The sequence below is a fragment of the Hippocampus zosterae genome, chromosome 7, assembly GCF_025434085.1.
Source record: "Hippocampus zosterae strain Florida chromosome 7, ASM2543408v3, whole genome shotgun sequence".
In the NCBI taxonomy this organism is placed as follows: Eukaryota; Metazoa; Chordata; class Actinopteri; order Syngnathiformes; family Syngnathidae; genus Hippocampus; species Hippocampus zosterae.
Window position 1 is genome coordinate 14,405,247 of NC_067457.1, and position 60,948 is coordinate 14,466,194.

At 43.1% G+C, this 60,948-nt stretch overlaps 1 protein-coding gene and 1 long non-coding RNA gene across 2 annotated transcripts; both read right to left on the reverse strand.

The window, feature by feature from the left end:
- Positions 1-23,338: 23,338 nt before the first annotated feature.
- On the reverse strand, positions 23,339-37,329 carry LOC127604333 (uncharacterized). The gene is made up of 2 exons (XR_007963266.1): positions 37,206-37,329; positions 23,339-23,418 (listed from the first exon to the last, which is right to left on the reverse strand). It is a non-coding gene; the product is annotated as an uncharacterized LOC127604333 (long non-coding RNA).
- Positions 37,330-37,697: 368 nt separating this feature from the next.
- On the reverse strand, positions 37,698-43,846 carry LOC127604980 (semaphorin-4E-like). Its single transcript, XM_052072437.1, is given in 9 exon segments — positions 37,698-38,906; positions 39,257-39,476; positions 39,573-39,721; positions 40,364-40,733; positions 42,175-42,273; positions 42,392-42,448; positions 43,455-43,571; positions 43,573-43,595; positions 43,664-43,846. Coding segments are annotated over 9 exon segments (1,602 nt in total). The 5' UTR covers positions 43,773-43,846; the 3' UTR covers positions 37,698-38,448.
- Positions 43,847-60,948: the final 17,102 nt, after the last annotated feature.

The window sequence follows — 60,948 nt, forward strand, 5'->3', positions numbered from 1 at the left end:
GGCGTTTTGTGGCTTACATGTTCACTAGTAAGCGTCAAAATGACCTTACTAGGGAATTAGTGAGCGTTTTGTGGCTTACATGTCAACACGTAAGCCTCAAAATGATCTTATTAATGAACTAGTGGGCGTTTTGTGGCTTACATGTTCACTAGTAAGCGTCAAAATGACCTTACTAGTGAATTAGTGAGCGTTTTGTGGCTTACATGTCAACTAGTAAGCCTCAAAATGATCTTACTAGTAAACTAGTGGGCACATTTATGGCCTTACATGTTCACTAGTAAGCGTCAAAATGATCTTACTAGTGAACTAGTGGGCGTTTTGCGGCTTACATGTCAACAATTAAGCGTCAAAATGATCTTACTAGTGAACTAGTGGGCGTTTTGTGGCTTACATGTTAACTAGTAAGCGTCAAAATGACCTTACTAGTGAACTAGTGACAATTTGTGACTTACATGTTCACGAGTAAGTGTCAAAATGACCTTACTAGTGAACGAGTGAGCGTTTTGTGGCTTACATGTTCACTAGTAAGCCTCAAAATGATCTTACGAGTGAGCTAAGGGGCGTTTTGTGGCTTACATGTCAACGAGTAAGCCTCAAAATGATCTTACTAGTGAACTAGTGGGCGTTTTGTGGCTTACATCTTCACTAGTAAGCCTCAAAATGAACTTACTAGTGAACTAGTGGGCGTTTTGCGGCTTACATGTCAACTAGCAAGCCTCAAAATGATCTTACTAGTGAACTAATGGGCACATTTATGGCCTTACATGTTCACTAGTAAGCGTCAAAATGATCTTACTAGTGAACTAGTGGGCACGTTTATGGCCCCACATGTTCACTAGTAAGCATGAAAATAATCTTACTCGTGAACTTGTGGGCGTTTTGCGGCTTACATGTCAACTAGTAAGCCTCAAAATGATCTTACGAGTGAGATAGTGGGCGTTCTGCAGCTTACATGTCAACTAGTAAGCCTCAAAATGATCTGAAAAGTGAGCTAGTGGGTTCTTTTGTGGCTTACATGTTCACGAGTGAGCGTCAAAATGATCTTACTAGTGAACTAGTGGGCGTTTTGCGGCTTACATGTCAACACGTAAGCCTCAAAATGATCTTATTAATGAACTAGTGAGCGTTTTGTGGCTTACATGTCAACTAGTAAGCCTCAAAATGATCTTACTCGTAAACTAGTGGGCACATTTATGGCCTTACATGTTCACTAGTAAGCGTCAAAATGATCTTACTAGTGAACTAGTGGGCGTTTTGCGGCTTACATGTCAACAATTAAGCGTCAAAATGATCTTACTAGTGAACTAGTGGGCGTTTTGTGGCTTACATGTTAACTAGTAAGCGTCAAAATGACCTTACTAGTGAACTAGTGACAATTTGTGGCTTACATGTTCACGAGTAAGCGTCAAAATGACCTTACTAGTGAAGTAGTGAGCGTTTTGTGGCTTACATGTTCACTAGTAAGCCTCAAAATGATCTTACGAGTGAGCTAAGGGGCGTTTTGTGGCTTACATGTCAACTACTAAGCCTCAAAATGATCTTACTAGTGAACTCGTGGGCGTTTTGTGTCTTACATCTTCACTAGTAAGCCTCAAAATGAACTTACTAGTGAACTAGTGGGCGTTTTGCGGCTTGCATGTCAACTACTAAGCCTCAAAATGATCTTACGAGTGAACTAGTGGGTGTTTTGCGGCTTACATGTCAACAAGTAAGCCTCAAAATGATCTTACTAGTGAACTAGTGGGTGTTTTGTGGCTTACATGTTAACTAGTAAGCGTCAAAATGACCTTACTAGTGAACTAGTGAGCGTTTTGCGGCTTACATGTCAACTAGCAAGCCTCAAAATGATCTTACGAGTGAGCTAAGGGACGTTTTGCTGCTTACATGTCAACTAGTAAGCCTCAAAATGATCTTACTAGTGAACTAGTGGGCACATTTATGGCCTTACATGTTCACTATTAAGAGTCAAAATGATCTTACTAGTGAACTAGTGGGCACATTTATGGCCTTACATGTTCACTAGTAAGCATCAAAATGATCTTACTAGTGAACAAGTGGGCGTTTTGTGGCTTACATCTTCACTAGTAAGCCTCAAAATGATCTTACTAGAGAACTAGTGGGCATTTTGTGGCTTACATGTCAACTAGTAAGCCTCAAAATGATCTTACTAGTGAACTAGTGGGGATTTTGTGGCTTACATGTCAACCAGTAAGCCTCAAAATGATCTTACTAGTGAACTAGTGGGCGTTTTGTGGCTTACATGTCAACTACTAAGCCTCAAAATGATCTTACTAGTGATTTAGTGGGCACATTTATGGCCTTACATGTTCACTAGTAAGCCTCAAAATGATCTTACTAGTGAACTAGTGGGCACATTTATGGCCTTACATGTTCACTAGTAAGCCTCAAAATGATCTTACCAGTGAACTAGTGGGCGTTTTGTGGCTTAAATGTTCACGAGTAAGCGTCAAAATGATCTTACTAGTGAATAGTGGGCGTTTTGCGGCTTACATGTCAACACGTAAGCCTCAAAATGATCTTATTAATGAACTAGTGGGCGTTTTGTGGCTTACATGTTCACTAGTAAGCGTCAAAATGACCTTACTAGTGAATTAGTGAGCGTTTTGTGGCTTACATGTCAACTAGTAAGCCTCAAAATGATCTTACTAGTAAACTAGTGGGCACATTTATGGCCTTACATGTTCACTAGTAAGCGTCAAAATGATCTTACTAGTGAACTAGTGGGCGTTTTGCAGCTTGCATGTCAACTACTGTAGTAAGCCTCAAAATGATCTTACTAGAGAACTAGTGGGCATTTTGTGGCTTACATGTCAACTAGTAAGCCTCAAAATGATCTTACTAGTGAACTAGTGGGGATTTTGTGGCTTACATGTCAACCAGTAAGCCTCAAAATGATCTTACTAGTGAATTAGTGGGCATTTTGTGGCTTACATGTCAACTACTAAGCCTCAAAATGATCTTACTAGTGAATTAGTGGGCACATTTATGGCCTTACATGTTCACTAGTAAGCGTCAAAATGATCTTACTAGTGAACTAGTGGGCACATTTATGGCCTTACATGTTCACTAGTAAGCCTCAAAATGATCTTACTAGTGAACTAGTGAGCGTTTTGTGGCTTACATGTTCACTAGTAAGTGTCAAAATGATCTTACTAGTAAACTAGTGGGCGTTTTGTGGCTTACATCTTCACTCGTAAGCCTCAAAATGATCTTACTAGTGAACTAGTGGGCGTTTTGCGGCTTGAATGTCAACTAGTATGCCTCAAAATCATCTTACGAGTGAACTAGTGGGTGTTTTGCGGCTTACATGTCAACAAGTAAGCCTCAAAATGATCTTACTAGTGAACTAGTGGGTGTTTTGTGGCTTACATGTTAACTAGTAAGCGTCAAAATGACCTTACTAGTGAACTAGTGAGCGTTTTGCGGCTTACATGTCAACTAGCAAGCCTCAAAATGATCTTACGAGTGAGCTAAGGGACGTTTTGCTGCTTACATGTCAACTAGTAAGCCTCAAAATGATCTTACTAGTGAACTAGTGGGCACATTTATGGCCTTACATGTTCACTATTAAGAGTCAAAATGATCTTACTAGTGAACTAGTGGGCACATTTATGGCCTTACATGTTCACTAGTAAGCGTCAAAATGATCTTACTAGTGAACAAGTGGGCGTTTTGTGGCTTACATCTTCACTAGTAAGCCTCAAAATGATCTTACTAGAGAACTAGTGGGCATTTTGTGGCTTACATGTCAACTAGTAAGCCTCAAAATGATCTTACTCGTGAATTAGTGGGCGTTTTGTGGCTTACATGTCAACTAGTAAGCCTCAAAATGATCTTACCAGTGAACGAGTGGGCGTTTTGCGGCTTACATGTCAACTACTAAGCCTCCAAATGATCTTACTAGTGATTTAGTGGGCACATTTATGGCCTTACATGTTCACTAGTAAGCGTCAAAATGATCTTACTAGTGAACTAGTGGGCACATTTATGGCCTTACATGTTCACTAGTAAGCCTCAAAATGATCTTACCAGTGAACTAGTGGGCGTTTTGCGGCTTACATGTCAACTAGTAAGCCTCAAAATGATCTTACTAGTGAACTAGTGGGGATTTTGTGGCTTACATGTCAACTAGTAAGCCTCAAAATGATCTTACTAGTGAACTAGTGGGCACATTTATGGCCTTACATGTTCACTAGTAAGCCTCAAAATGATCTTACCAGTGAACTAGTGGGCGTTTTGTGGCTTACATGTTCACGAGTAAGCGTCAAAATGATCTTACTAGTGAACTAGTGGGCGTTTTGTGGCTTCCATGTTCACTAGTAAGCGTCAAAATGACCTTACTAGTGAATTAGTGAGCGTTTTGTGGCTTACATGTCAACTAGTAAGCCTCAAAATGATCTTACTAGTAAACTAGTGGGCACATTTATGGCCTTACATGTTCACTAGTAAGCGTCAAAATGATCTTACTAGTGAACTAGTGGGCGTTTTGCAGCTTGCATGTCAACTAGTAAGCCTCAAAATGATCTTACTAGAGAACTAGTGGGCATTTTGTGGCTTACATGTCAACTAGTAAGCCTCAAAATGATCTTACTAGTGAACTAGTGGGGATTTTGTGGCTTAAATGTCAACCAGTAAGCCTCAAAATGATCTTACTAGTGAATTAGTGGGCATTTTGTGGCTTACATGTCAACTACTAAGCCTCAAAATGATCTTACTAGTGAATTAGTGGGCACATTTATGGCCTTACATGTTCACTAGTAAGCGTCAAAATGATCTTACTAGTGAACTAGTGGGCACATTTATGGCCTTACATGTTCACTATTAAGCCTCAAAATGATCTTACTAGTGAACTAGTGAGCGTTTTGTGGCTTACATGTTCACTAGTAAGTGTCAAAATGATCTTACTAGTAAACTAGTGGGCGTTTTGTGGCTTACATCTTCACTCGTAAGCCTCAAAATGATCTTACTAGTGAACTAGTGGGCGTTTTGTGGCTTACATGTCAACTACTAAGCCTCAAAATGATCTTACTAGTGAATTAGTGGGCACATTTATGGCCTTACATGTTCACTAGTAAGCGTCAAAATGATCTTACTAGTAAACTAGTGGGCACATTTATGGCCTTACATGTTCACTAGTAAGCGTCAAAATGATCTTACTAGTGAACTAGTGGGCGTTTTGCAGCTTGCATGTCAACTAGTAAGCCTCAAAATGATCTTACTAGAGAACTAGTGGGCATTTTGTGGCTTACATGTCAACTAGTAAGCCTCAAAATGATCTTACTAGTGAACTAGTGGGGATTTTGTGGCTTAAATGTCAACCAGTAAGCCTCAAAATGATCTTACTAGTGAATTAGTGGGCATTTTGTGGCTTACATGTCAACTACTAAGCCTCAAAATGATCTTACTAGTGAATTAGTGGGCACATTTATGGCCTTACATGTTCACTAGTAAGCGTCAAAATGATCTTACTAGTGAACTAGTGGGCACATTTATGGCCTTACATGTTCACTATTAAGCCTCAAAATGATCTTACTAGTGAACTAGTGAGCGTTTTGTGGCTTACATGTTCACTAGTAAGTGTCAAAATGATCTTACTAGTAAACTAGTGGGCGTTTTGTGGCTTACATCTTCACTCGTAAGCCTCAAAATGATCTTACTAGTGAACTAGTGGGCGTTTTGTGGCTTACATGTCAACTACTAAGCCTCAAAATGATCTTACTAGTGAATTAGTGGGCACATTTATGGCCTTACATGTTCACTAGTAAGCGTCAAAATGATCTTACTAGTAAACTAGTGGGCACATTTATGGCCTTACATGTTCACTAGTAAGTGTCAAAATGATCTTACTAGTAAACTAGTGGGCGTTTTGTGGCTTACATCTTCACTCGTAAGCCTCAAAATTATCTTACTAGTGAACTAGTGGGCGTTTTGTGGCTTACATGTCAACTACTAAGCCTCAAAATGATCTTACTAGTGATTTAGTGGGCACATTTATGGCCTTACATGTTCACTAGTAAGCGTCAAAATGATCTTACTAGTGAACTAGTGGGCACATTTATGGCCTTACATGTTCACTAGTAAGCCTCAAAATGATCTTACCAGTGAACTAGTGGGCGTTTTGCGGCTTACATGTCAACTAGTAAGCCTCAAAATGATCTTACTAGTGAACTAGTGGGGATTTTGTGGCTTACATGTCAACTAGTAAGCCTCAAAATGATCTTACTAGTGAACTAGTGGGCACATTTATGGCCTTACATGGTCACTAGTAAGCCTCAAAATGATCTTACCAGTGAACTAGTGGGCGTTTTGTGGCTTACATGTTCACGAGTAAGCGTCAAAATGATCTTACTAGTGAACTAGTGGGCGTTTTGCGGCTTACATGTCAACACGTAAGCCTCAAAATGATCTTATTAATGAACTAGTGGGCGTTTTGTGGCTTACATGTTCACTAGTAAGCGTCAAAATGACCTTACTAGTGAATTAGTGAGCGTTTTGTGGCTTACATGTCAACTAGTAAGCCTCAAAATGATCTTACTAGTAAACTAGTGGGCACATTTATGGCCTTACATGTTCACTTGTAAGCGTCAAAATGATCTTACTAGTGAACTAGTGGGCGTTTTGCAGCTTGCATGTCAACTAGTAAGCCTCAAAATGATCTTACGAGTGAACTAGTGGGCGTTTTGCGGCTTACATGTTAACTAGTAAGCGTCAAAATGACCTTACTAGTGAACTAGTGACAATTTGTGGCTTACATGTTCACGAGTAAGCGTCAAAATGACCTTACTAGTGAACTAGTGAACGTTTTGTGGCTTACATGTTCACTAGTAAGCCTCAAAATGATCTTACGAGTGAGCTAAGGGGCGTTTTGTGGCTTACATGTCAACTAGTAAGCCTCAAAATGATCTTACTAGTGAACTAGTGGGCGTTTTGTGGCTTACATCTTCACTAGTAAGCCTCAAAATGAACTTACTAGTGAACTAGTGGGTGTTTTGCGGCTTACATGTCAACTAGCAAGCCTCAAAATGATCTTACTCGTGAACTAATGGGCACATTTATGGCCTTACATGTTCACTAGTAAGCGTCAAAATGATCTTACTAGTGAACTAGTGGGCGTTTTGCAGCTTGCATGTCAACTAGTAAGCCTCAAAATGATCTTACGAGTGAACTAGTGGGCGTTTTGCGGCTTACATGTCAACAATTAAGCGTCAAAATGATCTTACTAGTGAACTAGTGGGCGTTTTGTGGCTTACATGTTAACTAGTAAGCGTCAAAATGACCTTACTAGTGAACTAGTGACAATTTGTGGCTTACATGTTCACGAGTAAGCGTCAAAATGACCTTACTAGTGAACTAGTGAACGTTTTGTGGCTTACATGTTCACTAGTAAGCCTCAAAATGATCTTACGAGTGAGCTAAGGGGTGTTTTGTGGCTTACATGTCAACTAGTAAGCCTCAAAATGATCTTACTAGTGAACTAGTGGGCGTTTTGTGGCTTACATCTTCACTAGTAAGCCTCAAAATGAACTTACTAGTGAACTAGTGGGCGTTTTGCGGCTTACATGTCAACTAGCAAGCCTCAAAATGATCTTACTAGTGAACTAATGGGCACATTTATGGCCTTACATGTTCACTAGTAAGCGTCAAAATGATCTTACTAGTGAACTAGTGGGCACGTTTATGGCCCCACATGTTCACTAGTAAGCATGAAAATGATCTTACCAGTGAACTAGTGGGCGTTTTGCGGCTTACATGTCAACTAGTAAGCCTCAAAATGATCTTACGAGTGAGCTAGTGGGCGTTTTGCGGCTTACATGTCAACTAGTAAGCCTCAAAATGATCTTACTAGTGAACTAGTGGGCGTTTTGTGGCTTACATGTCAAATAGCAAGCCTGAAAATGATCTTACTAGTGAACTAGTGGGCACATTTATGGCCTTACATGTTCACTAGTAAGCCTCAAAATGATCTTACCAGTGAACTAGTGGGCGTTTTGCGGCTTACATGTCAACTAGTAAGCCTCAAAATGATCTTACTAGTGAACTAGTGGGCGTTTTGTGGCTTACATCTTCACTAGTAAGCCTCAAAATGATCTTACTATAGAACTAGTGGGCATTTTGTGGCTTACATGTCAACTAGTAAGCCTCAAAATGATCTTACTAGTGAACTAGTGGGCGTTTTGTGGCTTACATGTTCACTAGTAAGCGTCAAAATGACCTTACTAGTGAATTAGTGAGCGTTTTGTGGCTTACATGTCAACTAGTAAGCCTCAAAATGATCTTACTAGTGAACTAGTGGGCACATTTATGGCCTTACATGTTCACTAGTAAGCGTCAAAATGATCTTACGAGTGAACTAGTGGGCGTTTTGCGGCTTGCATGTCAACTAGTAAGCCTCAAAATGATCTTACGAGTGAACTAGTGGGCGTTTTGCGGCTTACATGTCAACAAGTAAGCCTCAAAATGATCTTACTAATGAACTAGTGGGCGTTTTGTGGCTTACATGTTCACTAGTAAGCGTCAAAATGACCTTACTAGTGAATTAGTGAGCGTTTTGTGGCTTACATGTCAACTAGTAAGCCTCAAAATGATCTTACTAGTGAACTAGTGGGCGTTTTGTGGCTTACATGTTCACTATTAAGCCTCAAAATGATCTTACTAGTGAACTAGTGGGCGTTTTGTGGCTTACATGTCAAATAGTAAGCCTCAAAATGATCTTACTAGTGAACTAGTGGGCACATTTATGGCCTTACATGTTCACTAGTAAGCCTCAAAATGATCTTACCAGTGAACTAGTGGGCGTTTTGTGGCTTACATGTTCACGAGTAAGCGTCAAAATGATCTTACTAGTGAACTAGTGGGCGTTTTGCGGCTTACATGTCAACACGTAAGCCTCAAAATGATCTTATTAATGAACTAGTGGGCGTTTTGTGGCTTACATGTTCACTAGTAAGCGTCAAAATGACCTTACTAGTGAATTAGTGAGCGTTTTGTGGCTTACATGTCAACACGTAAGCCTCAAAATGATCTTATTAATGAACTAGTGGGCGTTTTGTGGCTTACATGTTCACTAGTAAGCGTCAAAATGACCTTACTAGTGAATTAGTGAGCGTTTTGTGGCTTACATGTCAACTAGTAAGCCTCAAAATGATCTTACTAGTAAACTAGTGGGCACATTTATGGCCTTACATGTTCACTAGTAAGCGTCAAAATGATCTTACTAGTGAACTAGTGGGCGTTTTGCGGCTTACATGTCAACAATTAAGCATCAAAATGATCTTACTAGTGAACTAGTGGGCGTTTTGTGGCTTACATGTTAACTAGTAAGCGTCAAAATGACCTTACTAGTGAACTAGTGACAATTTGTGGCTTACATGTTCACGAGTAAGCGTCAAAATGACCTTACTAGTGAACTAGTGAGCGTTTTGTGGCTTACATGTTCACTAGTAAGCCTCAAAATGATCTTACGAGTGAGCTAAGGGGCGTTTTGTGGCTTACATGTCAACGAGTAAGCCTCAAAATGATCTTACTAGTGAATTAGTGGGCGTTTTGTGGCTTACATCTTCACTAGTAAGCCTCAAAATGAACTTACTAGTGAACTAGTGGGCGTTTTGCGGCTTACATGTCAACTAGCAAGCCTCAAAATGATCTTACAAGTGAACTAATGGGCACATTTATGGCCTTACATGTTCACTAGTAAGCGTCAAAATGATCTTACTAGTGAACTAGTGGGCACGTTTATGGCCCCACATGTTCACTAGTAAGCATGAAAATGATCTTACTCGTGAACTTGTGGGCGTTTTGCGGCTTACATGTCAACTAGTAAGCCTCAAAATGATCTTACGAGTGAGCTAGTGGGCGTTTTGCGGCTTACATGTCAACTAGTAAGCCTCAAAATGATCTGAAAAGTGAGCTAGTGGGTTCTTTTGTGGCTTACATGTTCACGAGTGAGCGTCAAAATGATCTTACTAGTGAACTAGTGGGCGTTTTGCGGCTTACATGTCAACACGTAAGCCTCAAAATGATCTTATTAATGAAATAGTGAGCGTTTTGTGGCTTACATGTCAACTAGTAAGCCTCAAAATGATCTTACTAGTAAACTAGTGGGCACATTTATGGCCTTACATGTTCACTAGTAAGCGTCAAAATGATCTTACTAGTGAACTAGTGGGCGTTTTGCGGCTTACATGTCAACAATTAAGCGTCAAAATGATCTTACTAGTGAACTAGTGGGCGTTTTGTGGCTTACATGTTAACTAGTAAGCGTCAAAATGACCTTACTAGTGAACTAGTGGGTGTTTTGTGGCTTACATGTTCACGAGTAAGCGTCAAAATGACCTTACTAGTGAACTAGTGAGCGTTTTGTGGCTTACATGTTCACTAGTAAGCCTCAAAATGATCTTACGAGTGAGCTAAGGGGCGTTTTGTGGCTTACATGTCAACTAGTAAGCCTCAAAATGATCTTACTAGTGAACTAGTGGGCGTTTTGTGTCTTACATCTTCACTAGTAAGCCTCAAAATGAACTTACTAGTGAACTAGTGGGCGTTTTGCGGCTTGCATGTCAACTAGTAAGCCTCAAAATGATCTTACTAGTGAACTAGTGGGTGTTTTGTGGCTTACATGTTAACTAGTAAGCGTCAAAATGACCTTACTAGTGAACTAGTGAGCGTTTTGCGGCTTACATGTCAACTAGCAAGCCTCAAAATGATCTTACGAGTGAGCTAAGGGACGTTTTGCTGCTTACATGTCAACTAGTAAGCCTCAAAATGATCTTACTAGTGAACTAGTGGGCACATTTATGGCCTTACATGTTCACTATTAAGAGTCAAAATGATCTTAATAGTGAACTAGTGGGCACATTTATGGCCTTACATGTTCACTAGTAAGCATCAAAATGATCTTACTAGTGAACAAGTGGGCGTTTTGCGGCTTGCATGTCAACTAGTAAGCCTCAAAATGATCTTACGAGTGAACTAGTGGGCGTTTTGCGGCTTACATGTCAACAAGTAAGCCTCAAAATGATCTTACTAATGAACTAGTGGGCGTTTTGTGGCTTACATGTTCACTAGTAAGCGTCAAAATGACCTTACTAGTGAATTAGTGAGCGTTTTGTGGCTTACATGTCAACTATTAAGCCTCAAAATGATCTTACTAGTGAACTAGTGGGCGTTTTGTGGCTTACATGTTCACTATTAAGCCTCAAAATGATCTTACTAGTGAACTAGTGGGCGTTTTGTGGCTTACATGTCAAATAGCAAGCCTGAAAATGATCTTACTAGTGAACTAGTGGGCACATTTATGGCCTTACATGTTCACTAGTAAGCCTCAAAATGATCTTACCAGTGAACTAGTGGGCGTTTTGCGGCTTACATGTCAACTAGTAAGCCTCAAAATGATCTTACTAGTGAACTAGTGGGCGTTTTGTGGCTTACATCTTCACTAGTAAGCCTCAAAATGATCTTACTATAGAACTAGTGGGCATTTTGTGGCTTACATGTCAACTAGTAAGCCTCAAAATGATCTTACTAGTGAACTAGTGGGCGTTTTGTGGCTTACATGTTCACTAGTAAGCGTCAAAATGACCTTACTAGTGAATTAGTGAGCGTTTTGTGGCTTACATGTCAACTAGTAAGCCTCAAAATGATCTTACTAGTGAACTAGTGGGCACATTTATGGCCTTACATGTTCACTAGTAAGCGTCAAAATGATCTTACGAGTGAACTAGTGGGCGTTTTGCGGCTTGCATGTCAACTAGTAAGCCTCAAAATGATCTTACGAGTGAACTAGTGGGCGTTTTGCGGCTTACATGTCAACAAGTAAGCCTCAAAATGATCTTACTAATGAACTAGTGGGCGTTTTGTGGCTTACATGTTCACTAGTAAGCGTCAAAATGACCTTACTAGTGAATTAGTGAGCGTTTTGTGGCTTACATGTCAACTAGTAAGCCTCAAAATGATCTTACTAGTGAACGAGTGGGCGTTTTGTGGCTTACATGTTCACTATTAAGCCTCAAAATGATCTTACTAGTGAACTAGTGGGCGTTTTGTGGCTTACATGTCAAATAGTAAGCCTCAAAATGATCTTACTAGTGAACTAGTGGGCACATTTATGGCCTTACATGTTCACTAGTAAGCCTCAAAATGATCTTACCAGTGAACTAGTGGGCGTTTTGTGGCTTACATGTTCACGAGTAAGCGTCAAAATGATCTTACTAGTGAACTAGTGGGCGTTTTGCGGCTTACATGTCAACACGTAAGCCTCAAAATGATCTTATTAATGAACTAGTGGGCGTTTTGTGGCTTACATGTTCACTAGTAAGCGTCAAAATGACCTTACTAGTGAATTAGTGAGCGTTTTGTGGCTTACATGTCAACACGTAAGCCTCAAAATGATCTTATTAATGAACTAGTGGGCGTTTTGTGGCTTACATGTTCACTAGTAAGCGTCAAAATGACCTTACTAGTGAATTAGTGAGCGTTTTGTGGCTTACAAGTCAACTAGTAAGCCTCAAAATGATCTTACTAGTAAACTAGTGGGCACATTTATGGCCTTACATGTCAACTAGTAAGCGTCAAAATGATCTTACTAGTGAACTAGTGGGCGTTTTGCGGCTTACATGTCAACAATTAAGCGTCAAAATGATCTTACTAGTGAACTAGTGGGCGTTTTGTGGCTTACATGTTAACTAGTAAGCGTCAAAATGACCTTACTAGTGAACTAGTGACAATTTGTGGCTTACATGTTCACGAGTAAGCGTCAAAATGACCTTACTAGTGAACTAGTGAGCGTTTTGTGGCTTACATGTTCACTAGTAAGCCTCAAAATGATCTTACGAGTGAGCTAAGGGGCGTTTTGTGGCTTACATGTCAACGAGTAAGCCTCAAAATGATCTTACTAGTGAACTAGTGGGCGTTTTGTGGCTTACATCTTCACTAGTAAGCCTCAAAATGAACTTACTAGTGAACTAGTGGGCGTTTTGCGGCTTACATGTCAACTAGCAAGCCTCAAAATGATCTTACTAGTGAACTAATGGGCACATTTATGGCCTTACATGTTCACTAGTAAGCGTCAAAATGATCTTACTAGTGAACTAGTGGGCACGTTTATGGCCCCACATGTTCACTAGTAAGCATGAAAATGATCTTACTCGTGAACTTGTGGGCGTTTTGCGGCTTACATCTTCACTAGTAAGCCTCAAAATGAACTTACTAGTGAACTAGTGGGCACATTTATGGCCTTACATGTTCACTAGTAAGCATCAAAATGATCTTACTAGTGAACAAGTGGGCGTTTTGTGGCTTACATCTTCACTAGTAAGCCTCAAAATGATCTTACTAGAGAACTAGTGGGCATTTTGTGGCTTACATGTCAACTAGTAAGCCTCAAAATGATCTTACTAGTGAACTAGTGGGGATTTTGTGGCTTACATGTCAACTACTAAGCCTCAAAATGATCTTACTAGTGAATTAGTGGGCACATTTATGGCCTTACATGTTCACTAGTAAGCGTCAAAATGATCTTACTAGTGAACTAGTGGGCACATTTATGGCCTTACATGTTCACTAGTAAGCCTCAAAATGATCTTACTAGTGAACTAGTGAGCGTTTTGTGGCTTACATGTTCACTCGTAAGTGTCAAAATGATCTTACTAGTAAACTAGTGGGCGTTTTGTGGCTTACATCTTCACTCGTAAGCCTCAAAATGATCTTACTAGTGAACTAGTGGGCGTTTTGTGGCTTACATGTCAACTAGTAAGCCTCAAAATGATCTTACCAGTGAACTAGTGGGCGTTTTGCGGCTTACATGTCAACTAGTAAGCCTCAAAATGATCTGAAAAGTGAGCTAGTGGGTTCTTTTGTGGCTTACATGTTCACGAGTGAGCATCAAAATGATCTTACTAGTGAACTAGTGGGCGTTTTGCGGCTTACATGTCAACACGTAAGCCTCAAAATGATCTTATTAATGAACTAGTGAGCGTTTTGTGGCTTACATGTCAACTAGTAAGCCTCAAAATGATCTTACTAGTAAACTAGTGGGCACATTTATGGCCTTACATGTTCACTAGTAAGCGTCAAAATGATCTTACTTGTGAACTAGTGGGCGTTTTGCGGCTTACATGTCAACAATTAAGCGTCAAAATGATCTTACTAGTGAACTAGTGGGCGTTTTGTGGCTTACATGTTAACTAGTAAGCGTCAAAATGACCTTACTAGTGAACTAGTGGGTGTTTTGTGGCTTACATGTTCACGAGTAAGCGTCAAAATGACCTTACTAGTGAACTAGTGAGCGTTTTGTGGCTTACATGTTCACTAGTAAGCCTCAAAATGATCTTACGAGTGAGCTAAGGGGCGTTTTGTGGCTTACATGTCAACTAGTAAGCCTCAAAATGATCTTACTAGTGAACTAGTGGGCGTTTTGTGTCTTACATCTTCACTAGTAAGCCTCAAAATGAACTTACTAGTGAACTAGTGGGCGTTTTGCGGCTTGCATGTCAACTAGTAAGCCTCAAAATGATCTTACGAGTGAACTAGTGGGTGTTTTGCGGCTTACATGTCAACAAGTAAGCCTCAAAATGATCTTACTAGTGAACTAGTGGGTGTTTTGTGGCTTACATGTTAACTAGTAAGCGTCAAAATGACCTTACTAGTGAACTAGTGAGCGTTTTGCTGCTTACATGTCAACTAGCAAGCCTCAAAATGATCTTACGAGTGAGCTAAGGGACGTTTTGCTGCTTACATGTCAACTATTAAGAGTCAAAATGATCTTACTAGTGAACTAGTGGGCACATTTATGGCCTTACATCTTCACTAGTAAGCCTCAAAATGATCTTACTAGAGAACTAGTGGGCATTTTGTGGCTTACATGTCAACTAGTAAGCCTCAAAATGATCTTACTAGTGAACTAGTGGGGATTTTGTGGCTTACATGTCAACCAGTAAGCCTCAAAATGATCTTACTAGTGAATTATTGGGCATTTTGTGGCTTACAAGTCAACTACTAAGCCTCAAAATGATCTTACTAGTGAATTAGTGGGCACATTTATGGCCTTACATGTTCACTAGTAAGCGTCAAAATGATCTTACTAGTGAACTAGTGGGCACATTTATGGCCTTACATGTTCACTAGTAAGCCTCAAAATGATCTTACTAGTGAACTAGTGAGCGTTTTGTGGCTTACATGTTCACTCGTAAGTGTCAAAATGATCTTACTAGTAAACTAGTGGGCGTTTTGTGGCTTACATCTTCACTCGTAAGCCTCAAAATGATCTTACTAGTGAACTAGTGGGCGTTTTGTGGCTTACATGTCAACTAGTAAGCCTCAAAATGATCTTACCAGTGAACTAGTGGGCGTTTTGCGGCTTACATGTCAACTACTAAGCCTCAAAATGATCTTACTAGTGAATTAGTGGGCACATTTATGGCCTTACATGTTCACTAGTAAGCGTCAAAATGATCTTACTAGTAAACTAGTGGGCACATTTATGGCCTTACATGTTCACTAGTAAGTGTCAAAATGATCTTACTAGTAAACTAGTGGGCGTTTTGTGGCTTACATCTTCACTCGTAAGCCTCAAAATGATCTTACTAGTGAACTAGTGGGCGTTTTGTGGCTTACATGTCAACTACTAAGCCTCAAAATGATCTTACTAGTGATTTAGTGGGCACATTTATGGCCTTACATGTTCACTAGTAAGCCTCAAAATGATCTTACTAGTGAACTAGTGGGCACATTTATGGCCTTACATGTTCACTAGTAAGCCTCAAAATGATCTTACCAGTGAACTAGTGGGCGTTTTGTGGCTTAAATGTTCACGAGTAAGCGTCAAAATGATCTTACTAGTGAACTAGTGGGCGTTTTGCGGCTTACATGTCAACACGTAAGCCTCAAAATGATCTTATTAATGAACTAGTGGGCGTTTTGTGGCTTACATGTTCACTAGTAAGCGTCAAAATGACCTTACTAGTGAATTAGTGAGCGTTTTGTGGCTTACATGTCAACTAGTAAGCCTCAAAATGATCTTACTAGTAAACTAGTGGGCACATTTATGGCCTTACATGTTCACTAGTAAGCGTCAAAATGATCTTACTAGTGAACTAGTGGGCGTTTTGCAGCTTGCATGTCAACTAGTAAGCCTCAAAATGATCTTACTAGAGAACTAGTGGGCATTTTGTGGCTTACATGTAAACTAGTAAGCCTCAAAATGATCTTACTAGTGAACTAGTGGGGATTTTGTGGCTTACATGTCAACCAGTAAGCCTCAAAATGATCTTACTAGTGAATTAGTGGGCATTTTGTGGCTTACATGTCAACTACTAAGCCTCAAAATGATCTTACTAGTGAATTAGTGGGCACATTTATGGCCTTACATGTTCACTAGTAAGCGTCAAAATGATCTTACTAGTGAACTAGTGGGCACATTTATGGCCTTACATGTTCACTAGTAAGCCTCAAAATGATCTTACTAGTGAACTAGTGAGCGTTTTGTGGCTTACATGTTCACTAGTAAGTGTCAAAATGATCTTACTAGTAAACTAGTGGGCGTTTTGTGGCTTACATCTTCACTCGTAAGCCTCAAAATGATCTTACTAGTGAACTAGTGGGCGTTTTGTGGCTTACATGTCAACTAGTAAGCCTCAAAATGATCTTACCAGTGAACTAGTGGGCGTTTTGCGGCTTACATGTCAACTACTAAGCCTCAAAATGATCTTACTAGTGAATTAGTGGGCACATTTATGGCCTTACATGTTCACTAGTAAGCGTCAAAATGATCTTACTAGTAAACTAGTGGGCACGTTTATGGCCTTACATGTTCACTAGTAAGTGTCAAAATGATCTTACTAGTAAACTAGTGGGCGTTTTGTGGCTAACATCTTCACTCGTAAGCCTCAAAATGATCTTACTAGTGAACTAGTGGGCGTTTTGTGGCTTACATGTCAACTACTAAGCCTCAAAATGATCTTACTAGTGATTTAGTGGGCACATTTATGGCCTTACATGTTCACTAGTAAGCGTCAAAATGATCTTACTAGTGAACTAGTGGGCACATTTATGGCCTTACATGTTCACTAGTAAGCCTCAAAATGATCTTACCAGTGAACTAGTGGGCGTTTTGCGGCTTACATGTCAACTAGTAAGCCTCAAAATGATCTTACTAGTGAACTAGTGGGGATTTTGTGGCTTACATGTCAACTAGTAAGCCTCAAAATGATCTTACTAGTGAACTAGTGGGCACGTTTATGGCCCCACATGTTCACTAGTAAGCATGAAAATGATCTTACTCGTGAACTTGTGGGCGTTTTGCGGCTTACATGTCAACTAGTAAGCCTCAAAATGATCTTACGAGTGAGCTAGTGGGCGTTTTGCGGCTTACATGTCAACTAGTAAGCCTCAAAATGATCTTAATAGTGAACTAGTGGGTTCTTTTGTGGCTTACATGTTCACTAGTAAGCGTCACAATGACCTTACTTGTGAACTAGTGAGCGTTTTGTGGCTTACATGTCAAATAGCAAGCCTCAAAATGATCTTACTAGTGAACTAGTGGGCGTTTTGCGGCTTACATGTCAACTAGTAAGCCTCAAAATGATCTTACTAGTGAACTAGTGGGCGTTTTGTGGCTTACATCTTCACTAGTAAGCCTCAAAATGATCTTACTAGAGAACTAGTGGGCATTTTGTGGCTTACATGTCAACTAGTAAGCCTCAAAATGATCTTACTAGTGAACTAATGGGCACATTTATGGCCCTACATGTTCACTAGTAAGCGTCAAAATGATCTTACTAGTGAACTAGTGGGCACCTTTATGGCCTTACATGTTCACTAGTAAGCGTGAAAATGATCTTACTCGTGAACTAGTGGGCATTTTGCGGCTTACATGTCAACTAGAAAGCCTCAAAATGATCTTACGAGTGAGCTAGTGGGCGTTTTGCGGCTTACATGTCGACTAGTAAGCCTCAAAATGATCTTAATAGTGAACTAGTGGGTTCTTTTGTGGCTTACATGTTCACTAGTAAGCGTCACAATGACCTTACTTGTGAACTAGTGAGCGTTTTGTGGCTTACATGTTCACGAGTAAGCCTCAAAATGATCTTACCAGTGAACTAGTGGGCGTTTTGTGGCTTACATGTTCACGAGTAAGCGTCAAAATGATCTTACTAGTGAACTAGTGGGCGTTTTGCGGCTTACATGTCAACAAGTAAGCCTCAAAATGATCTTACTAATGAACTAGTGGGCGTTTTGTGGCTTACATGTTCACTAGTAAGCGTCAACATGACCTTACTAGTGAATTAGTGAGCGTTTTGTGGCTTACATGTTCACTAGTAAGCCTCAAAATGATCTTACTAGTGAACTAGTGGGCACATTTATGGCCTTACATGTTCACTAGTAAGCGTCAAAATGATCTTACTAGTGAACTAGTGGGCGTTTTGCGGCTTGCATGTCAACTAGTAAGCCTCAAAATGATCTTACGAGTGAACTAGTGGGCGTTTTGCGGCTTACATGTCAACAAGTAAGCCTCAAAATGATCTTACTAATGAACTAGTGGGCGTTTTGTGGCTTACATGTTCACTAGTAAGCATCAAAATGACCTTACTAGTGAATTAGTGAGCGTTTTGTGGCTTACATGTCAACTAGTAAGCCTCAAAATGATCTTACTAGTGAACTAGTGGGCGTTTTGTGGCTTACATGTTCACTATTAAGCTTCAAAATGATCTTACTAGTGAACTAGTGGGCGTTTTGTGGCTTACATGTCAATTAGTTAGCCTCAAAATGATCTTACTAGTGAACTAGTGGGCACATTTATGGCCTTACATGTTCACTAGTAAGCGTCAAACTGATCTTACTAGTAAACTAGTGGGCGTTTTGTCGCTTACATCTTCACTCGTAAGCCTCAAAATGATCTTACTAGTGAACTAGTGGGCGTTTTGTGGCTTACATGTCAACTAGTAAGCCTCAAAATGATCTTACTAGTGAACTAGTGGGCACATTTATGGCCTTACATGTTCACTATTAAGCCTCAAAATGATCTTACCAGTGAACTAGTGGGCATTTTGCGGCTTACATGTCAACTAGTAAGCCTCAAAATGATCTTACTAGTGAACTAGTGGGCATTTTGTGGCTTACATGTCAACTAGTAAGCCTCAAAATGATCTTACTAGTGAACTAGTGGGCACATTTATGGCCTTACATGTTCACTTGTAAGCCTCAAAATGATCTTACTAGTGAACTAGTGGGCGTTTTGTGGCTTACATGTTCACGAGTAAGCGTCAAAATGATCTTACTAGTGAACTCGTGGGCGTTTTGCGGCTTGCATGTCAACTAGTAAGCCTCAAAATGATCTTACAAGTGAACTAGTGGGCGTTTTGCGGCTTACATGTCAACAAGTAAGCCTCAAAATGATCTTACTAATGAACTAGTGGGCGTTTTGTGGCTTACATATTCACTAGTAAGCGTCAAAATGACCTTACTAGTGAATTAGTGAGCGTTTTGTGGCTTACATGTCAAGTAGTAAGCCTCAAAATGATCTTACTAGTGAACTAGTGGGCGTTTTGAGGCTTACATGTTCACTAGTAAGCCTCAAAATGATCTTACTAGTGAACTAGTGGGCACATTTATGGCCTTACATGTTCACTAGTACGCGTCAAAATGATCTTACTAGTGAACTAGTGGGCGTTTTGCGGCTTGCATGTCAACTAGTAAGCCTCAAAATGATCTTACGAGTGAGCTAGTGGGCGTTTTGCGGCTTACATGTCACCTAGTAAGCCTCAAAATGATCTTACTAGTGAACTAGTGGGCATTTTGTGGCTTACATGTTAACTAGTAAGCCTCAAAATGATCTTACTAGTGAACTAGTGGGCACATTTATGGCCTTACATGTTCACTAGTAAGCCTCAAAATTATCTTACTAGTGAACTAGTGGGCGTTTTGTGGCTTACATGTTCACGAGTAAGCGTCAAAATGATCTTACTAGTGAACTAGTGGGCGTTTTGCGGCTTGCATGTCAACTAGTAAGCCTCAAAATGATCTTACGAGTGAACTAGTGGGCGTTTTACGGCTTACATGTCAACAAGTAAGCCTCAAAATGATCTTACTAATGAACTAGTGGGCGTTTTGTGGCTTACATGTTCACTAGTAAGCGTCAAAATGACCTTGCTAGTGAATTAGTGAGCGTTTTGTGGCTTACATGTCAACTAGTAAGCCTCAAAATGATCTTACTAGTGAACTAGTGGGCGTTTTGTGGCTTACATGTTCACTAGTAAGCCTCAAAATGATCTTACTAGTGAACTAGTGGGCACATTTATGGCCTTACATGTTCACTAGTACGCGTCAAAATGATCTTACTAGTGAACTAGTGGGCGTTTTGCGGCTTGCATGTCAACTAGTAAGCCTCAAAATGATCTTACCAGTGAACTAGTGGGCGTTTTGCGGCTTACATGTCAACAAGTAAGCCTCAAAATGATCTTACTAATGAACTAGTGGGCGTTTTGTGGCTTACATGTTCACTAGTAAGCGTCAAAATGACCTTACTAGTGAATTAGTGAGCGTTTTGTGGCTTACATGTCAAGTAGTAAGCCTCAAAATGATCTTACTAGTGAACTAGTGGGCGTTTTGTGGCTTACATGTTCACTAGTAAGCCTCAAAATGATCTTACTAGTGAACTAGTGGGCACATTTATGGCCTTACATGTTCACTAGTACGCGTCAAAATGATCTTACTAGTGAACTAGTGGGCGTTTTGCGGCTTGCATGTCAACTAGTAAGCCTCAAAATGATCTTACTAGTGGGCATTTTGTGGCTTACATGTCAACTAGTAAGCCTAAAAATGATCTTACTAATGAACTAGTGGGCACATTTATGGCCTTACATGTTCACTAGTAAGCGTCAAAATGATCTTACTAGTGAACTAGTGGGCGTTTTGCGGCTTGCATGTCAACTAGTAAGCCTCAAAACGATCTTACTAGTGAACTAGTGGCTTCTTTTGTGGCTTACATGTTCACTAGTAAGCGTCAAAATGACCTTACTAGTGAATTAGTGAGCGTTTTGTGGCTTACATGTCAAGTAGTAAGCCTCAAAATGATCTTACTAGTGAACTAGTGGGCGTTTTGTGGCTTACATGTTCACTAGTAAGCCTCAAAATGATCTTACTAGTGAACTAGTGGGCACATTTATGGCCTTACATGTTCACTAGTACGCGTCAAAATGATCTTACTAGTGAACTAGTGGGCGTTTTGCGGCTTGCATGTCAACTAGTAAGCCTCAAAATGATCTTACTAGTGGGCATTTTGTGGCTTACATGTCAACTAGTAAGCCTAAAAATGATCTTACTAATGAACTAGTGGGCACATTTATGGCCTTACATGTTCACTAGTAAGCGTCAAAATGATCTTACTAGTGAACTAGTGGGCGTTTTGCGGCTTGCATGTCAACTAGTAAGCCTCAAAACGATCTTACTAGTGAACTAGTGGCTTCTTTTGTGGCTTACATGTTCACTAGTAAGCGTCACAATGACCTTACTTGTGAACTAGTGAGCGTTTTGTGGCTTACATGTTCACTAGTAAGCGTCAAAATGATCTTACAAGTGAACTAGTGGGCGTTTTGTGGCTTACATGTCAAATAGCAAGCCTCAAAATGATCTTACTAGTGAACTAGTGGGCACATTTATGGCCTTACATGTTCACTAGTAAGCGTCAAACTCTCAGACGGACATGTGCTTTTCACAAAAACAGGAAACTATTTTTATTTTTTTTAGTCTTAACAAGCTACCGTAGCCCGGCATCGTGGGGAAATACTAGCTCGTAGTAAATTTTCATCATTCATGATCCTACTTGCAGTGGTACCTCTACTTACGAAATTGGTTTTGGAAGAAACAAGAACATTTTGTAAGTAGAGACGTGTTTTGCATGAAAATTGTCAAGGTTCGAAATTGTCACACCAGACAAAATGTCATGTAACGACGTGGTGGTCGACCCCAAAGAGCAGGCAAGAGGGAGGAGTAGGGTGTATTTGAAGAAGTGTATTGATAAAACAAGAAAAACTAACTCCTAAACAAACTTTGTCCAAAGTATCAAACAAAAATCACAACTGAAGCTAAAACAGAACCGTGACCAAAACAAACCTGACAGCAGCAGACAAATGGCAACAAACAAACATGACAGTAGACAAGAGCAAACAATGACCCGACAACGAGTAGTCGGCCGCGAGTCCTTTTATAGCCACTAATTACCTAATGACCAGAAGGTGTGCAGCTGCAGGGAAAAGCCCCACAGTGCCACCTGTTGGTCACAAACCGACACATGACAAAAAACTCCCAAACAAAAATATTTATTCACACAAAACGTACTGACAAAGTAGAAACAGAAATTGCTGGTCAAAATAATAACCAGGGAAAGAAAAACAGTACTATAACCAAAAGCGCTTGCAAACGGCAAGGAAGAAATTAACCCAAGACGACCAAACGAAATGCCTACAACCCGGTTCATGTGAAGGAAGAACAAAACTCAAACTAAAACTACACTTACAAAAACATAAAACCCAGAGAAGCAGAACAACCACGACGAGAGTGAGAGGTCTAGAACAATCACCACTTAAGCAACGGCAGTAGCAAGATCAACAATATTCCGACGAGCTGCTGAAGGTTTGTTGGTCTTTAAATACACAGCTCCCTAATGACAAAATTGGCAGCAGGTGTGCACCTAGCAGGATGTGCTCCAGTCTGCCACCCGCTGGTGAAAATAAGAACAGGAACATGACAAAAATGCCCTCATCCGTTCCAACCCCCCCCCCCACCCCCAATTCAGACGTAAATGTATTATAAATCATTAAATTATAGAGTTGTACACAATGTAAAAAACAAAGAATAAAGAATAAAAATGATGGTCGTTTCACTTTTAACTTTGTCATCATCTATTTATGCCCTCGTTAGTTCATGTTCTCAGAAGTGGGTTTTGCCTGGCATTTTGTAAAGAACTGATCCAAGGACGTTTGCATTTGTCGGCTTTTAACAATTCTTCGAAAATGTCCAAGGCGAACATCATCATAGTGAGCGATCGCCTGACTGGTGCAAAGATGAAAGTCCTCTGGATTTTCCCGGAATTCCGGGTTTTTCAAATGTTTATGAAAATCTCTCCGGAGAATTGAGGGAAAATTGCCTCAAATTAATCCAGATATTAGTTGACAACATTGAACGAAGACGCGTTTGAGTTTGTTGTTTTGTTTTCACGAGCGTAGCGACATTGAGACACTAACACTAATAACAGTAAAAATTTCGTCTCTTCAAAAACACTCACTAAACCCCACTGGAACAAATAAAAGACACAGTGGACAAGACAGTTGTCGCAAAAAGTATATTTGGATAAAAATGGAAACACAGATTGGCAGAAAAACGTGTCCGTCCGACTTCGAGTGTCGTCTCGGCTAGCTTAGCTTAGCTGTTGTCATGTGTGCCGTCGGGTGCGTAACGTCGTTGCGTCGGCGCTGATTGGTTGAAATCTAAAGACGCGCTTGCGTACATGTTTGCACTGAATCACGCACAGCAGAGAGCAGCGGACTATCGACTGCTGAGCCTCGCTAAGCTTGAGTGACGTTGCCACATAAGTAATACCCTTGCCTTGCATTCTCATGGCCTCGCCATATGTCGGAGATTTCGAAATTTTGGCAAGAACGGAAGCCACAAAGGGTGCACGTGTGCACACAATAGGAAGATTAATCATTGAATGTCGAGTATTTGAATAGTGTTTTATGTAAACTAATTCATGCGTAATTGGCCAGGTGTGTGCATGCGCGCGCGTGTACGTACATATATAAAAAACATTTAAAATTTCTCGTCTCACCCCCGCTCAGGTGGTGTCCGTCCCTCATTCAGCTCGCGTTCTCTACCAGAGGCCAGGAAGCTTGACGGTTCTGCGCAGTATCCTTGCTATTCCCAGCACTGCATGTTGTTTTATTGGGCACTAATCCGCTTGACAAGTATGGACGGCGATCGAAATGTGCAGTATGCCAAAGCACCTTTCATTGGGCAAAAGACTGCCCGCACAAAAGTGAGAATGTAAGAATAACGGAGGATGATCAAACGGAAATTGATGAGTGTAATGTTACACTGCTCACCAAGGAATTGCCTACAGATGCAGAAATACTAATGACAGAATGTTTTGGCACCGATATAATAGACACTGCTTGTACTAGAACAGTGTGTGGACAACAGTGGCTTGAACACTATCGTACGGCGTTGGGAAAGAATAGTGCAAATACTATGAGAGAGACAGAAAAGCCAAGTCACAGGCCATTTAAGTTTGGAGATGGAAAAGTGGTCTATTCTGTGAAAAGTGTGAAGATAACGGCTAAGATTGGGCACACAAAGTGTCACATACAAACTCAAGTTGTACCTGTCGAAATTCCACTGCTTTTGAGCAAAGCATCACTAAAAAGAGCTGGAACTGTTTTGGACATGGAGCATGACAGTGCAGTAATGTTCAAGCAGCCTGTTAAACTGGACTTTACTAGCTCTGGACATTACTGTGTTAGCATTTTGGCCTGTGACAATATAAATGACAATATGGAGCCCATATCGGCTACTGAAGGTGAGATACTGACAATAACAGATGAAATGAAAACCGATGAAAAGATGAGAGTTTTAGTGAAGCTCCACAAGCAATTTGGACATGCCTCTACTGACAAGCTGCATAGACCCTTAAGTAGTTCTGGCAACAAGGACACTGGCTGTGTCACCTTGCTACATAAGGTAGTGAGTCAATGTGAGGTATGTAAGAAATATTGCCGTGTCAAACCAAAACCTGCTGTTGGCTTACCACTTGCATCAACATACAATGAAACTGTTGCTGTGGATTTGCATGAGCTCGAGCCAGGAGTGTGGTACCTACATATTATTGACCAGTTCACTCGTTTCAGCGCAGGAAGTGTCCTGACTACCAAGAAGTCCTCTGAGATTGTGAAGCATTTTATTCATGACTGGATCAGTGTGCACGGCCCCCCTAAAAGACTGTTCAGTGACAATGGTGGGGAGTTCAACAATGAAGAAGTGAGAGACATGGCTGAGAATTTCAACATGGAAGTGAAGACAACAGCTGCCTACAGTCCTTGGAGTAATGGGCTGTTAGAACGACATAATCAAACGCTAACTGAGATTATAATGAAAGTAAAAACAAGCACTGGATGCGACTGGAGCAGAGCTATGGATTGGGCTCTAATGGCAAAGAACTGCATGCAAAGTGTCCATTGCTACAGTCCACATCAACTGGTATTCGGAGAGAACCCCAACTTGCCCTCTGTGTTAATTGACAAAGCACCTGCTCTTGAAGGCACCACGAAAAGCGAATGGGTTGCAAAGCATATTTCAGCTTTGCATGCAGCGAGAAAGGCCTTTACTGATGCGGAATGTTCAGAGAGAATACGGAGAGCGCTCAAGAAACGGCTGCGTCACACAGATGAGAAGTATGAACTGGGTGACAAGGTTTACTGCAAGCGGTTGGACTGTCCAGAATGGAAAGGGCCAGGGGTAGTCATTGGACAAGATGGTGCTGTTGTTTTTGTTCGACATGGAGGCACCTACATTAGAGTTCATCACCTCAGACTAAATAAGGTTACTCAGGAACATGATGTTGATCCACAGACAACCTGTGATGAAGAGACCAACAGCAAGCAACAGTGTACCACTGAGTAATTAGAGTTGGAAGAAGAAGGGCCTCTTGCTGAGTACATAGAGAATGGTCCATTGCCAGCTGTGGCAGACACAAGGGCTGAAGGACAAGAGCATGACAGAGAAACCAAATTGAAGACTGGTCAAATTGTAACATTCAAAACCACAGAAACTAGCACTCAACAAACAGCAAAGGTTTTAGGACGTGCAGGGAAAGCAACCGGAAAATATAAGAATTGGTACAATTTGGAGCTTCTTGAGCCTGCTGGAGTGGCTGGCACCAGCATATCCGCAGATGTGTCACAATTAGAGAATCTTCAAATTCAGGTGGATCAAAATGTATCGGACATCAGAAGTGAGGATATATATGTGGCGAATGATGTATTATTTGATGACGCCAAAACATGTGAAATACAGAATTGGAGACAAAATGATGTGTTTGTGGTAGTTGATGACAAGGGGCAGAGGTGCATATCCACCCGTTGGGTGTGCACTCTGAAAGAGTGACTGGTGTGGTACCAAAAGCAAGACTTGTAGCAAGAGGATTTGAAGAGCTGCAGGTTGCAGAGCTACAAAAGGACTCGCCTACTTGTGCCTCAGAGTCACTGAGGCTTCTTGTAGCAGTGATTTGTCAAAAACAATGGACACTTCATTCGATGGACATAAAATCGGCATTCCTGCAGGGCATGGACCTATCCAGAGACATTTTTGTCAAGCCTCCTCCGGAAGCTAACTGTACCGGGAGGCTTTGGAAGTTAAAAAAGTGTGTGTATGGTCTGGCAGATGCATCTCTGTATTGGTATAACAGAGTGAAGGATATAATGGTCGGTGCGGGAGGTACTATATCCAAAGTTGACCCAGCAGTTTTCTACTGGTTGGACAATGATAAAGAAGTAACTGGGGTTCTGGCTTGTCATGTTGATGATTTCATTTGGGGTGGATCTCATATGTTTGAACTGACTGTCATGGTGCATCTCAAAGAGAAATCCAGTGTTGGCCGTGAAGCACATGATAATTTTTCTTTTGTGGGTGTAGATTTTGTAACCTCTGACGATAGGGTAAAAATACACCAAGCCACGTACATCGAGAATTTACAGACTATACATCTGACACCATCGAGAGCAGCTGAGCAAGCTTCACCTGTTACTGATGAGGAAAGAGATCAGCTACAGTCGAAAATTGGGCAACTTTTGTGGGTTGCAAGACAGACCAGACCCGATGCTATGTTTGATGCCAGTAATCTGGCTGCAAATCTCAAATGTGCTACCATACAAACAATTCATGAAGCAAACAGAGTTCTGTCTAAACTTAAAGCCAAATCAGTTGAGTTGAGCTTTAGACACCTCGGTAAAGATGATAGACTTAAGTTGGTTGCATATACTTATGCGTCTTTTGCAAATCTCCCTGATGGGGGCACCCAGGGTGGGCACTTTGTTGTTTTAATGGGCGAAAGCGGCCAGTTTTCTCCCATCTCGTGGCAGTCAAAGAAAATTAAGAGAATTGTCAGGAGTACACTAGCAGGTGAGACATTGGCTATGGCTGAGGGAATTGACAATGCCATTTTTCTGTCAACATTATTCTCTGAGCTATATGCCGGTAGTACTAACCAACCTGTGCCGATCATTTGTGTCACCGATAATCATTCGCTTATGGAGGCATTGAAATCGACCAAGTCTGTTGCTGATAAAAGGCTACGTTTGGAAATCAGTTCTATTAAAGAGCTGATCCGATCAAAAGGAGTCCAACAGGTACTATGGTCAAGTACCAAAGATCAATTGGCAGACTGTCTAACAAAAAAAAGGAGCATCACCGGCATTGTTACTCAAAGCCCTCTTTGAAGGGCATTGGACAATTAAATGAACCAACACACTGTTCACTATACACATTCTGCTTTCAAATGTAATGTTCAGTTCTGCTTTTTCGGGCAGTACATATTTTTTTTTTTGTTAAAGAAGAGACTGAGATTGTTGTTTTATTTTTTGTGATAACATTTACAATATTAGAATGCTAGAGGGCAGTGTTGCCTTGAGCAAGGGGGTATACAGCACGGGTTTTGGGTAATGGGGAAGTTGTTCCTTCTGTGGGTGAAGGTGGACGGTCGCAAAAATAAAGAGTTCTACGATCATCATACAAGTGGAGTTATCAACATTATTCTCTGAGCTATATGCCGGTAGTACTAACCAACCTGTGCCGATCATTTGTGTCATCGATAATCATTCGCTTATGGAGGCATTGAAATCGACCAAGTCTGTTGCTGATAAAAGGCTACGTTTGGAAATCAGTTCTATTAAAGAGCTGATCCAATCAAAAGGAGTCCAACAGGTACTATGGTCAAGTACCAAAGATTAATTGGCAGACTGTCTAACAAAAAAAAGGAGCATCACCGGCATTGTTACTCAAAGCCCTCTTTGAAGGGCATTGGACAATTAAATGAACCAACACACTGTTCACTATACACATTCTGCTTTCAAATGTAATGTTCAGTTCTGCTTTTTCGGGCAGTACATATTTTTTTTTTTTGTTAAAGAAGAGACTGAGATTGTTGTTTTATTTTTTGTGATAACATTTACAAAATTAGAATGCTAGAGGGCAGTGTTGCCTTGAGGAAGGGGGTATACAGCACGGGTTTTGGGTAATGGGGAAGTTGTTCCTTCTGTGGGTGAAGGTGGACGGTCGCAAAAATAAAGAGTTCTACAATCATCATACAAGTGGAGTTATCAACATTATTCTCTGAGCTATATGCCGGTAGTACTAACCAACCTGTGCCGATCATTTGTGTCACCGATAATCATTCGCTTATGGAGGCATTGAAATCGACCAAGTCTGTTGCTGATAAAAGGCTACGTTTGGAAATCAGTTCTATTAAAGAGCTGATCCAATCAAAAGGAGTCCAACAGGTACTATGGTCAAGTACCAAAGATCAATTGGCAGACTGTCTAACAAAAAAAAGGAGCATCACCGGCATTGTTACTCAAAGCCCTCTTTGAAGGGCATTGGACAATTAAATGAACCAACACACTGTTCACTATACACATTCTGCTTTCAAATGTAATGTTCAGTTCTGCTTTTTCGGGCAGTACATATTTTTTTTTTGTTAAAGAAGAGACTGAGATTGTTGTTTTATTTTTTGTGATAACATTTACAATATTAGAATGCTACAGGGCAGTGTTGCCTTGAGGAAGGGGGTATACAGCACGGGTTTTGGGTAATGGGGAAGTTGTTCCTTCTGTGGGTGAAGGTGGACGGTCGCAAAAATAAAGAGTTCTACAATCATCATACAAGTGGAGTTATTATTCGGATTAACACTGCACATTTCTGGACTGAGATGTCCGATGTTGTACATCCACTACAACGGCTTTCCTCTGCCCTTTATCTATGATCACGATATCTGGTTGGTTCGCCATTACCATCTTGTCAGTCTGGATCTGGAAGTCCCACAGGATCTTCGCTCTGTCATTCTCCACCACCTTCGGAGGTGTTTTCCATTTTGACCTTGGGGTTTCCAGTCCATACGCCGCACAGATGTTTCGGTAGACTATGCCAGCCACCTGGTTATGGCGTTCCATGTAGGCTTTTCCTGCCAGCATCTTACACCCTGCAGTTATGTGTTGGATCATCTCAGGTGCCTCTTTGCACAACCTACACCTTGGGTCTTGTCTGGTGTGGTATATCTGGGCATCAATGGCTCTGGTGCTCAGGGCTTGCTCCTGAGCAGCCAGGATGAGTGCCTCTGTGCTGTCCTTCAGGCCAGCCCTCTCTAGCCACTGATAGGACTTCTTGAGATCGGCCACTTCAGTTATGGTCCGCTGGTACCTCCCGTGTAGGGGCTTGTCCTCCCATGATGGTCCCTCTTCCAGCGCCTTATCTTCTGTTCCCCATTGTCTGAGACATTCTCTGAGTACGTCATACGTTGGAGCCTTCTCCTTGATGTATTCATGGAGCTTGGATGTTTCATCCTGGACAGTGGCTCTCACACTCACTAGTCCCCGGCCTCCTTCCCTTCGGCTTGCGTACAGTCTCAGGGTGCTGGATTAGGGATGGAACCCTCCATGCATGGTTAGGAGCTTTCGGGTCTTAACATCCGTGGTCTGAATCTCTTCCTTTGGCCACCTTATTATTCCTGCAGGGTATCTGATCACTGGCAAGGCACTGCTGTTTATTGCCCAGGTCTTATTCTTGCCATTGAGCTGGCTTCTTAGGACTTGCCTCACTCGCTGGAGGTATTTGGCCGTAGCCGCTTTCCTTGTTGGCAGTTCAAGGTTGCCATTGGCTTGTGGTATACCGAGGTACTTGTAGCTGTCCTCAATGTCTGCTATTGTTCCTTCAGGGAGTGAGACCCCTTCAGTGCGGACTACCTTTCCTCTCTTAGTCACCATCCGACTACATTTCTCAAGCCCGAATGACATCCCGATGTTGCTGCTGTAGATCCTGGTTGTGTGGATCAGGTCTATGTCACTTTCGCTCTTAGCATTCAGCTTTGTCATCCATGTAGAGGAGGTGACTGATTGTAGCTCCATTTCTGAGGCGGTATCCATAGCCTGTCTTGGTGATTACTTGGCTTAGGGGGTTCAGTCCTATGCAGAACAGCAGTGGGGAGAGTGCATCACCTTGGTATATGCCACATTTGATGGACACTTGGTTAAATGGCTTGCCATTGGCTTCAAGTGTGGCTTTCCACATCCTCATCGAGTTCGCAACGAAGGCTCGTAGGGTCCTGTTAACCTTATACAACTCCAAGCATTCAGTGATCCATGTATGTGGCATCGAGTCATAGGCTTTCTTGTAATCAATCCAAGCTGTGCACAGGTTGGTACGTCGGGACCTGCAGTCTTGTGCGACTGTTCTGTCAACCAGGAGCTGATGTTTGGCTCCTCTGGTATCTCTACCAATGCCCTTCTGTGCTTCGTTCATGTATTGATCCATGTGTCCACTTATCTTAGCCGCAATGATGCCTGACATGAGCTTCCATGTTGTGGAGAGACAGGTTATTGGCCGATATTTGGATGGGACTGCACCCTTTGAGGGATCATTCATGATCAGGATCCTTCGCCCTTCGGTTAGCCATCCTGGGTGAATCCCATCCCTCAGCAGCTGGTTCATTTGTGCTGCTAGCCGCTCATGGAGTGCTGTGAGTTTCTTTAGCCAGTAGGTGTGGACCATGTCCGGGCCTGGTGCTGTCCAGTTCTTCATATCTTAGACTCTTTCCTGTATGTCTGCCACTGTTATGGTAACTGGGTTCTGTTCAGGGAGGTTGCTGCCCAATATATATATATTTATATATACAATAAATATTCCCATCCCCGGAATTCTATGGAAAGGAATATCCTTCACCCGGAATAAAAACCTATGCTTTAACATTTTGACTACGATATTACGTGTTACCGGAAGTTGTGTAAGCGGAAATTCCACTACCCGTAACCCGGATGGAGGTGTAATGCCGTGGGAGCTTAACCCTTGTGTGTTCATATTTAAAAAGGCCTTAAGTTATGCATTTTACCATTTTTATAATGATGTATTTTGTGTTATAAAAACATTTTTTTCAAACACTCAAAATGTTCAGAGGCATCTGTGCTATCCATACATATATAGTTTTTATTAGTTCTTTGGGATTTTTTTGCCCTTTATGGACAATAAAGGCAGTACTGTGTTATGACACTTCAAAGAAATCTATAAAAATAAAACCTGAATTGGAAGATGTCATATCACACAAGTAGAGCCTTGATAATGTCAAAGAATTATCCCCCCCCCAAAAAAAAATTCTGGATTATTTCTTTTTTTATGGAAGTGCCGTTTTCATTGATATGTACAATTTCTAGTAAATGTATTGAGGTGTGATAACCAAGTCATTTATGAATATTTTTTTACTTTCAACCACTCAAAATGTTCAGTGGCATCAGAGCTATCCATAAACATATAGTTTGAAAAGGAAAAGTCACAACAACCATGTAGAATTTATAACACGGGGTTGCTCTCCTCTGCCGAGTCAGAGCTGCCGTACTCGGTGGTGTCGTCAGCGTCCCCGGGCGAAAATTCCCCCGACGATTCCTTTTCGGAAGCGTCCGAATCCGAACCGTCGCTATCGGTTTCCCAAATGGCATCAAGCGCCTCCATTCCGTTGTACATTTTCGCCATGTCGTTTCTCACCGTCTAACTCACTCAAGTGTTTGTGCCGGTTGATCGGATACAAATCACCGCTACCTGGCCGCCTTGACCAATCGCGCACCGTACCTTCAACCAAGCCGAAACGGACCAATCAGTGGAATTCAGAAAAAGAATCATTGGCCGGTTTCCGACTCCCCCGCCCCGACCCACAGCCTCCGCTGGGAGAGGCGTGGGGCGTGGTGGGAGGGTGACGGGCGGGGAAGAGGCCGGTTTCCTACTCACCGGCCCCGGCCCACAGCGCTTGCCCGCCGGGTATCCCCCAAAATTATTATTTTTTTTTTGCAAAATAAAAACAGAGTTGTGTCTGGAGGTCCCAACCAAGCCCGACTAACTATCCGGACCGGACTTGGTCATGCAAAAATGCCCCGCGAGGCCTTCGACGGCGGCCCCGGCGCACCCAGCTGCTGGGTACCCAACAAAACTTTATTTTTTTGCAAAAGAAAAAAAAAGTTGTGTCTGCTTGTGTCTGGAGGTCCCAACGAAGCCCTACAAACAATCACGACCGGAATTGATCATGCAAAAACGCCCCGCAAGGCCGTCGGGGCGGCGCAGCCAGCCATTAGGTACCCAACGTAACTATTTTTTGCAAAAGCAAAAAAAAATTGTGTCTGGAGGTCCCAACCAAGCCCTACTAACAATCCCGACCGGAATTGTTCATGTAAGAATGCATCGGTTTGAAGCCTGCTGCAAAAAGGCAAACTCATTTGCGATCCTCTGACGCCACCTAAAGTTGCGAAATTGGAATTACCTCAACCCAACAATGTGGCATGCTTACATCTGTCCAAGCGAAAACAAAGCGATTGACGTAAAAATCGCGTGAAATGCATGTATACACATTAGGTTTATGGGTCTCTATGGTGCAAAATATGTAAATTGTGTAGATTAAGTTATCAAAACGTTTTTTTATTATTGTTGAAATTCCTAAGAATTATCAGACGGTGGCGTCATGAAATTTAGGCTATTTTAGAACCCCGCCGCAAGTTTCAGCTCTCTCGTGTTTTTCTGAATGCCTTTGCCTTTGATTCAAAGACATAATTTTATGTATATCGCATGCGGTGCACTACGAGGGTTTTAAATACACGCAACGCCCACCCGATGCGATGGAAAAGACAACGCTGAAACAAGTTTTCGCTTCGCGTTTCAAATTCTAAATGACGCGTGAGTGAGTTTTTATTGCCGTGCGTTTTTACTGTAATTGTGAATGATTTTAACATTATTCACTTACGTCCTGGAGAACGCGGCACTAGCTTAAAAGCAGCACCCACTCGATATGACCGAAGAAACGTGTTCGCTTTGCCGTTTTCATTCATCAGATTCGAAACGAAGACGTGTAAGTGACTTTTCATTGGCATGCGTTTTACTGTAACTGCGAAAGATTTTAACTTTATTCACTTATGTCGTGTAGATCTTTGCATCGAAACGTAGAAGAACTGTAACGACTGGAGTGAAATGCGTCCGTTTGAGCGAGGCTGGACACAAAGTTAAAAAGATCCAGCAGACACTTGGAGTCGGAAAGACGCAAATTTACAAAACTTTAAAAAACAAGGCATCGATTCAACTCCTGATGACAAGCCACCATCCAACAAGGAAGCAATGCAAATGGCAACAAAAATCCTTCAGCATGCACAAGAATTACCAGACATTGGTGATCAACGGGACAGTTACTTGCAACTAGCAAGAAAACTATGACACACAGGCAAACATTGTCATAAACCAAAGAATGCATCCAACAAAACAATCCAAAATACTATTTTTCCCAAGACAGAAAAAAATAAACAGTAAAAAACTAAGTATTTTACTGTTGTGATTTTTTTGCGATACACCTGTATTAGTTTTTGTTATATAAACAGTTTTTGGACAGTATATTTTTGTATTTTATTATGTTGTTACGCCTGCATTTTGTCAACATACTTGCAGGTTCATAAAGGAACATGTACCATGCTGATTTCCCAAATGAGGATTTTCTGTTATCAGGACAAATTGGACAGCGCAAACACGAGTCCGTACTAGAGAATATTTACTGTATATAGAATTTTTTTCCCGGAACTTTCAGAATCAGAATCAGAATCAGAATCATCTTTATTGGCCAAGTATGTAGAACACACAAGGAATTTGTCTCCGGTATAACACGCTGCACTAGTATCATCGTAAACAACAAAATCATTGAACCATTTTAGAGTATACCAGTAGTTTTGTAATACCATTTTGTGGTGCAAGAAGAGTGACTATGTCAGTGACTGTTTAAGGAGTTAATGGCTAGAGGGAAGAAGCTGTTTAAGTGTCTACTGGATTTGGTACGCATAGATCTGTAGCGTCTGCCTGAGGGGAGTGGCTGAAAAAGGTGGTGGGCAGGGTGCGGGGGATCCAGGAGGATTTTCCGTGCCCTTGTCTTGATTCTTGCAGTGTGCAAGTCCTCAAGAGTGGGTAGGGCGATGCCAACGATTTTTTCTGCCGTCCTAACTGTCCGTTGAAGTCGGATTTTGTCCTTTTTTGTGGCGGCCCCAAACCAAACCGTGATGGAAGAACACAGGATTGATTCGATGACTGCCGTGTAGAACTGTCGTAGCACCTCCTGTGGCAAGCCATGCTTCCTCAGCAGCCTCAGGAAGTACATTCGCTGCCGGGCCCTTTTCAGGATGGAGATGGTGTTGACTTCCCACTTCATGTCCTGGGAGACTGTGATTCCCAGGAACTTGAAGGTCTCGACGGTTGACACAGGGCAGTTGGATAGTGTGAGGGGCAACTGAGGAGAAGAATGTTTCCTGAAGTCCACGATCATCTCTACAGTCTTGAGCGTGTTCAGCCCGAGGTTGTGTCGGCCGCACCAGAGCTCCAGCTGCTCCACTTGTTGGCGGTACGCAGACTCGTCGCCGTCTTTGATGAGACCGATGACCGTGGTGTCGTCTGCGAACTTTATGAGTTTGACAGCTGGATCTGTTGAGGTGCAATCGTTTGTGTAGAGAGAGAAGAGCAGTGGCGAGAGGACACATCCCTGTGGGGCTCCAGTGCTGGTGGTGCGTATTGATGATGTTGTTGCTCCCAGTCTCACCTGTTGTGTCCGTCCCGTCAGGAAGCTGAGGATCCACTGGCAGATCGCAGGAGACACACCGAGGTGGAGTAGTTTGGGGGTGAGGAGTTCCGGGATGATGGTGTTGAACGCAGAGCTGAAATCCACAAACAGAATCCTTGCGTAGGTCCCTGTGCTGTCGAGGTGCTTGAGGATGTAGTGCAGACCTATGTTGACTGTGTCTTCCACAGACCTGTTTGCCCGGTAGGCAAACTGGAGAGGGTCCAGCAGGGGTCCAGTGACGTTCTTTAGGTGGTTCAGCACAAGGCGTTCAAAGGACTTCATGACCACAGACGTCAGGGCGACAGGCCTATAGTCGTTCAGTTCCGATGTTGCCGATTTCTTGGGAACTGGGATGATGGTAGACTGTTTGAAGCAGGATGGGACCTCACACAGCTCCAGGGATCTGTTGAAGATCTGTGTGAAGACCGGAGCCAGCTGGTCAGCGCAGACTTTCAGGCAGGAGGGGGACACTTTGTCAGGCCCCGGAGCTTTCTTGATCTTTTGCTGCTTGAAGAGCCGTCTCACGTCCTGTTCGTGGATCTGTAGTGGAGAAAAAGAGGGTGGGGGGGTAGGTAGAGTGGTTTCTGGTAGAGGTGGGTGTGTGTGGGAAATGGGGGTGTCCTTTTCAAATCGGCAGAAAAACATGTTTAGTTCATCAGCAAGACCCTTATTGTTCACTGTTTGGGGGGATGGCATTCTATAGTTAGTGATTGCTTTCAGGCCATTCCATACAGATGCAGAGTCGTTAGCAGAGAACTGGTTTTTCAGCCTCTCTGCATAGCTTCTCTTTGCGATGTTAATTTCCTTCGTCAATTGGTTTCGGGCATGTTTGTACAGTGCCCGATCTCCACTTCTAAATGCGGCCTCTTTCTCTTTCCTGAGTTGCCTGAGTTTGGGAGTAAACCATGGCTTGTTATTGTTAAACGAGCGGAAGGACTTCGTTGGTACACACATGTCCTCACAGAAACTGATGTATGATGTTACAGTGTCTGTGTATTCATCCAGTGTGCCCGTTGAAGTTTCAAAGACGCCCCAATCAGTGCAGTCTAAGCATTCTTGTAGAGCTAGCTTTGCTTCATCTGTCCATTTTTTCACAGTCTTAACAACCGGTTTAACACATTTGAGTTTCTGTCTGTATGTAGGTATTAAGTGGATTAAATTGTGGTCAGAAAGACCCAATGCTGCACGGGCGACCGATCGGTATGCATTTTTGATTGTTGTATAGCAGTGGTCTAGAATGTTGCCTTCTCTGGTGAAACAGTCGATGTGCTGCTTATATCTGGGAAGTTCACGGTTAAGATGTGCTCTATTAAAATCGCCCAAAATGATCAGGGGTGACTCTGGGTATTTTAGCTCGAGTTTGTTTACTTGTTCGGCTAGCGTTTGTATCGCCGTGTTAGCGTTAGCTTGTGGCGCAATGTAAACACCGACTAGTAAAAAGGAGGTGAACTCACGTGGCGAGTAGAATGGCTTGCAGTTTAAAGACAGCGACTCCAGGTCCGGGCTGCAGTGTGCGTCGAGCTTCGTGACATCAGTGCACCATTCTTAGTTGATATAGAAGCAAATCCCACCACCTTTCGATTTCCCTGATAGCTCCGTGTCGCGGTCGGCTCGGAGAAGGCGGAAGCCGGGTAGATGTAGCGCGGGATCTGGATGGCGGTCACTGAGCCAGGTTTCAGTGAAGCAGAGCGCAGCAGAACGTGCAAATGTTTTGTTGGTCTTTGTGAGGAGAAGAAGTTCATCCATCTTGTTTGGCAGAGATCGTAGATTAGCAAGATGGATCGATGGGAGCGGGGTTCGAAATCCACGCTGCCGGAGCTTGACGAGCACGCCGGCTCGCTTCCCCCTCCGGCGGCGTTTCCATGCTGCGTACAGCGCAGCCGCTCCGCTCGCGATTAGCTCCGAAAAACCCTGTGGATTTTCGTGTACTGGTGAAAAAAGACCGAGCGTAGACTCCCCAATGAGCAGCAACTTTTCCCTCGTGTAAGTAAGCCGCTCAGGGTCGCCAAAAACAAACGAAAATGACAAAAACAGGGATAATACTAGGGAGCGTGTGACCGAGGCTGCCATACCTGTCGGCGCCTGATGACGTGAGAAAAGTCATTCATCTCTTCTGGTGAACACCTTTTTTGGGTGATTCACATTTATAAAACAAATCAGAACACCTCCTGGGCAAATTACAGATCTTCACACACACATTCGGAAGAAGTCCCTCTTAGCCAATGGAATGCTAGGATGATGCTCGGTAGTAGCCAATGGCAGAGGCGCTGTAAGTTTGTTGCGTTCTCGGACTCGGAGATGCAAGTAGCACCCCCTACTGTATTTTTACCTTTCGGATCTTGTAATTTCTTTCGTAACGATTGACAATATTTTCCTGTTAAGGTGTTTTGTAACTTGAAAATTTTCTATGAAGTTCGTAAGTAGAGGTACCACTGGATTTGTTTCGCTGCTAAACAGCGAACCGCCAGGCTTCCCGTTCTGTCTCCCCCTGTTGGTTGTTGTGCTTTATGTTCTTCTGGGTGGGTTGGAAACAGGAAAAGTATATTACTATGTTTTTTTTAACGTATTTGGCCAATAAATTTGACTCAAGATTCGTAGAAAAATAAGGTGCATTGAATAGGCTGCTCTTAACACCAATAAGAGCCGAAACATGCAGAATAAGACGCTTCCGGGTTTTTACTCTCGGTGCCAGAGTCATTTCTGTCCAATGGGAGCACCGATCAACATCGGCGTCGATGGGTCAAGAAATATTTCCTTACCTGTGTTTGGAATCAGAGCTTTCAAAGAAACAAGCCAACTCTGTCTTGAAAGTGGTTGCTAATACGTCCACCTGGCCAAGTTTGTCAAAACGTTTTATCAACTGTCATACTAATTATTAATCTGTATTGTCAATCCATCTTATTCCAGAAATAAATTTATTTTTCCTCGAAATTCAACACAATCTTGTTGCAGCTCTGGAAAAAGGAGAGCTGTTGTGTGTTTTTTTTAAAACATACACTTTACTAATGCTTTGTACAGTCAACAAATACAGACACGTCTCTGTCCGACTACGTGCTCCTCCTGTCGTTCGGCTCGAGAGGCGTTCAAAGACCGCCTCCAAAAAAATTACATTAATGATTACTTCAATGCGACTTAAAAAAATCGAGAATGCACCATAACAGAAAATCAAGCGAGGAGATCGCAAACTACATTCTATGGGGAGGGGGGGGGGGGGGCACAACAATGGAATACACAAACAATTCTGAGACAGTCTCCTACAATATGACATGACACAAAATCAGGAATGATTCACGGAAACATTCAAACATCAAAATGCCTGTACACATCTCCATAACAGTCCCCATAAACAAACTTCTCTTCAGAGGCCGTAGACAATTCCTTTAACTTCATGCTTGGTTTGTGCTCAATCTCGACTTTTTTTGACATTATACAAGCATGCCATTCCATATCATTTCCTAGCAAATGATCACAGGTTGGAGTCCCATCACACTGTCAAAATTAATCCAATTGACAGCAAGTACATTGGTCTCATTAGAGATCAATGCTTGGAGCCATCAATTCTGTCTTATTTGGCTTGTAGCCATCAATTCTGTGTTATCTGTCTGCTGAACCATATACCTACATCTTCTCCATGTCCATATTATGAAGGTCACCAGAGTGAGGCAAAGCAGGAAAAGGAGAACCAATGGCACAAGAAAAGTTGGCCCAAGGAAACAATCGAACACAGAATTAGGTGACCCACAGCAGTCAACCTGGATGCGATAAGCAGCTACACGCCGACTATACAAGATTCCGTTGATGAGTTCTGAGGAGTTACATGTGTACAGGCCGGCATCCAATTCAAAGGTGTTCAGGATAATGAGACCTTGGCTATGAATGCTGTATTTACTTTTGGAGTTAAGTGTTTCATTGGCAAACCACCACAGGACCTGCGCAAGGTTGGAGGTAGCCTGGCAAGTCAGCTGCATGTTGATCCCTGGAACCAACCTGTAGTACACCACTGGTACTGGATCTAAAAATACACAGCAGCAGCTTTGATTTTTGAGAAATTCAATCTTAGACAGACAATATTACAGGAGACATTGTTTATCTCTGTGCAGAATGACTAATATTAGTGCCGCACTGATGAGCTAAGGGGGTCATCTCCCGTTTCAAGGTGATTGTAATCACAGAAAGCAGGAAATGCCTTCAACAGCATACTATGTTATTTCTTTCAAGTGTTTGAACAGATCCAACAATAGAGGGGTTAAAAATTGCAACAGGGAATAAATTCCTGAACACATGCCACCATGAAAGTCAATCACCTGGCAAATAGTTCTGGATCTGGAGTGTGGTGGTCTCACATAAAGGTGTAATACATACCATGTTTGGGACATTTGAAGACTTCTTTCAAACTCTGTATTGCAGTAGACACAGTGGGGGACGAGGACAAGCCACGGATGGGGAAACAGACTTTTGCAGACAGATTCCAGGCACAATAGGGGTCTCTGGCTAGGATACAGTCCAGGCCCGTGTCGTGTCGACTGCAGTTACTGACTGGCATCTGAACCACACCTACTCTTGACCCCACAAACAGCTGCCCCTGTGTTCGAATGTGACGAAGCACAATGAAGTTTGAGTAGCCAAAGAGACAAGGTTATGACTTCAGCAACCATTGGGGTGTTGTCATGGACTACACCTTGATGGAAAACAAGTGGAGTGTCCTGATGCGTTCAGTTGGGTACACTTGAATCTCCTCAATGATGAAAGTCTCTCCGTTGTGGTTGACGGCCTTCTGAATAAAACCGTTCTCTAGCAGGGGACAAAAGGTGTCACTTGAGATAAACGCTTAATGTGAAGTTTTAAAATTTGCATGTTGCCATTTTATTTAGAGCCTTCAAATCCAGATGTAATAAAATCTTCGGACTTGTTTGAAATAAAATGACCCTGCATTGTTTTCAATGTATAGCCGCAAGTTTTGTCAAGTCATTTACTTGAAGTACAGGTCAGGTTGAGTTTTTTGATACATTTTACCCACCCAAAATTCCTAAAATTGGTGAATGAAATCCGATTTGAGTTGAGACTGAGTACAGAATGGGATGTACAAGGGCCACTGGGACCAAACAGTATCACCTCTGTCTTCTTTTCATTGAAATTCAAATTTTGTGCCATTCAGGTTTTGATGGCCTTAACGAGAAGGCGCCTTTTTTGCTTAGTGGGACATAGATCTGGCAGTCATCTGCATAGCAGTGGAAGGGAATACCATGTTTCCTTAAGATGGAAACCAGTGGGAGCAGATACAGCGAGAACAGCAGAGGCCCCAGAATTGAGCCTTGTGGAACACCACATGACAGGGGAGCAGTGTGTGACAGAGCAGCCAAGGCTGACACAAAAGGTTTTGTCAGCTAAATAGGATCTACACCACTCAAGAGCACTACCGCCAATGCCCACCAAGTGCTGAAAACGAGTCAGCAGAATACGGTGATCCACTATCAAATGCTGCAGTTAAGTCCAATAAAACTAGACGTTCTTGTGTGACACCCACCTCCAGCCCAACACGTACACAACACAAGGTATTTGTGCCGTACCGGGGGGGGGTGATTTTAAGAAAATGTTGAAGATGATCGTAATGCGTGCCATGAGATGCACATGTCACCAAAAATAGGGCCAATAGAATCGATTCCTGGAAGTGAATGACCAGCTCAAAGTATTTTAGGTATTTTGTGCTGGTCCACCAAAGCAGCACACCCAAATACTCACCAACCATGACGGAAGCATATCCTTCAAATAGTAAATAATAAGTACGCCCCTGTCCTTCTAGGAGTTTACCCATCAGTTTCAGCTGTCCTCCATCGTAAGTCTGAATTATAAAAGAAAACACTGCACTGAAGCACAAACTAATATATATTCATTCATTCATTCATCTTCCGAACCGCTTGACCCTCACTAGGGTCGCGAGGGGTGCTGGAGCCTATCCCAACTGTCCCCGGGCAGTAGGCGGGGGACACCCTGAATCGGTTGCCAGCCAATTGCAGGGCACACAGAGACCAAAAAACATCCACGCTCACACTCACACTCACACCTTGGGACAATTTAGAGTGTTCAATCAGCCTGCCACGCATGTTTTTGGAATGTGGGAGGAAACTGGAGCACCCGGCGAAAACCCACGCAGGCCCTAACATATATATATTTTTAAAAATATTAGCTTCCAGTAATTGTGCGGATTGCTGAAGAACACCTTATTCTGCACCACTATTTCCCTCTCCCTCCACTTTTTGTCCTTCCAGTTAATTTCTCAACCAAATCAAGCATATCGAATAATAATAATGTATAGAGCAATCAGAAAATAAGTAAATAACTCGTCAATTCAATTGTATTTATAGAGCACTTTCGAACAGCCATCAGAAATTAAGTAAATAACTCTTCAATTCAATTGTTATTTACAGAGCACTTTTGAACAGCCATCGCTGCATACAAAGTGCTGTACATGGAGCTATTTAACAGATACAATAAAAAGTAAAACAAACCAGTAACATCTTATTCTATAAAATCGGAACTCTTATTTACTTATTTTCCGTGTCTTGAGATCGTGACCCACCTTCCGATTTTGACCGCACAGTCATTGCTTTGTGGTTGTTTTTTTGCACAGAGTAATTATTTGAAGTTCAAAATTCTCGTATCAATTTGTTTGAAACTTTTTTTTCTGTAAATAATTGCGTTGACTTATTTTTACATTCATGTTTTTGCAATTGCCAGACACGTTTTTTTTTCAATTGTTCTTTGTCATATTTGCTTTAGCATTTTGCTTAAAAAATAACCCAAAGTGCAATAACGAATAATCACACTCATGGACTGAGAATTTTTTTTTATTCCAGTTAGTTTTCTGTCTCATATTCACCATTTTAAAGAATTTCCCAACGTTTCAGTTCAGCATCGGCGCTTCAGCTTTCACACACAATTAATTTCAGAAGACATTTTGTTCTGAATGTAGTGGCTCCTAACTGAATCAATGAGCTATCAAATCAAAACATTTCACATCTCATTTAATACCGTACATGCAGGAGTGCCTCTGTGCAGTTATCAAAGCAGTAATGATTTATTGTACGCCATTGAACACCACGCCATGACTAATTTTCTAAAGGAATCTGCACTGTTGTGTGCAAAAATGTAGCTGTCAATTTTTCTACCATCACGTTCTTTCAAACAACGTATTCGTTAAACTTGTTAAACATTTACAGTCTGCAATTATAATTCAAGCCATGCATTTTTCAAGTCTTATCAAACGTTTATTTTCAATTCACCAAAGAGTCACACTGGGGATTAAAAGCGTTGAAGCCACACACGAACATCCTGGTACTGTACACTTTGTGGAGGGTCCGAATATAATTGTGACAATTCAGCTGCAAAGCGGAGCCAACGTTACAGCAGAGTCAAAGCTCAAACTGTTCTAGCTGGAAAAGTATGCCGAAATATAATTTTTTATGCTGCACTACCAGAAACCGAAGACTTGACACAAACCTCCCTTTTGGGATGACGTCGCATGCATTCTGACTTGCCGGTCACCGGCCAGTCCACCTGCAGCAACGCAAACGAAGTTTCTTGTCCAAGTGACAGAAACAAAAAGATTTTGTTCCATTGTGTACTCTCTGATCACATAATTAAGTAACAAAATACCGGTACTTGAAAAGTGAAAAAAAATCCTTCCATGTCAAGGCCTCATGCTAACACAGTATACTTGATTGTAATTTCATGTTGTAAAATGTCAATTTTATTCGTATGTAGTTCAGTGATTCAATTCGAGTCGATTAGCGGGACACTTCATTTTGTAAAGTGGTAACAAGATATATGGTCAGCACGAGACTGGGGTGTGTTTGTCCGGTATGAGTTTGTCGGCCAGTGTGTGGCAATGCGTGACACCTCGAAAGCCACGCCTTCTGTGTGATTGGTTGGGGGGTTTTTTGCGGGCTCGGTGGTTTCTGGCAAATCGAATTAAATGCAGAAGATCGGGGCAGACAAGCCCTTTTTTGCCCACTGATCTTTTTTTTCTTCATTCAGTCTATATATTTGTAAAAATATAATGTAAAAAGTTTTGAAAAAAAAACAAAAGAAAAAGATTTCATATAATTTTTTTTTCCCCGTGTTGGCTAACAAAATTATTTGTGGTGTATCAGAAAAAAAAACAGTGTACTTCTGTGGTTCAGAACCTGTATGCTGAAAAAAAACATACTGTACATACATACTGTACATGTTGTCCTCATCCTTTTTTTTTTGCCTTTAAATTTCTATACAATTTTGTTCTGCTGATCCTGGTATGACTTAACTTGCAGCTGTGTCCAGTCTTTTTTTTCTTCTTCTCTGTATAAAAGCGTTACGCAATCATTTTCAAAACTAGTATTGTATACAAGATTTACAATCAACATTCATTTCTTCTTCTCTCTTGAACACTGTGGATATCAAATCAAGACAGGTGCAACTTTATTGTCATATATGTACTTGGATATGGATATGTCCTTTTTTTGACAATTACACAGGAATACAGTGGCATCAAAAGTGTGTCATGTACAGAAAAATTTGCACTCACCTCAGCCATCTTGACAGAGATGTTATTGAGCTCCAAGGCAAAAATAGCATCTCTGGCTGCCACCACCAGCACTCCCAGATGCTCCATAATAAGCATGGTATTGTAGTTGTAAATCCCAATCCTTGCTGAATGTGTTCAAATCTAAACAGACAGCACCTGGCATTAGCAATAAAAATGCACACTTAAAATCAGAGACTACAAAAACTTACCCTGAAGGGACACAGTTTTTCGTGGGAGACAAGGCTGAGTGTCAGGTTCACAAAATGAGGCATAGAGCATCAGTCCGCAGACGATTCTCAGAAACAACACAGGTAACATCTCTCAATAGTCCTTGGTTGAGCCTCACTTTCCTGTGTAAATAAAAAGACAAGCTAGCCGAGCCTTTAAACAAGGCATGTTCCCTTTGTCCCTTTAATTTCTTTACCAGGCAATTCGGAAGTCGGAATTAATGATGCCACAGTTTAAAGTAGAGCTTTGAAATACTTTCACCAATGACAGTTTTTTCCATGCAGGAACATTTTCTGTACCACAAAGAGATGATGGACATGAGTCAAGGCAAAATATAAGTTGCCAATTGTAGGACTTGCTTGATTGAAACTTAGTTGACGCCAGAAATTTACATAGATGATATAAAATTACACAATCATTTATTTTCCTCACTGTCTGACATGCAATCAGACCAAAGTGTTGCCTTTTAAAAATATTTTTTTTTTCAGGTCACTTAAAATGACCAAAATGACTTATATTTTGCTAGTGTCATGATCTAAATTGTCCCTAGGTGCGATTGTGAGCCCGAATAAGAAGGCACACATGATACTTTGATTCTCTCCTCTTTCATCTCAATCCGCTTCAAACAACAAAGCGTGTGATGGAAAAGTGGTTAGAACTGCATGACTTGTCCGTGTTTTATATTATGTGTTGTGTTTATTAGTTTACTTTGTTAACTGTTTTGTAAAGCGCTTTGTTACAGCTGCCGCTGTTGTGAAAGCGCTATATAAATCAGCATGTATTGTATTGTATTGTATTGTATACACACTACTTTGTTGACTGACATCATGGGAAAGTCAAAAGGAATCAGGCCATCAGGAAGACAATTGTGTATGTGTCATTATTATCATCTAGAGACAGATTGATTATCAGCCAGGCCAATGATCAGAACCAGATATTTTGGACCAATATCAGCATCAGGCTATAAAAAAAACTGCTGGCTGATAACAGTCACATTTATGTCACTTAAACTTGGATCAAACCTCAGGTAATAGGTCATGTTTGGGATGCATTTGAGTGGCATCCCCACAGGTAAGTTTGCCTATTACACCGGTCTTATTTAGGCACGTATAAATGAGAAGTACTGAGTGTGGTACTTACGTTGGACTAAAACACTAAATGATCCTAGAAGCTAAGTTGTCTGGGGCTTTATGCCCCTGGCAGGGTCACCCATGGCAAACAGGTTCTAGGTGAGGGGCCAGACAAAGCACGGCTCAAAAGACCCCAATGATGATAAAAATAAATGGATCTAGGTTTCCCTTGCCCGGACGCGGGTCACCGGGGCCCCCCTCTGGAGCCAGGCCTGGAGGTGGGGCTCGTTGGCAGGCGCCTGGTGGCCGGGCTTACACCCATGGGGCCCGGCCGGGCACAGCCCGAAGAGGCAACGTGGGTCCCATGGGCTCACCACCCATGAAAGGGGCCAAAGGGGTCGGGTGCAATGTGAGCTGGGCGGCAGCCAAAGGCGGGGACCCTGGCGGTCCGATCCTCGGCTGCAGAAGCTAGCTCTTGGGACATGGAATGTCACCTCTCTGGCAGGGAAGGAGCCCGAGCTGGTATGTGAGGCAGAGAATTTCCGACTGGATATAGTCGGACTTGCCTCCACACACAGCCTGGGTTCTGGTACCAGTTCTCTTGAGAGGGGTTGGACTCTTTTCCACTCTGGAGTTGCTCACGGTGAGAGGCGCAGAGCAGGTGTGGGCATACTCATTGCCCCCCGGCTCAGTGCCTGTACATTGGGGTTCACACCGGTAGACGAGAGGGTTGCCTCCCTCCGCCTTCGGGTGGGTGGACGGGTCCTGACTGTTGTTTGTGCATATGCACCAAACAGCAGCTCAGCATACCCACCCTTTTTGGAGTCCTTGGAGGGTGTGCTGGAGAGTACTCCTGCTGGGGACTCCATTGTTCTGCTGGGGGATTTCAATGCTCACGTGGGCAATGACATTGATACCTGGAGGGGCGTGATTGGGAGGAACGGCCCCCCCGATCAAAACCCGAGTGGTGTTTTGTTATTGGACTTCTGTGCTCGTCACGGATTGTCCATAACGAACACCTTGTTCAAACATAAGGGTGTCCATATGTGCACTTGGCACCAGGACACCCTAGGCCGCAGTTCGATGATCGACTTTGTAGTTGTATCATCGGATTTGCGGCCGCATGTTCTGGACACTCGGGTGAAGAGAGGGGCGGAGCTGTCAACTGATCACCACCTGGTGGTGAGTAGGCTCCGATGGTGGGGGAAGATGCCGGTCCGTCCTGGCAGACCCAAACGTATAGTGAGGGTTTGTTGGGAGCGTCTAGCGGAATCCCCTGTCAGAAGGAGTTTCAACTCCCACCTCCGACAGAGCTTTTCCCATGTTCCGGGGGAGGCGGGAGACATTGAGCCCGAGTGGACCATGTTCCGTGCCTCTATTGTTGAGGCGGCCAATCTGAGTTGTGGCCGTAAGGTGGTTGGTGCCTGTCGTGGCGGCAATCCCCGTACTCGCTGGTGGACACCAGCAGTAAGGGATGCCGTCAAGCTAAAGAAGGAGTCCTATCGAGCCTTTATGGCCTATAGGACCCCAGAGGCAGCTGACGGGTATCGACTGGCCAAGCGGACCGCGGCTTCCGTGATCGCCGAGGCAAAAACCCGAGCGTGGGAAGAGTTCGGTGAGGCCATGGAAGCCGACTTCCGGACGGCTTTGAGGAAATTCTGGTCCACCATCCGACGTCTCAGGAGGGGGAAGCAGTGCACCACTAACACTGTGTACAGTGGGGATGGGGCGCTGCTGACTTCGACTCGGGACGTTGTGAACCGGTGGGCAGAGTATTTCGAAGACCTCCTCAACTCCACCAACACGCCTTCCTTGGAGGAAGCAGAGCCTGGGGACTCTGAGGTGGGCTCTCCTATCTCTGTGTTTGAAGTCACCGATGTGGTTAAAAAGCTCCTCGGTGGCAAGGCCCCAGGGGTAGATGAGATCCGCCCGGATTTCCTCAAGGCTCTGGATGTTGTGGGGCTGTCCTGGTTGACACGCCTCTGCAACATCGCGTGGTCAACAGGGAAAGTGCCTCTGGATTGGCAGACCGGGGTGGTAGTCCCTCTTTTTAAAAAGGGGGACCGGAGGGTGTGTTCCAACTACAGAGGGATCACACTCCTCAGCCTCCCTGGTAAGGTCTATTTAGGGGTGCTGGAGAGGAGGGTCCGTCAGGAAGTTGAGCCTCAGATTGAGGAGGAGCAGTGTGGTTTTCGTCCCGGCCGTGGAACAGTGGACCAGCTCTATACCCTTAGCAGGGTCCTTGAGGGTAATGTGGGAATTCGCCCAACCAGTCTGCATGTGTTTTGTGGACTTGGAGAAGGCGTTTGACCGTGTTCCTCGGGGAGTTCTGTGGGGGGTGCTTCGTGGGTATGGGGTACCGAACCCCCTGATACGGGCTGTTCGGTCACTATACCACCGATGTCAGAGTTTGGTTCGCATTGCCGGCAGTAAGTCGGAATCGTTTCCAGTGGGGGTAGGACTCCGCCAAGGCTGCCCTTTGTCGCAGATTCTGTTCATAACCTTTATGGACAGAATTTCTAGGCGCAGCCGAAGCGTTGAGGGGGTCCGTTTTGGGGGCCTCAGTATTACATCCCTGCTTTTTGCAGATGATGTGGTGCTGTTGGCTCCTTCAAGCGGGGCTTTCCTACTCTCACTGGAGCGTTTCGCAGCCGAGTGTGAAGCGGTTGGGATGAAAATCAGCACCTCCAAATCTGAAACCATGGTCCTCAGTCGGAAAAGGGTGGAGTGCCCCCTCCGGGTCGGGGAGGAGATCTTACCCCAAGTGGAGGAGTTCAAGTATCTTGGGGTCTTGTTCACGAGTGGGGGTAGGAGGGAGCGGGAGATCGACAGGCGGATCGGTGCAGCGTCTGCTGTGATGCGGACGTTGTATCGGTCTGTCGTGGTGAAGAAGGAGCTGAGCCAAAGGGCGAAGCTCTCAATTTACCGGTCGATCTACGTCCCAACCCTCACCTATGGTCACGAGCTATGGGTCATGACCGAAAGAACGAGATCCCGGATACAAGCGGCTGAAATGAGTTTTCTCCGCAGGGTGTCCGGGCTCTCCCTTAGAGATAAGGTGAGAAGCTCAGTCATCCGGGAGGGGCTCCGAGTCGAGCCGCTTCTCCTCCACATCGAGAGGAGCCAGATGAGGTGGCTTGGGCATCTGATTCGGATGCCTCCTGAGCGCCTCCCCGGTGAGGTGTTCCGGTCATGTCCCACCGGGAGGAGACCCCGAGGAAGACCCAGGACACGCTGGAGAGACTATGTCACCCAGCTTGCCTGGGAACGACTCGGGATCCCCCGGGGAGAGCTGGAAGAAGTAGCTAGGGAGAGGGAAGTCTGGGCTTCCCTGCTAAAGCTGTTGCCCCCGCGACCCGGCCCCGGATAAGCGGTAGATGATGGCTTAAACGGTCAATCTTAATCGGAATCATTTCAGTCCGAATGTCATGCCATAAGGTCGAGTTCGAAAAAAAAAAGTGTCTTTCGTACTTCGGCCTCAAAATAATATATATACAATACAATACAATAAATGCTGATTTACATATATATATAAAATACCTTTCCTTTTATGTTCATGGGTTCGTCGTTTGAAAACGGTATCCGGCCAGTGTTCTCACACACCTGTGCTGAATTTATTATTGATGTGGCGTAACGACTGAGGCGTCATCAATTGCCCGAGTGGTGGTATTGCCACATTACGTTACTCAACACAAAATAAAACCTGCTGCAACACACACTTTTAGCCCGAAGACAACCCTCCAGCATTGAATTCACATGTATTAAATTTATTTGTAAAATTATGTCCAAAAATACATGTTAAAAGAAAAAGGCTTTTTTACCATGAAGGGAAACAGCAATTGGCAGCCTCGTTGAAAATCTGTGGTTGTTCTTTTCTGAGAAATGTATTGGCTCCTTTTTTACCAGCAGGTGGGAGTATTTAATCACAAATCATTACTTTTCATTCGGACGGGCTGGTTCAATGGTCTTTTATCCACGATCTTGTGGCCTTGTGTCTTGTGTCTTTCTGTTTTTGTCCAACGTTCCCTGGTTTGTTGACCCTCTATTTTTAAATGTGGATATACATAAGTTGAAACCGAGGTTCGCCAATTACTGTGAAACGTACTCTTCCATCCAAATTTCCCTCAGGCATCTTTTCGAAAAATGTTTTTTTTTTTTTTGCAGGCGGCATGTAGATAGGGTATCTTTCAGAGAGCCATTATGACAGTGAACTCAAACAAGTATGATCGCCTCATGTTACATCCCCATCCATTTTCAAAACCGCTTATCCTTCCATTTTCAAAACCGCTTATCCTTTTCAGCAAAGGGATGAGTGATACATTTTGAAGTCCAGTAAAATATATTTGTTCACAAAAAAAGAGAAGATAATTTGAAAATTGTCTCCAGTTGTATTTTCTCCCCCCCCCCCCCCCCCCAAAAAAAAAAATTGCGGAATTGGTCTGCTGGACTCTCCACTCAATCGACGACATTTTCTGGGCGAACAGAATAGGCAGTGAGGAGCGTTCTCGATCAACACTCAGACTCATGCAACGAGCAAAGTCAATCACAAGGTGGACTTTTTAGTTTCGTTGCAAAATGGGAGCAGGTGGCGACTTGCCTCGAAGAAGTAATTGATAATTTGACTAGTCAACTACTGAGAGCCACGTGCTAAAAATTCAAGTTTGACCAAATTGTTGTGAGCCTGCTGCCAAAAGATTTGTGATCTGGACATTTCATTTGGATGACAATGGGTGCTTTAAACAGCTGCTTTTGAATGCTAGTGTCCTCTTATCGCCTACCCCATTCTTCCGGCGTCCTGGCCTGAAATAGCCAAGGATGTCTCCATGGCAACGCGACGATATACTTGGCGAACCAGCTGAGGACGCTCTGACACATACACAAACACACACACATTTTCCCCCCATATGTCAGTTGAACATTTGTGAACCAAAATAAAGATAAATTCATTCATTCATTCATCTTCCGTACCGCTTGATCCTCACTAGGGTCGCGGGGGGCGCTGGAGCCCATCCCAGCCATCTCCGGGCAGTAGGCGGGGGACACCCTGAATCGGTTGCCAGCCAATCGCAGGGCACACATAGACAAACAACCATCCACGCTCACACTCACGCCTAGGGACAATTTGGAGTGTTCAATCAGCCTGCCATGCATATTTTTGGAATGTGGGAGGAAACCGGAGCACCCGGAGAAAACCCACGCAGGCCCGGGGAGAACATGCAAACTCCACACAGGGAGGCCGGAGCTGGAATCGAACCCGGTACCTCTGCACTGTGAAGCCGACGCGCTAACCACTGCTCTACCGGGCCGCCCATAAAGATAAATGCCACTTTTAATTCCTATATCCACCATTATTTTATTTTATTTATCGCATAATAGCTTGCTGTTTAGAGTCATTATGTTAGTGTCATTCATCAAAGATCCTGAAAGGACCATGCTTTAATTTTGGAGGGGAAACTACCCGTCCTTAAATGTCAACGGATATTTTCTGTAATATATTATTCCGGCAGCAGGTGTCAGAAAAAGACCGATTATGAAAATACACGACTCGTCTTGCAATGCAGTGAATTTGACATTTCTCAATTGGTGGTGCTGTTAAACCCAAACATGTAAAAGATGATCGACGTAGATGATAATTAAAAACACAAACTTAAAAAATGATTTCTATCGACAGTTCTCTTAAGATTGCAATTGGCCTGAACACATACCTACACACAAACACACACACACGCACGCACACACACACACACACACACACACACACACACACACACACACACACACACGCGTGGAGTTCTCCGCGTTGAGGAAGAGTTGATTTTACACATACACAATACCTGTAAATTGCAAAATCAGACAAATGGATGGTCTGAGTAAAATGATCTTTTTATGCACACGAGTGAAAAGAGCGTTTGATCCATGTATTTATCTATCTATCTATATATCTTGACTGTATGTATGTCCGTTTATAAGTGATTATTTTATTTATCAATAGGGGCTGCAATATAGCTCATGTGGCAAAAAAAAAAACCCTCATAGAGTCATAGCACTGACTCTTTCAGTGCTATTAACATTGCAAAGATCTTTTTCTATTGCTCATTTGCATTCATTGGCACTGAAAAAAAAGACTTTACTGAATTTATCGCTTTTATTTGCGCAAAATGTAATCATGTGGACATGTTGTCCACTTAAGATGATTTAATGAGCGACCACCTGATGAAATTAAATTATGTGAATGATTTTTTTTTCCAATGTTGTGCTTTTGCCAAAATAACATGGAATGGTTCAGCAGAACACCAGCGATGGCAACATCTCAAAGATCTCCCAAAACAGTTTACCCATGTGTCAAGCCTAAATTCCTCTCTCATATAAAAATTGACAGTGCGCCATCGTCCCTTTGGCATTGTGTGTTCCCGCGATTCTCGTGAGGAAAAGCGTTTGGCTTATGGATATTTTTTAACTGGTGCACTCACCACTACAGAAATGTGGCAACATTTATGTCATCTCAGCCGCCCGGTAGTCCAGTGGTTAGCACGTCGACTTCACAGTGCAGAGGTGCTGGGTTCAATTCCTGCTCTGGCCTCCCTGTGTGGAATGTGCATGTTCTCCCCGGGCCTGCGTCGTTTTTATCCGGGTGCTCCGGTTTCCTCCCACGTTCCAAAAACATGCATGGCAGGCTGATTGAACACACTAAAGTCTCTCTAGGTGTGAGTGTGAGCATGCATGGTTGTTCATCTCTGTGTGCTCTGCGATTGGATGGCAACCAGTTCAGGGTGTCCCCCGATGACGGCCGGGATAGGCTCCAGCACCCCCCGTGACCCGAGTGAGGATTAAGCGGTTCGGAAAATAGATGGATTTATGTCATCTCTCTCTCTCTCTGTATGTATATATATATTTTTTTCCAGGCCACCTGCCTTCGGGTGTGGAGTTTGCATATTCTCCCCGTGCCTGTGTGGGTATTCTCCGGGTACTGCGGCATCTTTCCACATTCCAAAAACATGAATGGTATGTAAATTGAACACTTTAAATTGTCCCCAAGTGTGACTGTGAGTGTGAATGGTTGTTTGTTTATGTGTGCTCCGTGATTGGTTGACCCGTTCAGCCGATAGCCCGAAGACGGCTGGGATGGGCTCCAGCATATATAGCCTATCCAACCTCGTGAGGATGATGGATGGATATACTGTATTGCCGTTTTCTGAGCCACTCTACACATCTCTACAAACCCAATTCCAATGAAGTTGGGATGTTGTGTTAAACATACAATACAAATATGCTGATACATCATCATACAGTGATTTGAAAATCATGTTTAGCCAGTTCCAATTGATAAACTTGTAAAATGTTTTTAGCAAATAATCATTAACTTAGAATTTTATATCTCCAAACTGAGAAAGTTGAGGAATGCACATCAAACACATTTTTGGAACGTCCCACAGGTGAAGAGGCTATCTTGGAACAGGTGAGTGTCATGATTGGGTATCGAAAGAGCTTTCCTGAATTGCTCAGGCATTGACAAGCAAAGATGGGGTGAGTTTTACCTTTTTGTGAACAACTGCGAGAGAAAATAGTTGAACAGTTAAAGGACAATGTTCCTCAACGTACAATCGCAAGGGATTTAGGAAATGTGATCATCTACGATCTATCATTTTAAAAGTTTCAGGGAATCTGGAGAAATCACTGCATGTGAGCGGCAAGGCCAAAAAGCAACAACGAATGCCCATGACCTTCTTTCCTTCAGTCGGCACTGCATCACAAACCAATATCAATGTCTAAAGGACATCAGCACAGAAACACTTCAGAAAACCACTGTCAATAAATACAGTTTGGCACTACATCCCTCACGGCAACTCAAATACGCAAAGCAAAAGCGATTTATCAACAACACCCAGAAGGGCGCCGACTTCTCCGGGCCCAAGCTCATCTAACAGACTCATGCAAAGTGGGAAAGTGTTCCGTGGTCTGACGAGTCCACATTTCAAATAGTTTTGGAAAACTGTGACATTATGTATTCTAGGGCAAAGAGGAAAAGAACCATCCGAGTTTCAAAACCAAAAGTTTCAAAAGAGTGTTATAGATGCAAAGTTAAAAAGCCAGTGTCGCTGATGGTATGGGTCCGTGTTAGCGCCAATGGCCTGGGTAACTTTCACCTCTGTGATGGCACCATTCATGCTCAAAAGTACACACTGAGTCGGAGAAATATATGCTGCCATCCAAGCAATATCTTTTTCATGGATCCTCCATCTTTTAGTAAGAAAATACTAAAATCCATTCTCACATGTTACAACAGCATGGCTTCATAATAAAAGACTGCAGGGACTAGAATAGACCGCCTGCAGTCCAGACCTGTCTCCCATTCAAAACAGTGCATACATGTAGTGCATTGAAAACACACAGCTAAAATGTACGTAAAATTACATAGGTCGTAAATATAGAAATATGTCAAATAAAAATACAAAAAAATAAATTTATATATATATATATATATATATATATATATATATATATTTGCTTTTGTTCTTTTGCATGCATGTGGCCACATAATTATGTCTGAATTGTGTTTTCGCCCAGCCGTTAAATTGTTGTCCTCTGCTTGTTGAAGTAATGTAATTGCCTTCATCATCAATGCTTCTAATTTGGATCGGATGGAAACCGAGATTGTGTTTTTAGGTCCTCTCATTTAAGCAGCACTTCACCTAATCATGTCTCAGTCTCCCAGTTAACTCCCCGCTGCCAAGAGAAGGAAGTCCTACAGGCTGTTCGAATCAATTAAGGCATGCTGTAAAGCCCACGTTCAATTGAGTGAATTTGCTGCGACCTCAGAGAAAGAACAAAAATATCACAAAAGATGCTCTGCCAAAATTCTTCACTTAGTCAGTCACATTGTATGAATTGAATCAATTTGCAACCCTTTTTTATTTTGCATTTATTACACCTCTTGAAGTTCCTAAATGGGGAAATGCAGCTCACAGTTTGATACATACTTTGTGTTACACACCATGCATACAGTACACAGAAAACACATGCTGACAAGCAAGGAGAAATTGTGGTCTCTGTATTTGTCGACAGCGTAGTCAAACTCAAGCGTCATCTAGTATTCATCTCAATCTAGTATTCGGATTTTTATGCTGATTGTTGGGGATTTTTGTTTCATCTCTCTGCAACCCTGTGTTCCGGCATACCGAGGGTGTACGTATACATGTTTGTGAATATATATATATAAAATAAAAAAAAAATCCTCATCTCACCCCTCGGGTGGTGTCCGTCCCTCATTCAGCTCGTGTCCTCTACCAGAGGCCAGGAAGCTTGAGGGTTCTGCGCAGCTTCCTTGCTGTTCCCAGCACTGCACATTTCTGGACTGAGATGTCCGATGTTGTTCCCGGGATCTGTTGCAACCACTCATCTAGTTTGGGGGTCACTGCCCCGAGTGCTCCGACCACCACAGGCACGACTGTCACCTTTACCTTCCAGGCTCTCTCCAGCTCCTCTCTGAGCCCTTGGTATTTCTTGAGTTTCTCATGTTCCTTCTTCCTGATGTTTCCATCACTTGGGACCGCTACATCCACTACGGCTTTCCTCTGCCCTTTATCTATGATCACGATATCTGTTTGGTTCGCCATTACCATCTTGCCAGTCTGGATCTGGAAGTCCCACAGGATCTTCGCTCTGTCATTCTCCACCACCTTCGGAGGTGTTTCCCATTTTGACCTTGGGGTTTCCAGTCCATACTCCGCACAGATGTTTTGGTAGACTATGCCAGCCACCTGGTTATGGCGTTCCATGTAGGCTTTCCCTGCCAGCATCTTACACCCTGCAGTTATGTGTTGGATCGTCTCAGGTGCCTCTTTGCACAACCTACACCTTGGGTCTTGTCTGGTGTGGTATATCTGGGCCTCGATGGCTCTGGTGCTCAAGGCCTGCTCCTGAGCAGCCAGGATGAGTGCCTCTGTGCTGTCCTTCAGGCCAGCCCTCTCTAGCCACTGATAGGACTTCTTGAGATCAGCCACTTCAGTTATGGTCCGGTGGTACATCCCGTGTAGGCGCTTGTCCTCCCATGATGGTCCCTCTTCTAGCGCCTCATCTTCTGTTCCCCATTGTCTGAGACATTCTCTGAGTACGTCATCCGTTGGAGCCTTCTCCTTGATGTATTCATGGAGCTTGGATGTTTCATCCTGGACAGTGGCTCTCACACTCACTAGTCCCCGGCCTCCATCCTTTCGGCTTGCGTACAGTCTCAGGGTGCTGGATTTGGGATGGAACCCTCCATGCATGGTTAGGAGCTTTCGGGTCTTAACATCCGTGGTCTGAATCTCTTCCTTTGGCCACCTTATTATTCCTGCAGGGTATCTGATCACTGGCAGGGCATAGCTGTTTATTGCCCGGGTCTTATTCTTGCCATTGAGCTGGCTTCTTAGGACTTGCCTCACTCGCTGGAGGTATTGGGCCGTAGCCGCTTTCCTTGTTGCCAGTTCGAGGTTGCCATTGGCTTGTGGTATACCAAGGTACTTGTAGCTGTCCTCAATGTCTGCTATTGTTCCGTCAGGGAGTGAGACCCCTTCAGTGCGGACTACCCTTCCTCTCTTAGTCACCATCCGACTACATTTCTCAAGCCCGAATGACATCCCGATGTCGCTGCTGTAGATCCTGGTTGTGTGGATCAGGGAATCTATGTCCCTTTCGCTCTTAGCATACAGCTTTATGTCATCCATGTAGAGGAGGTGACTGATTGTAGCTCCATTTCTGAGGCGGTATCCATAGCCTGTCTTGGTGATTACTTGGCTTAGGGGGTTCAGTCCTATGCAGAACAGCAGTGGGGAGAGTGCATCACCTTGGAATATGCCACATTTGATGGACACTTGGGTAAGTGGCTTGCCATTGGCTTCAAGTGTGGTTTTCCACATCCTCATCGAGTTCGCAACGAAGGCTCGTAGGGTCCTGTTAACCTTATACAACTCCAAGCATTCAGTGATCCATGTATGTGGCATCGAGTCATAGGCTTTCTTGTAATCAATCCAAGCTGTGCACAGGTTGGTACGTCGGGACCTGCAGTCTTGTGCGACTGTTCTGTCAACCAGGAGCTGATGTTTGGCTCCTCTGGTATCTCTACCAATGCCCTTCTGTGCTTCGTTCATGTATTGATCCATGTTTCCACTTATCTTAGCCGCAATGATGCCTGACATGAGCTTCCATGTTGTGGAGAGACCGGTTATTGGCCGATAGTTGGATGGGGCTGCATGATCATGATCAGGATCGTTCGCCCTTCGGTTAGCCATTCTGGGTGAGTCCCATCCCTCAGCAGCTGGTTCATTTGTACTGCTAGGCGCTCATGGAGTGCTGTGAGTTTCTTTAGCCAGTAAGTGTGGACCATGTCCGGGCCTGGTGCTGTCCAGTTCTTCATATCTGAGACTCTTTCCTGTATGTCTGCCACTGTTATGGTAACCGGGTTCTGTTCAGGGAAGTTGCTGTGTTCCTCTCTCAGGGTCACCAGCCATTGTGCACTGCTGTTATGTGCAACCTCCTTCTCCCATATGCCTTTCCAGTACCTTTCAGTTTCCAGTCTTGGTGGGTCAGCTCTGTTGTTAGGACCCTGCCACTGAGCGTACACTTTCGCAGGTTGTGTTGCGAACAGCCTGTTTATTCGTCTGGCCTCATTCTCTTTCGTGTACCGCTTTAGGCGACTGGACAAGGCTTGGAGCCTTTGTTTGGCAGTTTCGAGTGCTTCAGGTATGGTCATCTGGATGTACCTCTCGGGTATCGGCCTTTTCATCACATTGACTGGGCCTCCGTCAATTGACTCACATCTTTCCGGGCCACCTTGATCTTAGCCTCCAACCGTCTTTTCCATGGTGGGTAACGTATCTCATGGCTTCCATGGTTGCTCTTATCCAGGATCACTGATGCTGAAGCGTATATCACCTCATTGGTTTCTGTGATCGTTACGGTTGGGATCGCCCTCAGTGCTGCATTCACACTTTCTATGAGACTTTCAGATGGTACTTCACATAGCCGTTGTAATCGGTTTCTAGGTTGCCCAGCTTTCATTCTCGCCATGATCTTAGCTTTCAGGTCAGTTGCTGCCTCGCTCAGCATTTCATTCATTGGGGCTTGCCTCCCAATCGCTTGTATGACCTCCTCCTCTGATCTGGCAGCCTGGGGCCCTTCACCATGGAACCTGCGTTGTACCTCATCAATCTCAAGTTGTGACAGCAGTTGCCGTTTGTGGATGTTGGAACACTGAACTACTAGTTGTTTCGCGGTCAACCGTGACTGTGGGTTTCGAAGTAACCATTTAGCCCACATTCTCTGCATGTAACCCCTCTGACTAGGGTTGCTTGAGTAGTAGCATTCCAACAGAGCCATGTTATCGCATCTCGCCCATCTCCGCTTTGTTCCAGTAGCCCATTTTTCATCAAGGTGCTCTGGTTCCCCAGCACCTGACGCAGACCTTGTTTGGCCGGGCGACGTCTGAGCCGGCATGTCATTCGTTTTATTGTCTTTCATCATTGTATGAGGTAGGCATTAGCGTGAAGGATCTTGCCCAAGGACCCACACTGGATGGTGTTATGTGCTCATTTTTGCCCCAAGCGGGATTCGAACCACCGTCTCCCGTATGCCAAACCGATGCCTTACCAAGTGAGCTATCCAGCTGCTTATATATATATATATATATATATATATATATATATATATATATATATATATATATATATATATAAGCAAGGGCTCAGAAGAGAGGAGCTGGAGAGGGCCTGGAAGGTAAAGGTGACAGTTGTGCCTGTGGTGGTCGGAGCACTCGGGGCAGTAACCCCCAAACTAGATGAGTGGTTGCAACAGATCCTTGGAACAACATCGGACATCTCAGTCCAGAAATGTGCAGTGCTGGGAACAGCAAGGATACTGCGCAGAACCCTCAAGCTTCCTGGCCTCTGGTAGAGGACCCGAGCTGAATGAGGGACGGACACCACCCGAGGGGTGAGATGAGGATTTTTTTTTTTTATATATATATACACACAACGTGTCCCAGAAAAATGTATACACACTTTAAATAATTGTAAATTTGGAGTTCATTATAATTCAAATAATTTTCAACAAGTAAAATAATTTACAAATATCATTCTATTGTCTTGTATGTTCTCAAACTGATGTCCATTCTGCCTCAGACAGACACTGCTGACAATGCGAAGCAATGGAATGGCACACATCATGGCTACCTCACGACTAGTTTACCACAAAGACTTTCTTGGACTTTGTTGAAACGTTTCCAGTAATCTTTCTTCTTTTGTGGGGCTTGTCGACATACATGGTCTTCCAGAGCGCTTCTTATGGACGTCCTGAACAGTTCCATCAGCTTCAAACTCATCTCTAATTCAAGTGATGGTAACTCGTGTTGATTCTTTGTTAAACTCCCTCCTAAATTGTCTTTGAACTTCTACTGCGTTTTCATACATCCAGTAGCATTTTAGAATAAATGCTACTGGAAGCATGTCCAGTAGCATTTATTCTTTCTTATAAGTCCTTTCTTATGTCCTTTCTTATAAGTCAAGTCTGGCTGCCATCACTCAGTTCAATGGGTTCAGTCTGTAAAGAAAGGATAAATAATTGGGTTATCAGCTGCTAAAATGTGTATACATTTTTTGGGGACACCCTATACATATATATATACACACCCACACCCACACAATATGTGTGTGTGTGTGCCTCATGGTGCATTTGATACTTTGGTGGGTAAAAGCAGGTTTTATGCCTGCTGTAACCTCATCCCCGTCTTGGCGCAGGTAATATTACGTGATTTCGGTGAAATTAGGGGCAGGGGCAAAATATGTTTTCGCTTCCGACATGTCAAGGACTGTCGACCTCTCATGAGGCGATTTTTAAAGGGGGAGGAGCCGCTTTCTATTGGCGGCAAATCACATCGACTATGCTCACTCCCACGACGACATAAAACACCCATTCAAAACTGTGCCAAGCCAAAATAATGTCTTAAGTGCAGATTTTAAGCAAACTAGCGTCAAAGTAGCGCACTTGACATTTTTTTTATTTCTTAACTCCCAAAACAAAGTCCTATTACAGTGAGATACTACCCTGCCCACAAGATCCAGATATATAACAGGAACACTGACATTTACTTTTATTACTTGAAAAGCCAAAATAAAAGATTTCTACATACAGGCTCCAAATAATTAATTTATACATGTGCTGCTTAATATACGGTTTGTCAAAAACACACTTGTTTGAAGGCAATATGGTAGAAGTGTAATTTCAATGCACTGCATCAATAATAGCAGCAATTCCACTGTGATAAGGAATTTGGACAGCTTCTTCACCATATATTTGCAACCAAGGGCTTGCATTGAGATGTTTTTGTCACGTTTTGCGTGATGGTAGTTGTAGGACCCCAAAAAGCAGGGAGGCAGTGAGGAGCAGGGTGGATTGACCAAAATGTATTTAACAAAAAATACTGTTAGAGGAATCTATGAGCAAAATTGTATCATGTTTAAAATTTCATTTCTTTGGGCACATCGAAGCGTTTGAGTGCGTATGCAGCACCCCCAAATGCCTGCATACAAAGGTGCCGGCCATCTGGCCGGAGGGCTGTTGAAGTCTACAATTAGCACGTCAATACAGGTGGGCTACCAGAGGGGAGAAGGCGAAACTCGGTCACAAAAGGGGAATGAATAATTCGAGAACAGCGGTTGAGCATCAAAAGACGAGTTGAGAACACCCGTCGCTCCCAGGCGTCATTGGCCATCCGCAAAGTCTGCAACATGTTAATTCGATGTAGACCAGACAGAAAAGGCGCCAATGCACTGATGGTTCAAGTTTGAAAAACAGGTAACCAATCATTACCGAGGGGCCGGACCGGGGGTGTGGCATGCAAATATCAGGGGCAGTGTTTTTCTTGTATTTGCATATGTTACAATAAAATGTTGAACTAGCGGAGGCTGGACTTTGAGTGTGATCGCGGAGCAACAACCGTCGTTTGCGATCAGAGGTCCGCTTCCGCCGATATTGAAGACAATTTTCCTGTGTGCCGAGTCGTTTCTTTAACTTTGTCAGAGAAAATCAGACAGAAACACACAGGAGTACAATGGAAAAAAAAAAACCACCAAGTCGAAGTACCGTATTTTCACGACTATTCGACGCATCGTACTAATGGCCGCAGTCTCATTAATGGGTGACATTTCTGTATTTTACACATACACAGGACGCATCGTACTAATGGCCGCAGTTTTACAGTAGTAAAACATACGCCAGCTTAAACATACGGCATGCATGCGCGCACTCTAACACGTTAGCTTGAAGCATACGGTAGCATGCCAAGACATACAGATAAGATAAAAACACGTTTTTAAAAAGGCAACGAAAGCAGAACTGAGTTCGGGTGTATTTTATTTAGCCATCGTACAATGTTCTCACGTTTATCGATCAATCATCACCCAGAAATCCATCAAAGTCCTCATCCTCTGTATCAGAAGCAGAGGACTGCACATCTCAGTTGTCATTGAATGCATCACATGCTAGTGTGAGTTGCTACGCATTGCCGAGCGTTAAGAAGGAGTAGCAACAGCAAAGTCAACATTTCTCTCGTGTGAAGCTTTCCCACATTTGAAAGTAAAGAACAGAGCGAAACATGGTGGCAGCGCGTGTGTGTGTAGAAAGAATTGAACAATTGTGCAAGTACCGTAATCCATCAAAAACGCCGCGTTCCCTCTCGTTGTTGCGTATTGTGGCGTAACTCGCCAAGTGCTGCCTCTCACTCTTTGTAAAGTTGTGTTTGCCACCGATCCTCCATTGTTCCCATGCCGTTTGCAACTTTACTTTGAACGCCCGCTTGATGCCAATGTCCAGCGGTTGGAGTTCTTTAGTCAACCCTCCGGGAATAACGGCAAGCTCAGAGTTCATTTGCTTGACTTGTTTTTTTCACCGCTGCTGTGAGATGGGGACGCATGCCAAAAGCATAACCGGTGGCTTTAAGTTTGAACTGAGCTTCGTAGGTGTGTCTTTTTGTCGAATTTATTTTCAGGGGTTCTTAGAAACCAAAACCGGAGTTGTTTTGCAACAATGCACATTGCCACACTCTATACAAGTGTTGGTACTGGCTTGAGGCGTCCACTTACACGCCCACCCTTCACCATTGGCGGACTAGCTTGCCTGTCCTCTCTCTCCCTCTCTCTCTCTCTCTCTCTCCCTCTCCATATATG